The sequence below is a fragment of the Bufo bufo genome, chromosome 1 (genome assembly GCF_905171765.1).
Source record: "Bufo bufo chromosome 1, aBufBuf1.1, whole genome shotgun sequence".
Lineage (NCBI taxonomy): Eukaryota > Metazoa > Chordata > Amphibia > Anura > Bufonidae > Bufo > Bufo bufo.
In genome coordinates this window covers 662,755,163-662,827,251 of record NC_053389.1, presented here as the reverse complement: position 1 = coordinate 662,827,251, position 72,089 = coordinate 662,755,163, and the positions used below count along the sequence as shown (strand labels likewise).

The 72,089-nt window shown below is 45.7% G+C and overlaps 1 protein-coding gene across 4 annotated transcripts; it reads left to right on the top strand.

The window, feature by feature from the left end:
- Positions 1 to 12,140: 12,140 nt before the first annotated feature.
- On the top strand, positions 12,141 to 62,223 carry SECISBP2L (SECIS binding protein 2 like). 4 transcript variants are annotated; one of them, XM_040414012.1, is made up of 18 exons: positions 12,141 to 12,384; positions 33,608 to 33,786; positions 39,049 to 39,373; positions 41,037 to 41,172; positions 41,257 to 41,486; positions 48,814 to 48,838; positions 49,406 to 49,521; positions 52,107 to 52,241; positions 53,395 to 53,475; positions 53,762 to 53,929; positions 54,480 to 54,621; positions 55,267 to 55,436; positions 56,566 to 56,698; positions 56,810 to 56,972; positions 57,172 to 57,392; positions 57,832 to 57,986; positions 60,962 to 61,181; positions 61,374 to 62,223. In XM_040414012.1, the coding sequence occupies exons 1-18, from the start codon at positions 12,367 to 12,369 to the stop codon at positions 61,883 to 61,885; spliced, it is 3,129 nt and encodes a 1,042-aa protein (XP_040269946.1). In that variant the 5' UTR covers positions 12,141 to 12,366; the 3' UTR covers positions 61,886 to 62,223. The 4 variants fall into 4 exon arrangements, with proteins under 4 accessions (XP_040269946.1, XP_040269943.1, XP_040269945.1 ...); XM_040414009.1 differs by having other exon boundaries at positions 53,395 to 53,481; XM_040414011.1 differs by having other exon boundaries at positions 41,034 to 41,172.
- The last annotated feature ends 9,866 nt before the right edge of the window (positions 62,224 to 72,089 follow it).

Genomic DNA, 72,089 nt, shown 5'->3' with positions numbered 1-72,089 from the left:
ATTATTAACCGACATTGGCACTTTGTGCTAAAGGACAAGGTTATAGGACCCCTACTAAACACATCTCCCCTCATAACATTTACAAAGGCACCCAATTTAGGGCTTAAATTAGCACCTACTGTAAAAAATCATATAAAAAGACAGTTTCACTGCAAAATTGGGTACATATGAAGGTTTTTTTTATAGATGTGGTAGGTGTGTCGGCTGTAGAAGCACTACATCCAGTAAGAAGATTACTAGATTTGCGTCGACTCAGAATGACTTTACCCTTGACATCAAAGAATGCCTCACTTGCAATTCCTCCAGTGTTATCTACATTATCCAGTGTCCGTGCCAAAAACAATATATCGGCAGAACAAAGCGACTCTTGAGGGTACGCTTGGCCGAACATATTAACAATATAAAAAAAGGAATGTTAACTCATCCCTTATCCAAACATTTCAAAAAGTTCCATCATCAGGATCCAAGGGGCTTGACATTTGCGGCACTGGAGAAGGTGGATAAGCACTGGAGGGGAGTCAACTATATTGCAAAAATGTCACGGAGGGAGTCTAGGCGAATATTTGAGTTTGGCAGTGTATCACCTGCAGGATTAAATGCTGAATTGGAAATTTTAGGCTTTTTGTGAAAAATGTGGCAAAGGATTTGTGGGGATGCCCCTTGCCGAAGGGATATCCCATGTCTGGCTGTCTATCATTACTGGGATGTCCCCTTGGTGATGGGCACCCCCACACAACTCCATCTTAGAACTGACTTCAAATCTTAGAAAAAAAAATTATGAAAATGTTATAGAATTTTAATGTAATTTCATGACATTTTACTGTATGTAGGAAGATTCGCAAACCAGCATAGTATATGTGCATATATTGATTTTAGTTATAGTGTCCAAATTTATGTGCAATATATTGTATTTAATTGTAATTTTAAATCTAAAAGTGGGATTGCGATTTAGAAACATTGGTTGTTATTAATATGACATTCTACAACTATTTCCCAAAAAACGCATGTATGCGGAATAAATCGCATCAAAGACGCATTATTACCGCAATGCGGTTTTTTGAAAGAAAAAAGGTGGTGAGTACTTGCTGGCCCACCCCTGACCCATGTGTTGCGTTCTTTGCTTGATTTGCTGGGATCCGCCACCTGCAATTAACAGACAAGTATATAAGGTCTTGGACTCTTGAATATGAACAAACCCACTGAGGAAGAAATAGGGATCTATTTCGAAATGCGTCTGAGATCGATGGGATATTCATAAAGAGTCCGAAATATGAAGCATGGGCATGCAATACTGAAAGAGACCTAGGAAATTATCCTCTGAAACGAATGTAAGCAAACCGACTGGTGGTCGATTTTATTAACGGCTGGCTACTGATAATAATCCATGATCACAAGATCGAAGCTTCACCACGATTTTAGCCGCGATTGACAGAGTCTGTATTATACGAAAGAGAAAGAAAAAGAAACAGCTCATCTCGTGATAATTGAAGCGATCTTACGGAGATCCGATTTTATGACGTCAGTTAAGCAATTACACTTTGCCGTTTGCATTTGACTAAACCGACACCAAGGTAAGCGCTCTTACACGTGGGACGCCACAGAGCTGCGCAAAAGTGAGTACCCTACTCATCACAGTTGAAGACTGTTTGCTATCGATTTTTTCCTATCGATTTTTCCTATTCATTACTTGGATAGTGTTTGCAATCGATTTTGCTTACTAGACATTATTCGCACAAATATGGGACATTATTAATTCCCCTCAACAACTTGCATTGTATGGACTTTATATGAGTCAATTTACCTATTACCTCATCCATCCCACTATTATGTGTATGTATGCTTTTATGTATTTTATGTTTTATTAAATTGCACTATTTTACCATACTATACTGGTTCTCTGCGTGAACCCATATGGGAAAAAGCTACTTAATCTTTTTATTGGAATTTTTTAATTTTTTAACATATCACCATACTGAGGACAGTGATACAGTTGAATTTGGGAGGTTTTCCCAGACCTATAGACTTCAATAAACACATTAAAATCAATAGATACATGTGAAGTCCGTGGAGAGCACAGGCAGCACTTGTCCATGATTCATTGACAAGTTTTCTGGGTTACATATACTGAGCACATCCTTGTGGCTCCTACATTTAGTGAAGGGTACTGAGATTCACTTTAACCACCTCAGGACCGCCGAACGCAGGATTGCGTCCTGGCAACGGCCCTGTTATTCCTCCTGGACCCGCCGGCGCGTCATCTCTGGCGAGAGGCGAGATTTCCTGTGAACGCGCGCACACAGGACCGTGCGTTCACAGGATCGGAAGGTAAACGAGTACATCTACAGTCTGCCAGCCGCGATCATTCGCTGGCAGGCTGTAGATGCGATTTTTTTAACCCCAAAAAGGCATATTAGACGCTGTTTTGTTAACAGCGTCTAATATACCTGCTACCTGGTCCTCTGGTGGTCCCTTTTGCTTGGATCGACCACCAGAGGACACAGGCAGCTCTGTAAGTAGCACCAAACACCACTACACCCCCCCCTGTCACTTATTAACCCCTTATTAACCCCTGATCACCCCATATAGACTCCCTGATCACTCCCCTGTCATTCATCACCCCCCTGTAAGGCTCGATTCAGACGTCCGTATGTGTTTTGCGGATCCGCGGATCCGCAAAACACATACGGACGTCTGAATGGAGCCTTACAGGGGGGTGATTACCCCATATAGACTCCCTGATCACCCCCCTGTCATTGATCACCCCCCTGTAAGGCTCCATTCAGACGTCCGTATGTGTTTTGCGGATCCTCACATTGCCAGAACTATATAGAAAATGCCTTTTCTTGTCCGCAATTGCGGACAAGAATAGGACATGTTCTTTAGGCTCTACAAAAAACGCAGTGTTCGCCCAATCAGGCCTGATCTTGTGCGCACACTTGCGTTCAGTCCGCCCCACCACAGTGACAGAATTATTTTTTTTCTGATCACTGCAAAAACACCGTAAAATCGCTGCGGCGCTATAAAGATCACTTTTGAGGGGCATGGCGAGTTCATAGAAGATTTTTTTTTTTTGGCACAAGTTAGCGGAAATTTATTTTTTTTTTTTATTTTTTTCTTACAAAGTCTCATATTCCACTAACTTGTGACAAAAAATAAAATCTCACATGAACTCACTATACCCCTCACGGAATCCAAATGCGTAAAAATTTTTAGACATTTATATTCCAGACTTCTTCTCACACTTTAGGGCCCCTAAAATGCCAGGGCAGTATAAATACCCCACATGTGACCCCATTTTGGAAAGAAGACACCCCAAGGTATTTCGTGAGGGGCATGGCGAGTTCATGTAAAATTTTATTTTTTGTCACAAGTTAGTGGAATATGAGACTTTGTAAGAGAAAACAAAAAAACAATTTCCGCTAACTTGTGCAAAAAAAAAAATTATTCTAGGAACTCGCCATTCCCCTCACGGAATACCTTGGGGTGTCTTCTTTCCAAAATGGGGTCACTTGTGGGGTATTTATACTGCCCTGGCATTTTAGGGGCCCTAAAGCGTGAGAAGAAGTCTGGAATCCAAATGCGTAGAAAATGCCCTGTGAAATCGTAAAGATACTCTTTGTAATTTGGGACCCTTTGCGCACCTAGGCTGCAAAAAAGTGTCACACATGTGGTATCGTCGTACTCAGGAGAAGTAGGGTAATGTGTTTTGGGGTGTCTTTTTACATATACCCATGCTAGGTGAGAGAAATATCTCTGTAAAATGACAACTTTGTATAAAGAAAATGGGAAAAGTTGTCTTTTACAGAGATATTTATCTCACCCAGCATGGGTATATGTAAAAAGACACCCCAAAACACATTGCCCTACTTCTCCTGAGTACGGCGATACCACATGTGTGACACTTTTTTGCAGCCTAGGTGGGCAAAGGGGCCCAAATTCCAAAGAGTATCTTTACGATTTCACAGGGCATTTTTTACTCATTTGGATTCCAAACTACTTCTCACGCTTTAGGTCCCCTAAAATGCCAGGTCAGTATAAATACCCCACAAGTGACCCCATTTTGGAAAAAAGACACCCCAAGGTATTCCGTGAGGGGTATGGTGAGTTCATGTAAAATTTTATTTTTTTGTCACAAGTTAGTGGAATATGAGACTTTGTAAGAAAAAAATAAAAATAAAAATAAATAAATCATTTTCCGCTAACTTGTGACAAAAAATAAAAACTTCCATGAACTCACTATGCCCATCAGCGAATACCTTAGGGTGTCTACTTTCCAAAATGGGGTCATTTGTGGGGTGTTTCTACTGTCTGGGCATTGTAGAACCTCAGGAATCATGACAGGTGCTCAGAAAGTCAGAGCTGCTTCAAAATGCAGAAATTCACATTTTTGTACCATAGTTTGTAAACGTTATAACTTTTGCGCAAACCAATAAATATACACTTATTGCATTTTTTTTATCAAAGACATGTAGAACAATAAATTTAGAGAAAAATTTATATAGAAATGTAGTTTTGTTTGAAAATTTTACAAGAGAAAGTGAAAAATGACATTTTTTTGCAAAAATTTCGGTCAATTTCGATTAATAACAAAAAAAGTAAAATGTCAGCAGCAATGAAATACCACCAAATGAAAGCTCTATTAGTGAGAGGAAAAGGAGGTAGAATTCATTTGTGTGGTAAGTTGTATGACCGCGCAATAAACCGTGGAAGTAGTGTAGTGCAGAATTGTAAAAAGTGGTCTGGTCATTAAGGGGGTTTAAGCTAGGGGGGCTGAGGTGGTTAAAGAGGACCTGTCACTCCTCTGTTTAAAGGCCCACATCAAGACAGCGGACTTTCAGTTTCCCAATCAAGGAACCATATCAGATGTTTGTGAATATTGGTGGGTAAGACACCAGAATCCCTTTATCACCTCAATTACCCCCCTTTAATCAGAAAGATAGTGAGGGAACTTAAAGGCTGGGATAATTTACCATTATCATTCCTGGGGAGAATCTTTTTAGTTAAGATGACATCCTTTGCACGACTGCTATACCCTCTCCAGATGATCCCTCTACTCCTCACACATAAGGATGTATCTAGCCTACAGAAGGCGTTCTCAGCCTTTATATGGAGAGGTAAAAGACCTCGTATCTCTATGGCAAAATTATCTCTTCCAAAATCTCAGGGTGGCATTGGCTATGTACACTGCAGGGGTTATATTCTGGCGTGCCTTATGTGACATGTCTCAGATTGGCTGGGGCATACTAATACCCATTCTAGTTACAGCCTAGAGAGTAATCTTGCATGGCCATCGGATTTGGCGTCCCTATTGCATCTTCCTTATTTAGTGCTTCAGGGGGACATCAAAAAATGTTGAGTCTTAAAAGATACTATAGCAGCATGAAAGGAGGTTCGGCATCGATTTAAAGTGTCGTATCAGATCTCTAAGTATCTTCCATTGTGGCGGAACCTGTGATTTCCTTAGGGAGACACAAATCAAATGTTTGTGAAGTGGAGGGAAGGAGGCAAAACAACCCTGAAGGCAGTGGCGTACCGCCAATAGCGGCAGACCATGCAACTGCTACGGGGCCCGTGGCAGGAGGGGACCCAGAGTGGATGGAAAGCCCCAACCCATACAATGTCTGCAGTATGGCTTGACTTCTATCCGGGGCTCGGGCGGGCCCTGCTTCTCCTCTGTTCAAGCCTCCCCTCCCCTCTTCTCTTAGATATATTGTGTGCACTGCAAACAGTGCACAGACCGGACAGTCTGCAGGCAGGTGAGCTTGACACTCGCTCTCCTCTGCCTTCTGGGCGCTGCACTGGCCAATCAACTTTTAGCAGTGCTAGGCTCCTGCTGCTGATTGGCTAGTGCATCGCAGCAGAAGGAGAAAGAAGTGAGCGGGCGGGACGTGCTCAGTCAGCCACCATACTCCAGCCCCCAGAGTCACCTGCAACTTGTTGTGAGTGAGAAACTGGCTAGTTCATGACCAGGTGTGGGGAGGGGGGCAGCGATTCTGCCTTCCACAGCAGCAGCCACCAGAGTTTATTTGGGTGGGGGAGACACACTGTTCCCTATATAAGCATCAGCAGCAAGCAGCGTTCATGGGAGGCCCCCCCATGAACTCTGCTTGCTGCTGATGCATATCATAGAGAGAACGGTGTGCCCAAGGACCCCCCCCCTATAATGTATATATAATATTTATATATATATACATACTGTATAATATATATATATATATATCGAAATTTCGATACCCAATCGATACTTTTGTCCCGGTATCGATACGATACCGGGATTTCCATTTTTTCGATACTGGGCTGCGCTGCTGCGCAGTCTAGTATTTCTGAACATAAGCACGCTGCTGTCGGCGCGCTCATGTTCTCTCAGCAGCACAGGGGAGAAGGAAGCAGTGTCTCCCTCCCCCTGTGCTGCTGCCGCTGCCACCAATGAGAAGAGAGGGACGGAGGAGGGGCGGGCGCACTGCGCCACCAATGATACGACTTTTCCTACACAGAGCAGCGCCCGGCGATGTCCCAGCACTCACCATTATTCCTGGGCGCCGCTCCGTTCGCCCGCTGTGCCCCATTACTTTCTCCTCTCCTGCTCCACATGCTGATTACTATCGGAGCGATGGGGAGGAGACATCAGCTTCTCTAGTGGGCGTTCCTTCTCGCTGCGCTGCGTTTGGACAGCGCTACAGCCAGGTAGAAGGAACGCCCACTAGAGAAGCTGATGTCTCCTCCCCATCGCCCCGATAGTAATTAGCATATGGAGCAGGAGAGGAGACAGTAATGGGGCACAGCGGGCGAACGTAGCGGCGCCCAGGGCTAATAGTAAGTGCTGGGACATCGCTGGGCGCTGCTCTGTGTAGCCTAATACTTGGACCCAGGAAAAACTTTAACACATAATACAGGAGGCGGGTGCCGGTAGCAGAATCGCATTGCCGGCACCCTGACCCTGACAGGGAGCTGCGATCAGCGGCAGTCAACCCCCTCAGGTGCGGCACCTGAGGGGTTAACTGCCGCTGATCTGCCAGTACCCGCCTCCTGTATTAAGTGGTAATTATCATTGGTGGTGCAGTGTGCCCCCCCTCAACCCCCCATCCCATTAAAATTATTGGTGGCACAGTGCGCCGGCCCCTCTCAACCCCCCCAGTATTAAAATCATTGGTGGCAGTGGCCACAGGGTCCCCTCCCCTCCCCCTCGTTGGTGGTGCAGTGGCAGCTTCTGATCGGAGCCCCAGCAGTGTAATCCTGGGGCTCCGATCGGTTACCATGGCAGCCAGGACGTTACTGAAGCCCTGGCTGCCATGGTAAGATCCCTGATGCTGTGTGCACAGAGCACAGAGCAGCAGGGACAGTGTGAAGTCCTATTCACCCTGATAGAGCTCTATCAGGGTGAATAGGACAAGGGATGAAAAAAATCCCAGGTTCTAGCCCCTAAGGGGGGAAATAGTTATTAAATAAAAAGTGTAAAAAAAAAAAAAGTTAAAAAATCCCCACCAAAATATGAAGTATAAATCACCCCCTTTTCCCAATTTCACATATAAAATGTATAAATAATAAACATATTACATATCGCCACGTCAGAAAAGTCCAAACTATTAAAATATAAAAAAAATCTATGCAGTGAAAGCCGGAAAAAAATAAATAAATAAAAACTGCGCAATTCGCCATTTTTTAAAATGCGGAATGTACGTGGCTTTTTTGGTTTATTTTTTTTCGCGTGGTATCGAGTATCGCAATACTTTTTCATGGTATCGAAACCGAATCAAAATTTTGGTATCGCAACAACTCTAATATATATATATATATATATATATATATATATATATATATATCTTAAATTGTACCCCATGGGCCCCATGATTTCTATGTATGCCCCTACCTAAAGGATCTATGGCAGCTGGAGAAGCACCGATGGTTATCATTGGAGGAGTTAAATAACCAATTCCATTTCTTAGTTATTTGCCATTTGTACGCCGCTCCAGTTTTGTTTGAGGCCTGAGGTTCCCACGTTACATGAGGTGACCACGTTTATGGACAACACCCTCATACTCCTCTCCCTGTTCCTACATCTTCTGGGGTACCAGCTGCGGATTCCTCTTGTACGGATTTTTTGAAGATTTGGCGTGACACCAAGGACTGCATCAACAAAGCAGTGACCCGCATGAAAGAGAATGCAGACAAGAGAAGAAGAAAACCGCCTCAGTTCTCCTCTGGAGATAAGGTATGGCTCTCTTGTAAAAACATCCTCTTAAGGGTTCCCAGTTTCAAGTTTGCTCCTAGGTTCCTTAGACCCTTTGAAGTATTGAGGATCAACGAAGTGATATATAAGTTATGTCTGCCTCTCTCTCTGCGTATTCCTAATGCCTTCCACGTGTCCTTACTAAAACCAGTAGTCCTTAATCGTTTCTCGACGGCCTTTTCTACTCCAACTCCTGTATCTAAAGATTCTGACGAGATATTTGAGGTCAAAGATATTCTGGACATCAAGAAGCGTGGTAAGAAGACCTACTATCTTGTGGACTGGAAGGGCTTTGGTCCTGAGGAGAGATCTTGGGAACCAAAAGAGAACATTCAAGCTCCGAACTTGATAAAAAGGTCTCGTCGTGGACTCAAGAAGAGGGGGGCGTATTGTTCCCCTGGTTACCACCGCGGTCCCGGGCGCCGTGTTCAGTGGTGATCTGCTGCCAGTGCTTCCCATTCACCGCTGCAGTCCTGGGCTTTGTCTGTGTAGGTACTGTTGTTTTGGGATCCGCTCTACAGTTTCCTCTCAGCCCTGGCCACAACATGCTTGCTGCTTGTTTCCTGCAGCACTTCCTTAAGGGCCGGCGCGCATCACTCCCTGTGCTTTATGGGTTAGGTCATGTGACCTCGCTGACCAATCCTAGCCCTCCTGCACATATATAAGTGGCTCAGCCCCCTTCCCCTCAGTGTCAAGGTCTTTGTGTCCTGCTAAGGTTCCTGATATCTGCTTGTATTCATGACTCGTACTTGTATTCCTGGACTCTGCTACCTGTTTGATCCCTGCCTGATTGCCTTGACTCTCCTGTTGCTGAACCGGATTGCCTAACCTATACCTGTGCCGCCTGCCCTGACCTATTTACCTGTCTGACTTTGCCTCTGCCTCATCCTATGGTCCTACACTGTTGCTCCTGGTTACGACTGCTGACAACACCTGTACCTCTGGTACCTTGCTGAGGTACCTCCTGGTCCGCCTGGACCAGGTGCCTCGTGTGCCTATCCTTCTCTAACTATATTGTCTGTGTGGTAATCTAACTATATTGTCTGTGTATTGGTCGGCTAATACAGTGCTGATACGCTGCACAAGGAACGTGCAGCGTCTGCCGCCGGTACACAGACAATATGGTTAGATTACCACCTCTCACACCTGAATGCCATGCTCCTGATGAAGTGTCCCAAAAAAGAAGGGGCACAGAAACGTGTTGAGCAGGCTGAGAGAATTGAGTTTAGGTAGTCACAAGGTGGTGGTTAACTGTCCTGCTATGCTCCAACTCTATGTGAATGAGGAGTCTGATTAAGCAGAGACCCTCTACTCAGTAATTAGTGCTCCCACAGAACGATCCGGATGAATGTTTAATGGGGCATTGGTATGTGGAGTGATAGCAGAGACTTGCTGATTTAGACGTACACGACCAGCCGCTATATGACCCTAATTCACATTGAGTCAGGTTTTGCATTATAAACGTGCGGCTGGCTATGTACGTACTTGCAGTAAGGTACGACACTGAATGATCAATCTCTACACTTTGTGTCGGTATCCTATTAACGTAATTGTGGACATCAGACTAATTTCCCACACTGTACCAAGGAGTGGTGAAACAAACGGGGGGATAGACATTTAAATGTCCTTATACCCTCGCACCAAGGTGTGTGAAAAATAACGTGCCAAATAGCGGATAATATTTGCTCCATTCCGCTATTTAAACAGTTCCACAATCTGCCTGTCTCTATATGAGAATCAAAAGAGAGATTCGCACATTTTTAATTGATAATTGTGAATAAAGTTCATTTTTTTTATTTTAACCGTCCTTCAGGCAAGAACACCAAGAAGTACCTTTACTGCAATGTATTTATAACCTTCTAGTAGGAATAATACAGGAATGGCACAACATAGTCATAAGAATAGATTCTCCAGAATTAGTATTACGTGGGGAATGCACGTAGTTACTAAAACTGACAGAAAGGTGACAGGTCAGGAAGGTAAGAAGTGTCATATACCTATTGCTGTGCAGGTATCAGAGGCAAGGCTGTAGCATACATTTCTTTTGACCCCTTGGCACCGTAAACAATTTTCATATTTTTGCTTTCATTTTTTCCAACCCATCTTCCATAAGCCAGCTGACATTTCTCTCACACCTGGACAGTTATGAGGCCAGACTGCTCCCTAGTGTTGAGAGTCTTAGACCCCGTTTACAGTTCGACGGTGGGACAGCCGCGCCCTTGTTGCGGACCGCAAACTGTAGGTTTGCAAAACATGGACCTATTAACTTCAATAGGTCTGCAATCCATAAGATTCGGTGTGGAGGCACAGACCTGGAAGCATTCTGAAAGTTTCTGTGTACTTCTGGTTCTGTGCCTCTGCGCTGCAAAAGATTGTGGACCCATTGAAGTCAACACGGGCACAGCAGTCCCATGGTCCTGTGAATGGGGCCTTACAGTCATTGCAGGCTTAGAGTCATCCTTATCAGAGTCGGTGCTCCACTCAGCATCTGGCATAGAGTCTACACCCCTGAACCGGTACATACTTGAGACGTGGAGTAGTTCACCTGTATGACTGGCATTGGGCATAGTTGTTTTTAGGCCTTTTTTTTGCATACTTAATAAAATGTACATTTTAGGGTAACGCTACACGGCGACAGCTGTCGCGGCCAGGATAGCTGAGTAGCAGTGATCCCATAGGAGTGAATGGGATTGCCGTGGCCGTCACTTGGGATCATCACTTTTCAGCGAACCTGGCTGCGATGGCTGTTGCGCGATTAGGGTCGCTGTGTAGCCGTACCTTTAAGTTACTTATTCGCTATTCTCCTTCTCCCATCTCTGTATCATTGGAAAAGTGAGGGACCTAAAATGTCTTTGTAGCAAAACTCTGCAGACACAAGACATGGCTGAAAGAAACCATAATTGCTGTCTGGGTCAAATGGAGAAGAAGACAGAGAACTTCTACATCAGAGGAGACATTACTGGATGCGGTCACCTACTTATAGTAGCTCAACCTTCGGACAATTTGGACCAACCTACAACATAGGGAAGTTGCCCCATCTGGGACATTATAGGGGTATTCCGGTTATATGAAGTTAGGCTCCATTCAGACATCCGCAAATGGGTCCACATCCGTTCCGCAATATCGGGAACGGGTGCGGACACATTCATTCTCAGTGGGGCAGAACGGGATGCGGAGAGCACACTATGTGCTCTCCGCATCCACATTTCCAGAGCGCGGCCTCGTAAAAATATAGAACATGTCCTATTTTTGTCCGCAATTGCAGATAAGAATAGGCAGTTCTATGGGGGTGCCGGCTGGGTGTATTGCGGATCCGCAATACACCACAGACGTGTGAATGGACCCTTATCCTCTATCCACAGGATACGGGATAACTACCAGATCGGTGGAGGTCCTACCACTGGGACCCCACTGATCACGAGAACTGGGATAATGTCTTAAAACTAGAATAACCCTTTATTGGCCTATTCATAGGATATGCCATATATACCTGATAGGTGTGCACTCCATCGCTGGGACCTGCCCCAGATGGGAATACCCCTTTAAGTTCCCATCCGCCCCAGCCAAAGGGGTTAATGAAAGGGCAGTTGTCACTGTTAATGGATGATAGGGTCAATGTTGTCAGATCATGGTGGATTGAAATGGGTTCTCTGAAAAGACAAAAAGTTGGTTGGGTGAAATGTATCCATAGGGTGGCACCAGCCTAAGGTGGTCGTCAGATGAGTAAATGCCCCCTAGTCTCGCTGCGTCTGGCGACAAACGTCTCGTGTACAGCGGCTTACAGGCGGCCACAAGGGCGCAGAGCAGCGGAGTCTCCATGTGGGAGCCTAATGACAGCGGCTTCGCGTTGTGCTGAGAGCGGGCCTGGCCGGCCTCCGTCACAGCTGACTCCCTGTCACTGAGCTCTCTGCTCCGCCCAGGGCCGCGAGTTCGGCGGGTGTTACGTAGCTGGGCGGCTCGGGGTGGGGTGTGGGCTGAGGCCGAGCGGAGGGAGCAACATCCCCGATACAGTAAGGAGGAACCCTGGCAGGAATAAGATGGGAGAAGCTGCTACCGGGAATTCCCCCTCATAGGCCGAGAGACGCAGAGCCCGCAGGGACCCGCCGCCAGGCCGCTGCTTGTGGTGAGGCCCAGCAACCATGGAGATAAACGAGCAGGTACACCCGGCCGCCCCGTGTCTGTTATGGTACAGCACAGGCTTAACCCTTCTGCTGCCAGGCTCTGCCTGCATGTGTCATGATTGACATCTGCTTAACCCATTGCGAACCACTGGGTGACTTTGTTATGGTGGGCACTGACAGTGAGGGGCTTTATACATGATGGCTGTGAGGTTTCATGGTCGGATCATCTCCTTCCTTACAGTGATTTGGCTTATGGATCAGAACTGGTAACTATTGTGTTCTGATCACAACATATATGTGTAGAATTGTATTGTATACCCAGTGCCCTGTCTGTCACCGGCTGCCGCCCTGTCCCTGGGTATGCCTGTATGTTACCGGCTAATGTGTGGGATCACTAGTGACCAGTGCCCTGTCTGTCACCGGCTGCCGTCCTGTCCCTGGGTATGCCTGTATGTCAGACACTCGGCTAATGTGTGGGATCACTAGTGACCAGTGCCCTGTCTGTCACCGGCTGCCGCCCTGTCCCTGGGTATTCCTGTATGTCAGACACTCGGCTAATGTGTGGGATCACTAGTGACCAGTGCCCTGTCTGTCACCGGCTGCCGCCCTGTCCCTGGGTATTCCTGTATGTCAGACACTCGGCTAATGTGTGGGATCACTAGTGACCAGTGCCCTGTCTGTCACCGGCTGCCGTCCTGTCCCTGGGTATTCCTGTATGTCAGACGCCCGGCTAATGCGCGGAATCACTAGTGACCAGTGCCTTGTCTGTCACCGGCTGCCGTCCTGTCCCTGGGTATGCCTGTATGTTACCGGCTAATGTGTGGGATCACTAGTGACCAGTGCCCTGTCTGTCACCGGCTGCCGTCCTGTCCCTGAGTATTCCTGTATGTCAGACGCCCGGCTAATGTGTGGGATCACTAGTGACCAGTGCCCTGTCTGTCACCGGCTGCCGTCCTGTCCCTGGGTATGCCTGTATGTTACCGGCTAATGTGTGGGATCACTAGTGACCAGTGCCCTGTCTGTCACCGGCTGCCGTCCTGTCCCTGGGTATTCCTGTATGTCAGACGCCCGGCTAATGCGCGGAATCACTAGTGACCAGTGCCCTGTCTGTCACCGGCTGCCGTCCTGTCCCTGGGTATTCCTGTATGTCAGATGCCCAGCTATTGTGCGGGATCACTAGTGACCCGTCTGTCCTGTCCGTTACCGGCTGCCACCTTGTCCGTGGGTATTCCTGTATGTCAGACGCCCGGCTAAACTGCGTGATCACTAGTGACTAGTGACCAGTGCCCTGTCAGTCACCGGCTGCTGCCCTGTCCCTGGGTATTTCTGTATGTGTCAGACACCCGGCTAATGCGCAGGATCACTAGTGACTCGTCTGTCACCAGCTGCCGTCCTGTCCCTGAGTATTCCTGTATGTCAGACACCCAGGATAACATGCGGGATCACTAGTGACCTGTCCGTCCTGTCCCTGAGTATTCCTGTATGTGTCAGACACCCGGCTAATGTGTGGGATCACTAGTGACCAGTGCCCTGGATCAGAATTGCCTCTCTGTGACTAGTTCCCTGATATAGGAGTCTATGTGGCTGTGACCTGGCGGAGCACATGCTATGGATCTGTTTGCTGCAGACCTGTTTGGCGCTGTCGTTTCTGGCTCATGGTAAGACTGGCACTAGGCACTTATCTGCACTGGACGCCCAGTTGCACCGTTGAATGTCCTTGTCACTAATAATCTGAGCTTGATCTGCGACTGATGGCTTTTGAGCTGTTGTGAGACTACAACTAGTAAGGCTCCTAGGACTTGCTGGGAGTTGTAGTCTCACAGCTGCTGGCGATACATAGTCTCCCAGCTGTGTGCAGTCTGCGACATAGGATAACACGGTGTAGCAGAACGTTACACAACCTGTGTTTTACTTGTGGTATTTCCATTGTCAGATCAGGAAGTGGCGTTGGTTTTCTTGGCATCGATCTGGTCAGTACCTTGTACTCGGTGTCTTCTATATACATTCAGATGAAGCGAGCACGTAGGAGCGGTATGTTACATAGTACAGTGGTCCCCCAGCATACAATGTTCTTTCTGGGTATTAGAAGCTGAAACCAGACTCTGCATTCAATGCCTTATAATCAGATCCAACCTGGTAAAACCCCTGTATTAGTTGTCTAGTAGCGCCCCTCTACAGTACAGTGCGGTACTACATGTCCTGTACTGCCCTGTGTCTGTTCCAGGATGAGCTGCTCCTGTGGACACCAGGTGACGGTGGCTCCATTTTCGTTTTCTGGTACTCTATCTGTATTGTACAGGACCCAGAGAGACTCCTGTCCTCGTCATAGAAAGTGATTTACAGCTTCCAGCATCTATTCCGGACTAGTTAGGGTACTTTCACACTTGCGGCAGAGGAATACGGCAAAAGTTATGCCAACTGATTGCATTTTAAGACTGATCAGGATCCTGATCCGTCTTAGGCTACTTTCACACTAGCGGTACGGACCACCGGCAGGCTGTTCCGTCGGGTGAACAGCCTGCCGGATCCGTCCTGCTGCTAGTGACCGTGTGCCTCCGGACTGCCGCTCCGTCCCCATTAACTATAATGGGAGCGGAGTTCCGGTGGAGGCACGGCGAGAGGCTGCCGGAATAAAACTACGACATGTCCGACATTTATTCTGGCAGCCTCTTGCCGTGCCTCCGCCGGAACTCCGCCCCTGCCCCCATTATAGTCAATGGGGATGGAGCGGCACACGTTCACTAGCGGCAGGATGGATCCGACAGGCTGTTCACCCGACGGAACAGCCTGCCGAAGGTCCATGCCGCTAGTGTGAAAGTAGCCTTACAAATGCATTGCAAGAACGGTTCCATTTAGATTTTTTATTTATTTATTTTTTGTCACATTTTTTTCGGAGACCGGAAGGACAGATCCGGCATTCTGGTATTTTGAATGTAATAATACATTCCTATGGGGAAAAAATGCTGCATCCGGCATTCAGGCAAGTGTTACGTTTTTTTGGCCGGAGATAAAACCGTAGCATGCTGCGGTATTATCTCCGTCCTAAACAGTCAAAAAGACTGAACTGAAGACATCCTGATGCATCCTGAACGGATTGCTCTCCATTCAGAATGCATGGGGATAAAACTGATCAGTTCTTTTCCGGTATAGAGCCCCTAGGACGGAACTCAGCACCGGAAAAGAATAACGCTAGTGTGAAAGTAGCCTTAGGGCCCTTTCACACTTGCGGCAGGACGGATCCGACATGCTAATCACCATGTCGGATCCGTCCTTCCGCTATTTCGCCGTACCGCCGCTCTGTCGGACATGCAGGACTTTTTAGTCCGGCGGCCTTCGCCGTGCACCGCCGTACTGCGCCTGACCACCGCCCCCGTCCCCATTATAGTCAATGGGGATGGAGCGGCGGCACGGCGAAATAGCGGAAGGACGGATCCGACATGGTGAACAGCATGTCGGATCCGTCCTGCCGCAAGTGTGAAAGGGCCCTTAGGCTACATGCACACGACCGTATGTGTTCTACAATCCGCAAATTGCGGATCCGCAAAAAAAAACAGATGACATCCGTATGCCATCCGTTTTTTTGGTTTTTGCTTTGCGGATCCATTGTAACAATGCCTAAAACTGACAAGAATAGGACATGTTCTATTTTTTTGTGCGGGGCTACGGAACGGACATACGGATGCGGACAGTATACGGTGTGCTGTCCGCATTTTTTGCGGACCCATTAAAATGAATGGGTCCGCATCCTATCCGCAAAAAACACTGAACGGACGCGGAAACGAAATACGTTTGTGTGCATGAGGCCTTAGACAGAGACTTCTGCCCTGTATAGACTCATTCCTTGTTTTGGCTTAAAAAGACGCATCACAAACCGGTCAGTGCAAACCTAAGGCCTCTTTCACGCGAGCCTTACCGATTCTCTCTGGGTCTCACGTTCAGTCAGTTTTGTCTGCATTTGTGTTTAGTGTTTACGTTTTTTCCACGCAGGTGCAATCAGTTTTTGATGCGTTTTTGATGCGTTTTTCATGAAGAATAACCATCTACGTCTTCTAGCCATCAGTGAAAAGCGCACTGCACCCAGATGCAATCAATTTTTCACACAATCCCCATTCACTTCTGTAGATCCAGGGCTGTGTGAAAAAACGCAGAATATAGAACATGCTGTGATTTATTTATTTATTATTTTTCTGAACGCAGAAATGTGTTGGTCCCATGTTCTGCCTTGCTGAGAAATATAGAGTTTTATTATATGCAAATGAGCCTCTAGGAGCAAAGGGGGCGTTGCCATTACACCTAGAGGCTCGGCTTTCTCTGCAACTGCTGCTCCCTCTGCTTCGATTGACTTTAGAAGTCAGGGCTCGGCGTGATCATGTATATACTGATCATGTATATATAATCAAAGTGGAGAGGATGTGGCAGCTGCAGAGAGAGCAGAGCCTCTAGGTGCAACAGCCACACCCCCATTGCTCCTAGAGGCTCATTTGCATATATGAAAACATCACTTTTCTCAGCAATCCGGGCACATATGAACATGGGACCAACACAGAAGCCTATAGCTGCCAAGTGCACATGTAACAGGTCAGACAGCTTCATAGGTACAAATCTGCTGACAGATGCCCTTTAACTTAATCATATACATTAGATTACAAATTAGCAGACCAAAGGTCAGTCCTCCATCTGCGCAGAAGACTAATTTCATCAGTAACATTATAGATAAGGCTTGTTTCACATATGCAGCCAGCTGTTCTATCCCTGTCCTTGCGTTGCCGGAATTCTTTTGCAGACCACGGAACGGAGCAACGAATGCGGACAGCAACGAATGCGTCACATCACATGGTCCAATCACATGGTCCATCACTGTGGTGATGGACCATGTGATTGGACCATGTGATCTGATGTTACCACAGGTCCTTTAGCCGGCAGCTCATGATTAAAGAAGTAAGAAGAGACCGCCAGCTACGCGATCAAGAGGAGAAGGTGAGTTAATTATTATTTTTTTTTTAACCCTCAATTGACCACCTACTAAGCATTCTGTATTAAAGAATGCTATTATTTTCCCTTATAACCATGTTTTAAGGGAAAATAATTACATCTACACAACACCGAACCCAAACCTGAACTTCAGTGAAGAAGTTCGGGTCTGGGTACCACAGTCAGTTTTTTATCACGCGCATGCAAAACACATTGCACCCGCGCGATAAAACTGAACAACGGACGCAATCGCAGTCAAAACTGACTGCAATTGGGTACCTACTCGCGCTGGTTTGCCGCAACGCATCCAGACCTTATCCGGACACGGTCGTGTGAACTCAGCCTTAGGCTACATTCACACGTCAGTATTTTTCTATATCCCGATTTTCGGTCCGTTTTTTGCGGATCCGTTGTTCCTGAAAATGTTTCCGTATGTCATCCGTATGTCATCCGTTTTTTGCGGATCCGCAAAAAACGGAAACATGTATAAATTTCAATAAGCAAATAAAGTTGTTTGGATTTCTTTGAAAAAAAAAAAAGTGAATAAAAGTTTATAAAATAAAAATTTAATTTACAGGAATGGAATCCGCATAAAACGGATGACATACGTAATGACATACGAATGTCTTCCGTTTTTTGCGGATCCATTGACTTTGTATTGTACCAGGATCCGATTTTTGCGGAAAAGAATAGGACCAGTTTTATATTTTTTCAGACATGCGGAACGGAACAACGGAAACGGACAGCACACATTGTGCTGTCCGATTTTTTTCCAGGACCCATTGAAAATGAATGGGTACAGAACTGGTCCAGATCTGTTCCGCATAAAACGGAACAGATCAGGAAAGAAAAAACAGACGTGTGAATGGACCCTTAGGCTCCATTCACACGTCCGCAAATGGGTCCACATCCGTTCCGCAATTTTGCGGAACGGGTGCGGACCCATTCATTTTCTATGGGGACGGAATGGATGCGGACAGCGCACAGTGTGCTGTCAGCATCCGCATTTGTGGAGCGCGGCCCCGATCTTCAGGTCCGCAGCTCCGCAAAAGATAGAACATGTCCTATTCTTGTCCGCAGCTTGCGGACAAGAATAGGCATTTCTATAGGGGTGCCACGCGGGTGTGTTGCGGATCCGCAATTTGCGGGTCTGCAACACACCACGGACGTGTGAATGGAGCCTTAGGCTACTTTCACACTTGCGGCAGTGTGATCCGACAGGCAGTTCCGTCGGTTTCGCCGACAGGCAGTTCCGCCGCATTCGCCGATCTGCATGTGACTGAAAGCATTTGTGAGACGGATCTGGATGCGGATCCGTCTTACAAATGCATTGCAAGAGCGGATCCGTCTCTCCGCTTGTCATGCGGACAGACGGATCCGTCTTGTATCTTTTTTCACACTTTTACTGGTCTGCGCATGCGCAGGCCAGAAGGACGGATCCGGCATTCCGGTATTTTGAATGCAAAAGATTCCTATGGGGAAAAATGACGGCATTCAGGCAAGTCTTCAGTTTTTTTCGCCGGAGATAAAACCGCAGCATGCTACGGTTTTATCTTTTGCCTGATCAGTCAAAACGACTGAACTGAAGACATCCTGATGCATCCTGAACGGATTAGGCTCCATTCACACGTCCGCAAATGGGTCCGCATCCGTTTTTTCCGCAATTTTGCGGAACAGATGCGGACCTATTCATTCTCTATGGGGACGGAATGGATGCGGACAGCACACAGTGTGCTGTCCGCATCCGCATTTGCGGAGCGCAGCCCCGATCTTCGGGTCCCGCAGCTCCGCAAAAGATAGAACTGCGGCTGCGGACAAGAATAGGCATTTCTATAGGGGTGCCAGGCTGGTGTGTTGCGGATCTGCAATTAGCCTTACTCTCCATTCAGAATGCATGGGGATATGCTAGATCAGTTCTTTTCCGGTATAGAGCCCCTGTGACGGAACTCTATGCCGGAAAAGAAAAACGCAAGTGTGAAAGTACCCTTACAAAAACCTCTGGAAGAGCATGACATTGTGAATGGATTAATGGAATTTTTTTTACCAAAAAAATTAAACATATACAGCCTTATTCTACATAATTAAAAAACTAATCTTTATTTCATGATGGAATAACCTTTGGATGGTAATATATTTTCCTCAAAAAGCATTTAATATAAAAAAAAAATCTGATTTAAAGAAAAAAAAATCTGATTTAAATTAAAAAAAATCTGATTTTAAATAAAAAAAAATCCGATTTGAGCAGTCATGGCTCTATGAGTTACACTTTTTGTTTCCCCCATTGCTGAGCCACTTGATATGTATGTATTATGTGGTGCCTGATTCCTTTAGGCCACATTGTGTGTGGCCCAGGGAGATAGGTCGTTCTCTATGTCCGTCTTTGCACTGTACTTTATGTTTTATCTGGATCTGGAATTGGAGATATCTACTGCCTACATTGTCATTGCTGCTCTGTTTAATTGCTTTGTTTTTCTATGCAATAAAAACAGTGAACTCCGTCTGAAAATTGTAAGAAGGTACAAGGAATCATCGTAGATGATAGGTATGTGTCACCGAGGTTCCTGGCCTCTGTGGAGTAAGAGCCGGTTTTCTGTGTCAGCAGCCGTTGCTGTTTGACACCTTGCTAGCTAGTATGGCTGTAATAGCTGATCCGTGACGGCTCTTACTGGGAGTAATCAAAGTGCTGGGTGGGTGACTACTCCCCATGATCCAGGCCGGGTTTTGGCAGCACCTGGCTGTCCCTAAATAGGCAGCTGGACTCAGCAGAGAGGTCTCTGTTTTTGGTATCTAAAGCTTTGTGTCGTGCTGGAGGGCTGAGAGCCGCATCCTGGGGAAACAGGCCCCCTAAAGCCTGCTGTGGACCACTGGAGGCAGAACTGCCAGCAAGGTGACTTGTGTTATATGAACTTTCCAGTGTGTGTGAATTAACACCAAGACTGCAAAGTTACTGTACTTGCTGTTTTGTGCAATTGCCTCAAGTGTGAATAAACACTGACGTTTTGAGTTAAGAACTTGTATTTTGCCTCTGTACTGCGCGCGCTAATACCCTATCTACCAGAGCAAAACCCCACAAAATCCAGGCGGAAAATCTGCATAAACTAAACTGCAGTGTGCATATACCCCTAGCAATGCATAGGTTGTGGCAAACCTGCAACAAAATCCACTTGTAAAACATACAGAGTCGCCATGGAAGCTGCGGTGAAATCTGTGATTTTTTTTTTTTTCTTCCTTTGTGGTCATCCCCTTAAGGCTACATGCACACGACCAGTGTGTGTGTTTTGTAGTCCGCAAATCGCGGATCCGCAAAACACGGATCCGCAATCTGCGGACCGCAGAACACATCCGGTCGTGTGCATGAGGCCTTAGAAGCAGGTTACACATCCAGGAGAATAGTTAATTTTTTATTGGACTGGCAAGAAATTTCATAGACATCAATAAAAAGTGCAGGTTTTTTATGTAGTGTGTAGGTTTCCTGTCTGCAATTCCACAGCAGGAAATCCACCTCATATACAGTGCCTTGAAAAAGTATTCATACCCCTTGAACTTTTCGACAATTTTTTTCACGTTACACCCACAAACTTAAATGTATTTTATTGGGATTTTATGTGATAGACCGACACAAAGTATGTGCGAAGTGAAAAGAAAACGATGCATTGTTTTCACCAACCGATGGTCCACAACTCAAAAAGTAGTGCATACACTACATTTTTTGGTGTGGAGGCACGGACAGAAAACCCACGGAAGCGCTCCGTAGTGCTTTGGTGGGCTTCTGATCTGTGCCTCCGTTCTGCGGACCAATTCAAGTGATACGGTGCGCACATGGCTGGTGCCCGTGTATTGCAGACTCGCTGTTTGCGGGCCGCAATACGGGCAAGGACCTGTATGAGGCTTTAGGGTGGCTGCACCTGCACCAACACTATTTATCACGGTTTTGGGGCGCTTTGTGTGGTATTTGATGCAGTTTTGCTGCAGATCTCACTCTTCCATTGGAAAGGGTGAAATCTGCCCCCATAAAAAAGCAACAACAATTGATGTCAAAATCCAATTTCCGCACCTTAGATAAATGTCACGCACACTTTACTTTTTTCTAATCTCATACGCTCTGCTGGTGCTGTATTAGGCCTCATGCACACGGCCGTTGTTTGGGTCTGCATTCCAAGCCTCTGTTTTGGCGGCTCTGATGCGGACCCGTTCACTTCAATGGGGCTGCAAAAGATGCGGACAGCACTTAGTGTGCTGTCCGCATCCGTTGCTCCGTTCCTTGGCCCCGCTAAAAAAAATATAACATGTCCTATTCTTGTCCGCGCTTTGCGGACAAGAATAGGCATTTATATTGAAGGCTGTCCGTGCCGTTCCGCAAATTGTGGAACGCGCACAGATGCCATCCGTGTTTTGCGGATCTGCGATTTGCGGACCGCAAAACACACCACGGTCGTGTGCATGAGGCCTTACACTGCGTTTGATCGCCTCGTTCCTAACCTTTACACTTCTGTAACATTGGGAATGGCATAAAACTGCCATAAGTTTCATGTGGCAAACAAAAGCATTTTGCCATCTAATGAGCGCTCTGTATTCGGTGCCGAATAACTATACTAGGTAGAATCCGTCTCTCTAGCATTGTGTGGAACTGCTGCCTCTTTACTTACAGCAAGTTTCCCGATGTAACATTTCAGTCATTGTGAAGGGTCAACATAGCGAGCGCTGGTCGGCCTGTAGGTAGTTGTTTCGCGAAGTGTGCTGGTTTCCTGTTTGGCTACATGGCTAGCATTCCTTCAGCTTCACTCACTCAAGGAAGTCTTACACTGAAAACCTTTAAATAGAATTTTACATATGATTTGCAGTAATTGATTTGCGCCGAGAGGCATGTGACTTGTCATGTTACCATCGCCTGTGAAATTTTTGAAGTTTCGAATACTCCTCAGTGTGACAGCTCTGAGACACTTGCTTCTAGTAGCGTGGCCATAAAATGCTCTACATTTACTGACATCCAGCTGAATGTAAATACAATGACAATAGACAAAAGCATTTTATTTATCTAAATATATACAGTACCCTGTCCTTGGGCGGCTTACCAGCCTGTTCCTGCTAGCGACATCTTCTGTCACCAAGAGCTACACAAAAGACAAAGGCTGGGGTTCATTTACAGCTGCTGCACTAGAAGTCCAAAAGAGCATGAATTGCTGTACTCCTATCTGTGCAAGCATGTTGGCTGTGATGTAAAGAATAACTGTACAAACATATAATAAAAAGCTACAAACACATCTCTGATTGTAAAGTGCTGCGGTACTGACATCTTATGAATAAAGTTTCCTACAATAAATGAGTTTTAAAGCACTAGTCTCTTCCAAGAACTTTGAAATCACATTAAAGGGGTATTCCAGCCTCCAGATAGAACCCCCACCAATCAGCTTTTTTCAGCAGTACCCACATCGGAAACTAAACAGCTGTTGGAGCTAGAAATAGAAGACACCGTCCACTATCTACTGCAGCTCGGCTCCCATTCACAAAAACAGCTGATCAGCGATTGCCAGGAGTAAGACCCCCACCAGTCTCGTACTAATTACCTACCTGTAAGATAGGTCATCAATTTCAAAGAGCTGGAATACCCCCTGGTAGACAATGATTGGGCAATGGCTGTGCACTTGTGCTGTTCCCTCCATTCTTATGGGAGTCATGGAAATGGCTGTGTGCATGTGGTCGGCTAACTTCCAGTCATTCTCCTTCTCACCAGGCAGGTGACCCCTTTTATGGAGGTAGGTACAAGTACCAGCGCCAGGACCCACATCCATCAGAGGCTTATGACATACCCTGAGGTCAAAGGTGGGAATACCCCGACAAAAAGGTAGAAAGAAGGAAAGAATATATTACAGTATCAGTGGAAAGGTCAGATTTGACTGCAGTTTGTCCCCATCCCTCCCTTTCTCCCCTAAGAAATATGTTAAAGGGGTCGTCCGCCTTGTATATAATCAGTACAAAAGAGTGAATATGTCACGGCTGTTTCTCGGTCTTGTTGTGCACCGTGACACGTTAGCCGGGGGCAACGTGTTGTTTTGCAGCATGTGTTTGCTTTCCTCCTTTCTCCTGGTTCCTTCGCTGTCGTGTGGTCACTTGGTGTTTATATTGCCTGTGGCTTGTAGGATGGAGTCAGTTGTCCTCCAGCCTCAGTTGGTGCTGGAGCCTTGCTCCTGTCCTGGGTGTTTCATCTGCCCAGTCCTTGAGGGCCACCTAGTGGGACATCGATGTCTCCCCCATGTCCTCTCGATGTCACCTTCCTTTCCCTGCTCTGTGTGGTGTGGTATGTCTAGTTGTTGTTACATGTCTGGTCTGTTGGTGTTTGTAGTCCATCTTGTTTGCTAGACAATTCCCCTGTCTGGGGAAAAAAAAAAGCACGGCAAAGAGACCGAGAGCTGTACAGAATAAAGGGGATACAGGCAGCTTTACTAATATTCTTCAGTAGTGTGGCACTGTTTTCTCTCTCTTCTTGCCATCCTATCCTTTCTCTGGATAGTTCTGCTGCTCCGTCCCAAGCTGAAAATTGGATTCCGAGGGGCTCATGACTCAACCTCATCAATTCTCAATCAAGCCTCCCAGTGAAATGTATTGCACTTGCACCAGTTTTCTTCCTGGACTATGAGGAAACTGGAGCTGGTGAAGTGTGCTTCTATGGGAAGTGCAGATGGACAGGGTGTTGTCACGTGCACTCCCAATCAGTCTCCATTTTCATGAAGGGATTCGCAGGGCTATCAGGAGAAAGGGTGGGATGGCAAGAAGGTGAGGCTTCAGAAATAGAGAAAACAACAGAAAACTTCTGAAGACTATTTGTTAGTAAGCTGTCTACCTCTGTTTTTACCCATTTGTTTGTAGTGATTATACAGTTGCAAGAAAAAGTATGTGAACCCTTCGGAATGATATGGATTTCTGCACAAATTGGTCATAAAATGTGATCTAATCTTCATCTAAGGCTACTTTCACACTAGCGTTCAGAGCGGATCCGTCTGGGGTCTGACCAGAAGGATCCGATCATATTATGCAGACTTATGATCTGTTCAGAACGGATCCGTCTGCATTATATTGTAGAAAAAATTCTAGGTGTGAAAGTAGCTTCAGACGGATCCGTCCAGACTTTACATTGAAAGTCAATGGGGACGGATCCGTTTGAAAATTGAGCCATATAGTGTCAAATTCAAACGGATCCGTCCCCATTGACTTACATTGTAAGTCTGGACGGATCCGCTTGCCTCCGCACGACCAGGCGGACACCCGAACGCTGCAAGTAGCGTTCAGGTGTCCGCTTGCTGAGCGGAGGCTGAACGCTGCCAGACTGATGCATTCTGAGCGGATCCGCATCCACTCAGAATGCATTAGGGCAGTACGGATGTGTTCGGGGCCGCTTGTGAGACCCTTCAAACGGAGCTCACAAGCGGAGCCCCGAACACTAGTGTGAAAGTAGCCTAAATCACAACAATAGACAATCACAGTCTGCTTAAACTAATAACACACAAAGAATTAAATGTTACCATGTTTTTATTGAACACACCATGTAAACATTCACAGTGCAGGTGGAAAAAGTATGTGAACCCTTGGATTTAATAACTGGTTGAACCTCCTTTGGCAGCAATAACTGTAGTTGCAGATCAGACGTGCACAATGGTCAGGAGTAATTCTTGACCATTCCTCTTTACAGAAATGTTTCAGTTCAGCAATATTCTTGGGATGTCTGGTGTGAATCGCTTTCTTGAGGTCATGCATCTTAATCGGGTTGAGGTCAGGACTCTGACTGGGCCACTCCAGAAGGCGTATTTTCTTCTGTTTAAGCCATTCTGTTGTTGATTTACTTCTATGCTTTGGGTCGTTGTCCCGTTGCAACACCCATCTTCTGTTGAGCTTCAGCTGGTGGACAGATGGCCTTAAGTTCTCCTGCAAAATGTCTTGATAAACTTGGGAATTCATTTTTCCTTCGATGATAGAAATCCGTCCAGGCCCTGACGCAGCAAAGCAGCCCCAAACCATGATGCCCCCCACCACCATACTTCACAGTTGGGATGAGGTTTTGATGTTGGTGTGCTGTGCCTTTTTTTCTCCACACATAGTGTTGTGTGTTTCTTCCAGGTAACATTTAGAAGTTAAAGGGGTTATCCAATCCATATAATGCCCCCCCGAATGCCTGGGCCCCTCGTATACAATATACTTACCTACTCTCTGGCACCTGCGTCGCTCTGGATCCTTGCATGTTCCAATGCATCTCCCAGTGGGTGACGCTAGGGAGGCTCATCCCCGTCGCTGGATGTTTTGATCCCCGTGACAGGGAGATGCAGCAGCCATGCAGGGATCCAGAGCGAAGCGGGTAAGTATAATGTATACGAGGGACCCGGGCATTGGGGGGAGGGTCATTATATAGAAGTTGGATAATGTTATTGGAGAAACCGTGGAGGGTAGAAGGCATGTTATGATGTGCTCTGTAAAGGCATATGTCTTGCTTGTCTCTTAAAGGGAGTGTGTCATCAAAAAATACCTATTTAAATCACATTTTTATGTTCAACATCATTTTTATTTTTTTTCTATGTTACTATCTATATTTAAATTTTTTTATATAATCCTGCAATTTTCAGACATGTCTATTCATAGGTCATGATTTTCTGTTCTGTACAGGTAACTTTTCAGCAGCCGTCTCAGGTGTTACTTGCCATTGTAATTCTGCCTGGGTGATAATGACACTAGTGTGTAGATAAGACAGGATCCACCATTGACAATGGGTGATTGTCAGAGCTTATCTATTCTTCTCTTTCACAATGACCTCTGCTCAGGTCACAGAGCATGCCCAGTTAGGTCCATATATATTTGGACAGAGACAACAGGTTTCTCATTTTTGTTCTGTACATTACCACAATGGAATTTAAACAAAACAATTCGGATGCAGGTGAAGTTCAGACTTTCAGCTCTAATTCAGTGGGTTAAACAAAATGATTGCATAAAAATGTGAGGAACTAAAGCATTTTTTAGGCTAGTTTCACACTTGCGGCAGGACGGATCCGACATGCTGTTCACCATGTCGGATCCGTCCTGCGGCTATTTCGCCGTGCCGCCGCTACGTCCCCATTGACTATAATGAGGACGGGGGCCGAGCTCCGGCGCAGCACGGCGAAAGCCGCCAAACTAAAAAACCTGACATGCAGTAATTTTAGTCCGGCGGCCTTTCGCCGTGCTGCGCCGGAGCTCCGCCCCCGTCCCCATTTTAGTCAGTGGGGACGGAGCGGCGGCCCGGGGGCACGGCGAAATAGCCGCAGGACGGATCCAACATAGTGAACAGCATGTCGGATCCGTCCTGCCGCAAGTGTGAAAGTACCCTTAAACTCAATCCCTTCATTTCAGGGGCTCAAAAGTAGTAATAATTGTAAATAAAATGTTAATTTCTAATACTTGGTTGGAAACCCTTTGTTGGCAATGACTGCCTGATGTTTTTTTTTTAGCAAAGTCCAATCTGGCCTTATTCTTGAGGCTTATGAGTGGCTTGCACTGTGCAGTGAACCCTCTGTATTTACTTTCATGCAGTCTTCTCTTTATGGTAGATTTGGATATTGATACGCCTATATCCTGGAGAGTGTTGTTCACTTGGTTGGCTGTTGTGAAGGGGTTTCTCTTCACCGTGGTAATTATTCTGCGATCATCCACCACTTGTTGTCTTCCGTGGGCGTCCAGGTATTTTTGCATTGTTGAGGTCACCAGTGCTTTCTTTCTCAGGATGTACCAAACTGTAGATTTTGTCACTCCTAATAGTGTAGCAATTTCTCGGATGTTTTTTTTTTCTGTTTTTCGCAGATGAAGGATGGCTTGTTTCACCTGCATGGAGATCTCCTTTGACCGCATGTTTACTTCTCAGCAAAATCTTCAAAATGCAAGCACCACACCTCAAATGAACTCCAGGCCTTTTATGTGCTTAATTGAGAATGAAATAATAAAGGAATTGCCCACACCTGCCCATGAAACAGCCTCTGAGTCAGTTGTCAAATTACTTTTGGTCCCTTTAAAAACAGGGTGCCACGTGTAAAGGAGCTGAAACTCCTAAACCCTTCATCTAATTTTAATGTGAATACTCTCAAATGAAATCTAAAAGTCTGGACTTTATGCCCACGTCCATTATATAACTATAACTTGAATAGGTTTTAGTAAACAGGTAAAAAAAAAAATATATAATAATTTGTGTTAGTGTCCAAATATATATGGACCTAACTGTGACTCTCCCATAGAATTCAATGGGGTCTGTTATGCCATCAACCAAAAAAAAAAAAAAAAAAAAATATATATATATATATATATATATACTGCTCAAAAAAATAAAGGGAACACAAAAATAACACATCCTAGATCTGAATTAATTAAATATTCTTCTGAAATACTTTGTTCTTTACATTGTTGAATGTGCTGAAAATATAATCACACAAAAATAAAAAAATGGAAATCAAATTTTTCAACCCATGGAGGTCTGGATTTGGAGTCACACTCAAAATGAAAGTGGAAAAACACACTACAGGCTGATCCAACTTTGATGTAATGTCCTTAAAACAAGTCAAAATGAGGCTCAGTAGTGTGTGTGGCCTTCACGTGCCTGTATGACATCCCTACAACGCCTGTGCATGCTCCTGATGAGGTGGCGGACGGTCTCCTGAGGGATCTCCTCCCAGACCTGGACTAAAGCATCTGCCAACTCCTGGACAGTCTGTGGTGCAACGTGACGTTGGTGGATAGAGCGAGACATGATGTCCCAGATGTGCTCAATTGGATTCAGGTCTGGTGAACGGGCGGGCCAGTCCATAGCATCAATGCCTTCGTCTTGCAGGAACTGCTGACACACTCCAGCCACATGAGGTCTAGCATTGTCTTGCATTAGGAGGAACCCAGGGCCAACCACACCAGCATATGGTCTCACAAGGGGTCTGAGGATCTCATCTCGGTACCTAATGGCAGTCAGTCTACCTCTGGCGAGCACATGGAGGGCTGTGCGGCTCTCCAAAGAAATGCCACCCCACACCATTATTGACCCAATGCCAAACCGGTCATGCTGGAGGATGTTGCAGGCAGCAGAACATTCTCCACGGCGTCTCCAGACTCTGTCAAGTCTGTCACATGTGCTCAGTGTGAACCTGCTTTCATCTGTGAAGAGCACAGGGCGCCAGTGGCGAATTTGCCAATCTTGGTGTTCTCTGGCAAATGCCAAACGTCCTGCACGGTGTTGGGCTGTAAGCACAACCCCCACCTGTGGACGTCGGGCCCTCATATCACCCTCATGGAGTCTGTTTCTGACCATTTGAGCAGACACATGCACATTTCTGGCATGCTGGAGGTCATTTTGCAGGGCTCTGGCAGTGCTCCTCCTGTTCTTCCTTGCACAAAGGCGGAGGTAGCGGTCCTGCTGCTAGGTTGTTGCCCTCCTACGGCCTCCTCCATGTCTCCTGATGTACTGGCCTGTCCCCTGGTAGCGCCTCCATGCTCTGGACACTACGCTGACAGACACAGCAAACCTTCTTGCCACAGCTCGCATTGATGTGCCATCGTGGATAAGCTGCACTACCTGAGCCACTTGTGTGGGTTGTAGACTCCGTCTCCTGCTACCACTAGAGTGAAAGCACCGCCAGCATTCAAAAGTGACCAAAACATCAGCCAGGAAGCATAGAAACTGAGAAGTGGTCTGTGATCACCACCTGCAGAACCACTTCTTTATTGGGGGTGTCTTGCTAATTGCCTATAATTTCCACCTGTTGTCTATCCCATTTGCACAACAGCATGTGAAATTGATTGTCACTCAGTGTTGCTTCCTAAGTGGACAGTTTGATTTCACAGAAGTGTGATTGACTTGGAGTTACATTGTGTTGTTTAAGTGTTCCCTTTATTTGAGCAGTGTGTATGTATATATGTATGTATGTATGTGTGTGTGTATATATATAGTAAAATGGGGGGGGGGGAAAAATCACCAAAATTAAAAAATTAAAAATGTTTAACATAAAAATGTGTTTTAAACAATAGGTCATTTTCTAATGACACATTCTCTTTAACCTCCTTGGCGGTATTCCTTAGCGTGACTCGGGGTTAATTTTCGCTGCCAGGAGCGGTAACCCCGAGTCACGCTCGGGGTAACATTGCAGAGTCCCCTCACCTTCTGCCGGCGATGTCCTCCGCTGTGATCACCGGCGCAAGCGCATTTAACTTCCTGGTTCCGTTCCCTGCGAGCAGCAGCTGCGCATGGGAGCGGAACTGGGCGGGAAATTCAAATAAATATAAACACAAAAAGTGACACACACGTAAAATATGTTATACATTGTAATCTGAGAGGATTACACTGTATATAACCTCAGATCTGACTGTACAGTGCCCCTTGCCTGCCATTTTACTGTCATTTGTGCCCATAAAATAAATTTATAACATGGCATTAAAAAAGCGCAACTTTACTTTGCAAAAATTACTGTTAAAATCTAGGTATTCTCTATGAGAAAAAGTCACAATTGACGTCATGGCAGTCTCTGTGGTGTCAGTTTTGTGACAGTCATAAGATCACTTGGAAGTCTTTTCCTTGTAGACCAGATGAAGTTGTGTAGATGTGCATTGTGGCCTCCTTCATGTATGTTCAGCATTTAGATAGAACCACGTCCACTTCATCTCTATTTCCTTTCCCATTTTTCCGGACTTCCTGCTGTAGACAGGGCAGCTCTGGTTTATCATCACATTTTCACATACATAAACCCCTTCATTTCCTTTTCCTGATGTTCTTCTTCTTATTCTCGTCGTATAGTTCTTCCGCACTTTTTAACCCGATGACTCAGTTCTTGAGTTCTTAGTGACAGATATATTCTTGCAGGTGGGGAGGGACATTTATTTTTTGAGCAGCGTGTTTTGGGAACTATGACAAAAGGCACTAAGATTATAGTAGTATAATACATTTTTCCATATCTAGAAATATAACCCATTAGACAAGTGCACAGATGTTGGATTTGTAAGTGGAAAGTGTTTTACAGCACAGGAAAAGTGTGGAGACCAGAAACAGATGAACTAGATATGGAAATAGGAATGTTTTTATTTAAATTATTATAATATTTCTTTTTTTCAGGCTTTTTATTAAATCCGCCCTTTCTTCTGTTCTGTGGAAGAAATATACTGTAGCGGCTGCCCCATAGAAATTAATGGGTCCACAATTCCGTTCCCGCAAAATGCGGATCGAAATTGCGGACGTGTGAATGGACCCTTAGACTGCCCACAATAAAAGGCCACTCTGAAATGTGCTGTTTGATCACACCGCACAAAGCCACAGATGTCGCAACGTTTGAGGGAGCGTGCAATTGGCATGCTGACCTCGCACGTGTCCTGCAGCTCTTGTTTGATACGCCCAGGACCAGTTTACAGTGCCTATATTTATCTGCTGATAGATTACAGTGATGTCATGGGGTTAATCTGGTTAATAGAAATAATGGTAGGTGTGCTTATGTATAATGATGGATTATACTTGGACCTTGGAATACCTGCTGCTTAGGTCTCTACATGTGGACTAAAGTATGGTGAGGTATGATTCAGAAGGAATGTAAATGACCCGTGGCATGTAGATAATCCACTCTGGGGGCCACTTACTTTTTGAAATAGCTACTTTGCTTGGATATGAAGATAATGTTTTATTCCGGTTGTGACACGTTTTCCCCTATTCACAGGATTAAATTTATTTAGTTTTAATTAGATTTAATTAGTGGGAGTCCTACCGCTGGGACCCCCACCAGTCACAAGAACAGAGACCCCGAACCCCTTGGTTACCCCCAACGTAGTGGCAGGTCGGACATACGCATTGCCACGCCATTCATCTCTATGGAAGTTGTGGAAGTAGCCGAGCGCTGTACTTGTCTGTCTCCAGAAATCCAGAAGAGATGAATGGAGTGGCAGTGCTCATGACAAACCTTCCCGCCTCGTTTATGTTGGGGGGTCCCTTAGGGGTACGGTGTGTCCGTTCTGTATGCCCCCCACCAATCTAAAAGTTATCCCACATCCGGATTCCTATGCATACACAACAAAAACACCCATCTGACCAGTTGTGTATTGTAGAATATGATGTGCAGTACTTCTTATTTCATTGAGCATGCGCCAACACTTCAATCCCTAGTTATGGAACTTTTTAAGCTTAAAAGGGTTCTGCAGTTCTTTTAAACCAGGCATGCTCAACCTGCGGCCCTCCAGCTGTTGTAAAACTACAACTCCCACAATTCCCTGCTGTAGGCTGATAGCTGTGGGCTGTTCAGGCATGCTGGGAGTTGTAGTTTTGCAACAGCTGGAGGGCCGCAGGTTGAGCATGCCTGTTTTAAACTGATGATCTGTCTTCTGGATCTATCATCAGCATCTGATCGGCAGGGTCCAACACCCAGGACCCCTGCCGATCAGCTATTTGATAAGACAATGGCGCTGGCAGTAGCAGTGAACAGAGCTTAGCCCCACCCAGGCCAGTGATACTAGTCGTGACATCACTGGGCCTGAGGGAAACTGAGAGAAGGCCGCCGCGCTGCCTTCTCAAACAGCTGATCGACGGGGGTCCCGGGTGTCGGAAACCCTGCCGGTCAGATGCAGATGATCTATCCATAGGATAGATCATCAGTTTAAAAATCATGTTTCGACTGAAAACATCTCAAAATTGCCCATAATTGTGGTTTTACGGAAAATTTACATAACCTGGCACCTTTGCAGCTGTGTTTATGAAAGAGTCCACTCCTTTTCTTTGGTAGACACGTCACATGTTCTGCTTTTTGGCAACAGAAAGCTGTCATTTAAATGGCACAATCTATGTCTACATGTCATCCAGTCATATCATTTATGAGCTCATAGCCAGAATAACAGGTTAAAGGGGTTGTCGGAGTTATGAAAAAAAATATAGCACTGTGAAGCGGACATCACAGGTCATGTGACCCTCAGTGAAATCTGAGAAAGGAGCCACTGCAGATCAAGTAAATGCATGGTAAACCCCTTACATTTGCCTAGTTAGAAACATACAAAGAAGAAAAAAAAAAAATACCCAGACAACCCCTCTAAGTCCTTGTTCACATAACTTTTTTGTCCCACATTTAACGCATAGGTCTGGAATAAAGGTTGGCACTTTTCCATCTCAACAAGTCCAGTGAAAAATGTATATGTTAAGCCTCATGCACACGACCGTTGTTTTGGTCCGCATCCGAGCCGCAGTTTTTGCGGCTTGGATGCGGAACCATTGACTTTAATGAGGCCGCAAAAGATGCGGACAGCACTTCGTGTGCTGTCCGCATCCGTTTCTCCGTTCCAAGGTCGCAAAAAATATATAACCTGTCCTATTCTTGTCCGTTTTTGCGGACAAGAATAAGGAGTTATATCGATGGCTGTCTGTGCCGTTCCGCAAAATGGCGGAACGCACACGGACGCCATCCGTGTTTTGGGGATCCGCAATTTGTGAACTGCAAAACACATAACCGTCGTGTGCATGAGGCCTGGAATAGAGCAATGGAGCAAAAGCCAGGACTTTAGCGTCCCGGCAGCCATGGTAACCATTCAGAAAAAGCTAAACGTCGGATCCAGCAATGCGCCGAAACGACGTTTAGCTTAAGGCCGGATCCGGATCAATGCCTTTCAATGGGCATTAATTCCGGATCCGGCCTTGCGGCAAGTCTTCAGGATTTTTGGCCGGAGCAAAAAGCGCAGCATGCTGCGGTATTTTCTCCGGCCAAAAAACGTTCCGTTCCGGAACTGAAGACATCCTGATGCATCCTGAACAGATTTCTCTCCATTCAGAATGCATTAGGATAATCCTGATCAGGATTCTTCCGGCATAGAGCCCCGACGACGGAACTCTATGCCGGAAGAAAAGAACTCAAGTGTGAAAGGGCCCTTACTAATGATTTATGCAAAGTTGTCTGGAAGTATTGTGATCAATTTAATGGATATTCTGAACTTGGACATTTATGTCAATGTTCAATGGTCAATGTTCCATTCATGTCAGGGGTGTTCTCAATATAAATGCAGGTCTTAGAGGAGGGACCTACATCTGACATTTATGGCACATCCTGTGGATATTACATACATGTCCAAGATGGCCAAATCAATATTACTTCTTTTTATCCCAGTTTAGTATTGTTTTACTCCCGTAAGTCAAGAAGGATGTTTTTATGTCTTTGTGCCTTAAACACTGATTTGTGCCTCTGATAACCGAGAAAGCTACATCCTTTCTTATTTTCCTCGCTGATAAATCAGAATATGCATATTGTTATTTTCATCTTTGATTTGAACATACTTTCTCTTTTAGAATGGAAAGCTGTCCGCTGAAGTCGAGCCATTTGTCCCTCAGAAGAAGGGGACTGAGGCCATCGCACTCCCAATGTCTCTTCCTGGTGACGGTGGAAATGCTGGCGGACTGGAACCCACTCCCATTCCCAGCTATCTTATAACCTGCTACCCCTTTGTACAGGAAAACCAGTCTAATAGGTAATTTGCATTCTTGCCCAAGATACATAAACTTTCTGCACATTCTTGGCACGGTTCTGATCTTGGAGCTTTTACTGGCTATAAATAGAAGCTGCACCTCTGGTGTATGTCACCTGAACTATCTCTGAAGTGAACTTTGCTTTGTGACCTGGGTAAATATTCTCCTGCTATACTTCAGTTTAGATTTGGTAATGTTTGCTTAGTCATAGTAACATGGCAGGACTGTACGTCCAGTGCTCAAAATACATTTCTTTTACAAGGCTGAACCTGATACTGCAGCTCACCTACCTTTATTTTATAGTGTATGTATATGATATAGGGCAGTGCTTCTCTGCGTATTCGAGCACAGTATGAGGACAGTGTTCAATTTCTCCCGAGGTACAGGACAAAGGGCCTACATCCAGTATGTCATGTTATTGGTTATAAACTGGGCACTTGTGCCTCTTGGTTGAAACCGTTCACTTAGGCCTCTTTCACACTTGCGTTGTCCGGATCCGGCATGTACTCCACTTGCCGGAATTACACTCCGGATCCGGAAAAACGCAAGTGTACTGAAAGCATTTGAAGACGGAACCGTCTTCCAAATGCTTTCAGTGTTACTATGGCACCCAGGACGCTATTAAAGTCCTGGTTGCCATAGTAGGAGCGGGGATCGGGGGAGCGGTATACTTACAGTCCGTGCGGCTCCCGGGGCGCTCCAGAATGACGTCAGAGCGCCCCATGCGCATGGATGACGTGATCCATGCGATCACGTGATCCATGCGCTTGGGGCGCCCTGACGTCACTCTGGAGCGCCCGGGGAGCCGCACGGACGGTAAGTACACTGCTCCCCCGCTCCCCGCTACACTTTACCATGGCAAACAGGACTTTAGCGTCCCAGCAGCCATGGTAACCACTCTGAAAAAGCTAAATGTCGGCTCCGGCAATGCGCCGAAACGACGTTTAGCTTAAGGCCGGATCCGGATCAATGCCTTCCAATGGGCATTAATTCCGGATCCGGCCTTGCGGCAAGTGTTCCGGATTTTTGGCCGGAGCAAAAAGCGCAGCATGCTGCGGTATTTTCTCCGGCCAACAAACGTTCCGTACCGGAACTGAAGACATCCTGATGCATCCTGAACGGATTACTCTCCATTCAGAATGCATTAGGATAATCCTGATCAGGATTCTTCCGGCATAGAGCCCCGACGACGGAACTCTATGCCGGAAGACAATAACGCAGGTGTGAAAGAGCCCTTAAGAACTGTGATTGACTTATGAAGATATGAAGTTGGCACAATAATGGATGTATAAATTGCCTTTGAATACAGCAGGTTAAAGAATTTTCTTAGAGTTTTTTTTATTTTACTGATGATTTTTCCTCTGGACTCCCTGATGCCCTAATAAAAATGTTTCTAATATACTTTATTAATGTGTACAGGCAAGAGCGCACATTGCTGCTCCTGCCTGTGCCCCCCAGAGGATTACTAACTCCTGGCATAGCACATGGGTACCCTGTAACCATGTGCTATGTCAGGATTAGCTGAGCGGAGCGGGCTTCTGCTTCTGCCTGCTCCGCTAAGCTAAACGTCCTGCATGTCAGCTCTTAGCTTAGCAGAGCAGGCACAGGCAGGAGCCGCTGCACTCAGCCAATCCTGCGCTGCAGCCCCATTCATAAAAATGTCATGCCCGTACTCTGTAGCGGTGTACAGAAATGTCAGGGAAAAGTCTAATAAAAATAGAAAATGTATTAATAAAGTATATTAGAAAAACTTCTATTAGGGCATTAAGGACAAATTTTAGTCAAAGGTTTAGTTACTCTTTAAATGAATCAAATGCAATACAAAACTATACATAAATCTGTTCAGCTCCTGCTCTATAACCTACTGCTTACAAATTGAAGTACATTTCCATGTCTCAATTTCCATATACATGGCGGGCTACCTCCAGGATGAGGGGAAAAAAACATACAATTTCATGAAATTGCTAATGGGGAGTAATGAAATAATGCACTTCCTGAGATTTAATTGTGTTGTCCAGGATTAGAACAACATAGTTGCATTTTTTCCCCCAAAAACAGCACCACCCCTGTCCATTGGAGTCAGAGCTGCAATACCACTCACAACCTGTGGACGGTGGTGGTGTTGTTTTTGGAAGAAAGCAGCCATGTTTTTCTAATGGTACTTTCACACTAGTGTTATTCTTTTCCAACATTGAGTTCCATCCTAGGGGCTCAATACCGGAGAAGAACTGATCAGTTTTATCCCCATGCATTCTGAATGGAGAGCATTCCGTTCAGGATGTCTTCAGTTCAGTCTTTTTGACTTTTCAGGACGGAGATAATACTGCAGCATGCTACGGTTTTATCTCCATCCAAAATTCTGGAATGCCCGATACAACATTTTTCCTCATTTAAAATGCATTAATGCCGGATCTGGCCCCGAGTGTTCCGGAAAAACGGATCCTGCATTGCGGTCTGCGCATGTTCAGACTGCTAAAAATGTGAAAATAAATAAATGCCGGATCTGTTTTTCCGGATGACAATGGAGAGACGGATCCAGTATTTCAATGCATTTGTCATACGGATCAGGATCCTGATCCATCTGACAAATGCCATCAGTTTGCATGCGTTTTGACGGATCCGGCAGGCAGTTCCGGCGACTGAACTGCCTGCCGGAATTCTCTGCCGCAAGTGCGCCACGGCGCACGTGAGTATAATGCTGCTCACTAACATACCATCGCAGACAGGACTTCAGTAGCATTCTGGCTGCCATGGTAACCGATCGGAGCCCCAGCATTACACTGCTGGGACTCCGATCGGAACTGCCCACTGCCACCAATGATGGGGGGGGGGGGGGGGGGGGAGGAGGAGGGGGACCCTGTGGCCACTGCCACCAATGATTAATACTGGGGAGAGAGTGGGGGTGGGTTTGTTACCAGAGGGGGCTGATAAGAGGGAGAGGCTGGAGGGGCTGATCAGAGGGGGGGGGGGGGCTGATCAGAGGGGGGGGGGGCACATGAGAGGCTGGGGGGAAGGCACATGAGAGGGGGGGGGGCACATGAGAGGCTGGGGGGGGGCACATGAGAGGCTGGGGGGGGGCACATGAGAGGCTGGGGGGGGGCACATGAGAGGCTGGGGGGGGCACATGAGAGGCTGGGGGGGCACATGAGAGGCTGGGGGGCACATGAGAGGCTGGCTGCCATGGTCAGCTCCCTGCTGTTGTGTGCACAAAGCACAGGGCAGCAGGGAGAGTGTGAAGTCCTATTCACCCTAATAGAGCTCTATTAGGGTGAATATGACAAGGGTTCTAGCCCTTAAGGAGACTAATAGTTATTAAATAAAAAGTAAAAAAATAAAATAAAAAAAGTTTAAACACCCCCCCCAAATATAGAAAACAATATATCACGATATATATCGCAATATAGATTTTATGACGGGGCTTTGCCTGGCTCCTAACTTTTTTAGCTGGCTCCTAGATTCCAAGGAAATTTGTCAAGCCCTGCGATAGGGCCGGGGGCTATCCATAGTAGAGTTGTTGCGATACCAATTTTTTTATTCGGTTTCGATACCATGAAAAAGTATTGCGATACTCGATACCATTCGATACCACGTGAAAAAAAAAAAAGCCACATGCATTCTGCATTTTAAAAAATGGCGAATCGCGCAGTATTTTTTTATTTTTTCTGTTCTGGCGTTCACCGCATAGATTTTTTTTATATTTTAATAGTTTGGACTTTTCTGACGTGGCAATATGTAATATGTTTATTATTTATACATTTTATATGTGAAATTGGGAAAAGGGGGTGATTCATACTTCATATGTTGGTGGGGTATTTTTTTCCTTTTTTTTTTTACACTTTTTATTTAATAACGATTCCCCCCCCTAGGGGCCAGAACCTGGGATCTTTTCATCCCTTGTCCTATTCACCCTGATAGAGCTCTATCAGGGTAATTAGGACTTCACACTGTCCCTGCTGCTCTGTGCTCTGTGCACACAGCATCACGGATGTTACCATGGCAGCCAGGGCTTCAGTAGCGTCCTGGCTGCCATGGCAACTGATCGGAGCCCCAGGCTTACACAGCTGGGGCTCCGATCAGAAGCTGCCACTGCACCACCAATGAGGGGGAGGGGAGAGGACCTTGTGGCCACTGCCACCAATGATTTTAATACTGGGGTGGTAGAGAGGGGCCGGCACCAATGACTTTAATGGGATGCGGGGTTGAGGGGGGGGGGGGGGGGGAGGGGGCACACTGCACCACCAATGATAATTACCCCTTAATACAGGAGGCGGGTGTCAGGGGCAGGATGCCGGCAATGCGATTCTGCTACCGGCACCCGCCTTCTGTATTATGGGTTAAAGTCTACTTTTCCTGGGTCCAGACTTTCAGTATTAGGCTACACAGAGCGGCGCCCAGCGATGTCTCAGCACTCACCATTATTCCTGGGCGCCGCTCCGTTCGCCCGCAGTGCCCCATTACTGTCTCCTCTCCTGCTCCACATGCTGATTACTATCGGAGGGATGGGGAGGAGACATCAGCTTCACTAGTGGGCGTTCCTTCTCCCTGGCTGTAGCGCTGTCCAATCGCAGCGCAGGAAGGAACGCCCACTAGAGAAGCTGATGTCTCCTCCCCATCCCTCCGATAGTAATCAGCATGTGGAGCAGGAGAGGAGACAGTAATGGGGCACAGCGGGCGAACGGAGCGGCGCCCAGGACTAATGGTGAGTGCTGGGACATCGCTGGGCGCCGCTCTGTGTAGGAAAAGTACTATCATTGATGGCGCAGTGCGCCCGCCGCTCCTCCACCCCTCTCTTCTCATTGGTGGCAGCGGCGGCAGCAGCACAGGGGGAGGGAGAGACTGCTTCCTTCTCCCCGTGCTGCTGAGAGAACATGAGCGCGCTGAGAGCAGCGCGCTCATGTTCAGAAGCGCAGCCCAGTATCGAAAAAATGGAAATCCCGGTATCGTATCGATACCGGGACAGAAGTATCGATTGGGTATCGAAATTTCGATACCCGCAACAACCCTAATCCATAGTATTCAGTATATTGGGCAGACTAGATGGGCCAAATGGTTCTTATCTGCCGACACATTCTATGTTTCTATGTTTAGCATCGGTGATTTATGCAAAGCATTGATCTTTTTGTCTTATATTTACTATACCTGCCTCTCTTTGTTTTCTTTTTAATTAATACTGTCCTTTGCCTTTGATTTGTGAATCTTTTGATTTTGAAAAATATCCGAATCAATGCAATCCTAATGATCTTTGTCTTTTTATGTTGTTTTAGACAATTCCCCCTGTATATAAATGATGTTAGATGGCAACAGTCAAGCTCCAATCCTCCAGGACCTTACCTTGCTTATCCCATTGTACCCGCTCAGCCACCTGTATCCACGGAGTACATGTACTACCAGCTAATGCCAGCGCCATGCGCTCAAGTCATGGGATTCTACCATCCTTTTCCCACTTCCTACACGACACCCCTTCAAGCAACCAATGCTATCAGTGCAATTTCTATTGATTGCAATGACCGCAGTAACTCACAATCCCAAATTAATGTGTTACCCAGTCAGAGGAACAGAAGTGCCACTAGACCATCTGTGGTCCACAAGGTAAGTTCTTGCCTAACAGAAATAGCAGCCTGCGTTTTACTGCACTTTATAAGTGATAATTATAGAAGAGTAGAAAAATGCAGGTAAAAAGAAACCCTCTCTTGCCTTCTTCAGATCTTCCTGCAGGGATCGGAGATCAAAATGAAGTTGGGGATCACAAGGATCCAGTTCATGTTCAGAAAGGCCGGGTTCCTTCTGCTTGGGTAGCTTGGTGGTCCCCCCCCCCCCCTCCCCTGATATCACTTTCCTCCAGTGCAGTTCCAGGGAGTCAGCCTTCTGGATAGACATTGGGTATTCCCTTTAGGGTGCAGCCTCCCCTCTCCTCTCGATGTCACAGCAGTTTATGGTTTCGGCCTGCTGGGATTATGTTATTTTATTTCATTGCTGTCAATGTAACTGTTAGCAGTGGGGAGGATTTGTGATTCTGTGTCATTTCCTTGTTGCTGCTGTGAACATTTCCAGGAACTCTCCATTATTGTGCAGATCATAAGAGGTCACCTATGCAGAACATGACATGTCAACTCCTCCAACATCACCTTTCCCATCAGCCCTTACTGTACCAGTGTGTCACCCGACCCCAAAATCAATTAGAGATTTTCATGCCATGGTTTTACAAATTGTATTCTCCCACGTTGCTACTGCTATGGCTTCTCTTTCACATTAGAGTTAGGAATGTCCGGCAGGGGAACAGCCTACCGGATCCGTGCTAACGCTAGCCCATGTCTACTGCCGGAAGTCCGCTCCGGCCCCATTCACTATAATGGAGATGCGGCCGCAGCACGGCAAACATGCAGAGAGGCGGCTGCAGCGTGCTGTGGTTTTTGTCCGGCTGCCTCTCGGCATGTTCGCCGTGCTGCAGAACAGCATGCCAGACAATCCTAACGCTAATGTGAATGAAGCCTATGTTTTTTATGAAGCTTTAAAATAAATCTAATCTAATAATTTTCTGAAATATTAGAACAGTCTCTAATGTGACTAAAGCTCTGTTTTCACCACGTTTTTATCACTCTGGGTATTGGTCTTCATATGCAAAGAAAAAAAATCCTTTTAAATGTTTTAGAACCTCTATTTTAATCCATCTGTAATTAATCAGCAAATAAAATGTAATTTCTAAGATCCACGGTTTGTGGAAAGGTAGGCTAGCAAGACATGCTGTATTATATATACTGCTTGGTTAAAAATGGTGTTCTCCATTTTTTTATTTTTTTTTCCTTTATATTATGAACAGTTGTGTATATTTATACTGCACTTTTTATATTGTATTACTTGTACTAGTTGGTATTTTTATTTTTTGTGTTTGGATGGTTGGGGCTGTATAACTATTGTGTATGGGTGCTTCAAAAGCTTCTGTACACGTGTCGGATTTCACATCGCTGTGCCTGTGTGAAATCTACATCCCGTGCATGTGAACGGGGTTTCCGTAATTCTGTTTACACGCATCATTAACACCAAACATTTGCCCCAATGAATCAGCATAGGTCTAATCCTCATTTGGATCTACCCTCAGAAATCCAGTGTTATAGTCTGGGATTCTTGCTGTGGAAATACACGTGAGATTTGAATCCAGCCTGTGAATATAACCGTACACAGCATGTAGTCAGCATTTGTTAACAGTTTTAGAAATGCATCTAACATTCTGAAAACTCTGCTCAATTTGAAGCAGCCTCCGCAACCAGTACCACAGATAAAATGCAAGAGACCACCTATGAAAAGTGTTGCAGTACAGAAGGAAACCTGTGCAGCAGGCCCAGACACTCGCTCCAAAATTGTCCTGTTGGTGGACGCTTCTCAGCAAACGGGTAACTATTTCTTATATGGCTGAAATATTGCATATGATAGTTCACTTCACAATTTTGAATTGTTCTCTTTCTTCCTTTTTTCAGATTTTCCAAATGAAATAGCCAACAAATCACTCTCTGAGAGCATGGGTTCATCTCCCTGGAAAACAAAAGCAAGGCGAAGGCGGTCCTCTCACCCCGCCGCAGAGTCCTCGAGTGAACAGGGTGCAAGTGAAGCAGATATTGACAGCGATAGTGGGTACTGCAGTCCAAAGCACTGCCAAGCAGCTGCAATGTGTTCAAGGCACACCGACTGTACAGCCTCTGCTGTCAATGTAGGTGTCATACAACATCTCATAAGATGTCTGCTCTTTGTCTTTTCTTTTCTTAGTCTGTTTCTTTTAACCACAAGTTAATTCAATAGCCAAGTCTAAGTTTTCTAATGTCTTAAAGGGAACCTGTCACCGGGATTTTGGGTATAGAGCTGACGACATGGGTAGCTAGATGGCAACTAGCACATCCGTAATACCCAGTCCCCATAGCTCGATGTGCTTTTATTGTGTAAAAAAACGATTTGATACATATGTGAATTAACCTGAGATGAGTCCTGTCCCTGAGATGAGTCCTGTATGTGAGATAAGTCAGGGACAGGACTGATCTCAGGTTAATTTGCATATGTATCAAATAGTTTTTTTACACAATAAAAGCACACAGAGCTATGGGGACTGGGTATTGCGGATGTGCTAGCGGCCATCTAGCAACCTATGTCCTCAGCTCTATACACAAAATCCCGGTGACAGGTTCCCTTTAAATAATGTTTTTGTTTTCTCGCCCATATTCCTTGGGGGACACAGGAAACCATGGGTATAGCTCTGCTCCCTAGGAGGCGTGACACTAAGTGAAAGCTGTAAGCCCCTCCTCCATCAGCTATACCCTTCAGCCTGGAGAAGAGACTGCCAGTTTTTGCTTAGTGTCCAAGGAGGCAAGACACCCCCTGCTTATGCAGGGTTGTTTTCCTATAATTTTTATTTTTGCGTTTTTTGTTGTTTTAATTCGATTTTTTCTACTTACAGGGACAACAGAGGCGCATTAGACCCCTCTGTTTCTCCCGGGGTTCAGTTGCGCCAGTGCCGGTAATTCCGCACTGCCGCCTCCCCCACAGAAGACAAGGTGGACCAGGGCAGCCTCGCTCCCCTGCGTCCCGCCAGCTCAAGGGTCGCCCGCACGCCAAGTCCCTCCCCCGGCTTCCTGCCACTGCGGTGCCAGTAGCTGAAGGGGCGACCCTGCTGGATGGATTGAGGGCGAAGACAGCGTATGGTGAGAGTGGCTGCTCCAGCCTCCCCTTCCTTCCTCCCACCGCTGCTACATCCCCCCCCCCCCTCCCCTCCCATGGGCATATCGGACCGGCAACCTTACCGGGTATCATATGGGGGGGACTTTATCTGGACAAATCCTTTATTTAGCGGCAGGGCACGGACTCTGCCTTCAGGGGACGGCTGTAGGCAGGAACATCCAGGCGCGGCGGGGGCCGCTTACTTGGCGCGAACGGCGCCATTTCATCTTGGCCGGCACTTATCCACCTCGGGGGTTAAAATCATTTTGCCGCGCGCGGCTCTGCTTCTCCTTCAGCGCGGCAGGGGGGGGCGGAGCTTCCTACATGCGCTCTGCTACTTCCGGTTTCGTCGGGCTCCACATCTCATAGTGCTGCGTGGAATCCTCTCTGCCGTCCGATCCTGAAGCTATTCATCTCCGTGCCTGCTGCCTCTCCTCCACAGCCTCCTTCAGTCTGCTCCCCTTGCTGCTGCCGCTTGCATCATCCGGGTCTGGTAGGACTGTTAACCCCCTCCGTGCCACCAGTACTGTTGTTGGGTGTAATCCCCGTTCCTTTTGCCCTGGGGTCTCCCACTTTAAGTGCAACATTTTTTCCACCATGTCAGACCCTTCTGCAACCGCCAAGCCTTGGTACCATGCCTGTACTGCTTGTAGGGAACCCTTTCCCCGGGGGCAGTCTGATCCGCACTGTCCTGCATGCCGAGCTCCACCGCAGCCTCAGTCGCCCGCTGTGTCGCTCCCTGCTTCCTCTGACCCGCCTGACTGGGCTAGATCCCTGTCCCAGGCCGTGGAAAGCCTCACTCATGTCGTGGGCCGCCTAATAGACAGGCCGCCTACCCCGCAGGCTGCCACTCTTACTGTCGCGCCCTCCGGGTCCACCGCTTCTGCCGCTGCAGCGGGTTCACCCTTTCTTAGTGACCCCTCCCGAGCTAGGCACTCTCAGAAGCGTCTTAGAGTAGAGCGAGCCTCCTCCTCGGATGCCTCCCTCTCCCCGCCACGCGTGCGCACTCAGACGGGCCTCTCCTCTCCAAAGGATTCGCTCTCTGAAGGTGAATTGGCGGTTTCAGATTTGGAAATGGACTCGGCCCTGCCGTCCAAGCTAGCCTCAGCGATGGGTCAACTCATCTCTGATATTCGTGACACCTTTAAGGTGCAGGATGACCCCCCTAGCTCTGACGCAGCTAGCGTCTCCTTTATCAGACCCAGGCAGGCCTCAAAAGTCTTTCCAATCCACTCTGATTTCTCCTCCGTGGTGTCTAAGGCTTGGGCTCGCCCGGACGCCCGTTTTGTCAATCCCAAGAAGCTGGACATTTGCTATCCTTTTCCAGCCGATGTCGTGGCCACCTGGTCGTCCCCACCCAAGGTGGACCCCCCTGTGGCCCGTCTGTCAAAGAACACGGCCATCCCTGTTCCCGACGGGTCCTCTCTTCAGTCAGCGGAGGACCGTTGCATGGAGACCCTTTCCAAGGGCATTTTTGCTGCCTCCGGGTCTGCTCTCAGACCGGTTTTTGCCTCTGCTTGGGCAGGTAAAGCAATCTCTGCTTGGGGTGCGCAGCTGGAACAGGAGTTGGACTCGGACGTCCCCATCCAGGACCTACGTTCCTTGGCCCAGCTTATTATTCGGGCCGGGAATTTTGTTTGTGAGGCCTCCCTTGATGCGGGAGCCCTTATTGCACGCTCCTCCGCCCTGGCAGTTTCCGTCAGGAGGGAGCTCTGGCTGAAGGTTTGGAAAGCGGACGCTGCCTCCAAACGTTCCTTGGCGGGGCTACCGTTTGCGGGTTCCCGCCTTTTCGGGGTCCGCCTAGACGAGCTTATTTCGGAGGCCACGGGTGGTAAAAGCACCCATCTTCCTCAACCCCAAGCCAGGGGCGCCCCCCGCGGACGCCCTGGTGCGTCTCGTTTTCGGTCCTCCCGCAGGACCTCAGGGGCTCCCCCCGCAGCTGCCGCTTCGGCCCCTCCCCAGGATAAGCGCAGGAAGCCGTTTTTTCTGGCGCAGGCCGCAAGCTGCCCGCACACCCGCAGAAAAGCAGTCCTCTGCCTGAAGGTCCTCCTTTTCAGGGACATCTGGATGGCTCACGTCTCCGACGCCTGGGCTCTCGAAATTGTGTCCTCCGGATACAAAATCGAATTTGCGTCCTTCCCTCCAGATCGGTTCTTTCGCTCCCGCCCCCCGCGGGACCCGAAAAGCGCGGCTGCGTTCTCCGCGGCTGTGCAAGCCTTACTGGACAGGGGGGTGATTACCCCCGTTCCTCTAGAGGAAAGGTTCCAAGGGTTCTATTCGAACCTCTTTGTAGTTCCCAAGAAGGGAGGTTCGGTGCGGCCCATTTTGGACCTCAAAAAGCTCAACCGTTTTCTCCTCCTTCGACGGTTTCGGATGGAGTCCCTCCGTTCCGCGGTGGCTTCCCTGGAGCAGGGAGATTTCATGTCTTCCATCGATATACAGGATGCCTACCTCCATGTTCCGGTAGCCCGGTGTCACCATCGCTTCCTCCGATTCGCCGTGGGGGACCTCCACTTCCAGTTTGTCGCCCTTCCCTTTGGGCTGGCAACAGCCCCCCGGGTGTTCACCAAGGTCCTGGCCCCGGTTTTGGCCTTACTCCGTTCCAAGGGTGTTTTTCTGCTACCGTACTTGGACGATATCCTCATCAAGGCTCCGTCCCTTTCTCAAGCGGTTGCCAGCGTGGATCTCACTCTAGAGACTCTGGCGAGATTCGGTTGGGTCATCAACTTCCCCAAGTCCTCCCTTCCTCCCTCCAGACAACTGGTCTTCCTGGGAATGCTTTTAGACACGGGAGCGGCGGAGGTACGTCTTCCCTCGGAAAAACGACTGATCCTCCGTCGGGCGATTCGGAGTCTCCTTCTCCACCGTCGACCGTCCTTCCGCTTCTGCATGCGGGTCTTGGGGCAGATGGTTGCCTGCTTCGAGGCGATCCCATTTGCGTAGTTTCACTCCCGCCCTGTCCAACGGGCGATCCTCTCCTCCTGGGACAAATCGCCGGAGTCTCTGGATCATCCCTTCCATCTTTCGCCTCCGGTGCGGTCATCTCTCCGCTGGTGGTTGCAGTCCCCTCTTCTGGGCAGGTCCTTTCTGCCGCTCAACTGGTTGGTGGTTACAACCGATGCCAGTCTCTTGGGCTGGGGAGGCGTGTTTCCTCCCCGATCCGTCCAGGGCATTTGGTCTCCATCGGAGTCCAAACTCTCGATCAATGTCCTGGAGCTGAGAGCGGCCCTTCTGTCTCTGCGACACTGGACTCATCTGCTGAAGGGTCATCCAGTTCGTGTGCAATCGGACAACGCCACGGCCGTGGCGTACATAAACCACCAGGGGGGCACTCGCAGCGCTGCAGCAATGCGGGAGGTCACCAGCATTCTCCGTTGGGCGGAAGCCCACGTCCCGGCCCTATCTGCAATTTTTATTCCAGGGGTGGACAATTGGGCGGCGGACTTCCTCAGTCGCACCACCGTCGACCCCGGCGAGTGGTCTCTTCACCCGGAGGTGTTCGAGGCCATTTGCCTGCGTTGGGGCATACCGGACGTGGACCTCATGGCCTCCAAATTCAATCACAAGATCCCCGCCTATCTGTCCAGGGCCAGGGATCCGGGAGCCTGCGGAGCCGACGCCCTCGTTCTTCCTTGGCGAGGCTTCGCGCGTCCATACATATTCCCTCCCATCCCACTCCTGCCCAAGGTCCTTCGGAAGATCGCGGCGGAAGGCGTCTCGGTGATTCTGGTCGCTCCGGACTGGCCCCGCCGGTCTTGGTATGCCGACCTCATGCTGCTCCTGGCAGACGCGCCCTGGCCGCTGCCCGCCAGGGAAGATCTTCTCTCTCAGGGACCAATCTTCCACCCGCGTTTTAAGGTCCCTACGTTTGACGGCGTGGTTGTTGAGACCACCGTCCTGACACGTAGGGGTTTTTCTGCGGACGTCGTCCGCACCATGATCCGCGCCCGTAAGCCGTCCTCTTCTAGGATCTATTATAGGACCTGGAGGACCTATTTGGGGTTCTGTGCCGATCTGGGGATTCCTCCGCTCCGCTTTTCTCTCCCCACCGTTTTGTCCTTCCTGCAGAGCGGACTTGCCCAAGGTCTGGGCCTTAGTTCTTTGAAGGGTCAGGTGTCTGCGCTGTCCATTTTGTTTCAGCGCCCACTGGCCCCTCTTGGTCCTGTCAAGACCTTCCTTCAGGGCGTGGCTCACGCGGTTCCCCCGTACCGCCCTGGGACCTGAACCTGGTTCTCTCAGCGCTCCAGGCTTCTCCTTTCGAGCCTCTGCGGACGGTTTCCTTGCGACTTCTGTCCTGCAAGGTTATTTTCCTTGTAGCCGTCACCTCTCTTCGGAGGGTGTCCGAATTGGCTGCACTCTCCTATCTGGAACCTTTCCTAGTGTTCCACCAGGACAAGGTGGTTCTTCGTCCGGTTCCTTCCTTCCTTCCTAAGGTGGTCTCCGCCTTTCATCTGAACGAGGACATCGTTCTCCCCTCTTTGTGTCCTTCCCCTTCCCACCCGCGGGAGAGGAAGCTTCATCGCCTGGACGTTGTCAGGGCGCTCAAGGTTTACCTGGAGGTAACCAGCTCTTTCAGGCGTACTGACTCGCTCTTTGTGGTTCCGGAGGGGTCGCGCAGAGGGATGGCGGCATCCAAAGTTGCTATCGCCCGTTTTGTCAAGATGGCTGTTACTGAGGCTTATCTCGCCAAGGGCAAGGTTCCGCCCCTCGGTGTTACCGCTCACTCCACTAGAGCGGTCGGGGCTTCCTGGGCTCAGAGGAATCGGGCTTCTACGGAGCAGATTTGCAAGGCGGCCACTTGGTCCTCCTTGCACACCTTCACCAAGTTCTACAGGGTGCATACTCATGCGTCGGCTGACGCTGCTTTAGGCCGTCTGGTGTTGCAGGCGGCAGTTGATTGATGCCTCCGGTGTTGGTCTAGTTTGTTCTGGTCCCTCCCTTCTGGGACTGCTCTGGAACGTCCCATGGTTTCCTGTGTCCCCCAAGGAATATGGGCGAGAAAAGGAGACTTTTGTATTACTTACCAGTAAAGTCTCTTTCTCGCTCTTCCTTGGGGGACACAGCACCCGCCCTTCATTTGGGTTACAGTTGTGGTTCCGGCTTGGTTGCCCCCGTTGGGGCTCGACAGTTCTTTTTTCCGGTTGGTGGTTATCTTTCACTACTTGGACACGCAACTGGCAGTCTCTTCTCCAGGCTGAAGGGTATAGCTGATGGAGGAGGGGCTTACAGCTTTCACTTAGTGTCACGCCTCCTAGGGAGCAGAGCTATACCCATGGTTTCCTGTGTCCCCCAAGGAAGAGCGAGAAAGAGACTTTACTGGTAAGTAATACAAAAGTCTCCTTATTGTGGACATATGCGAATTAGATGAATGTTGGCCAAACCTGCAGATTACAGTTGGACTAGCTCTTTCCCGACGGCAGATGTCAGGGTAGAGAAGGGTGTTCTCTTGTTAGTTTTCTGCATGCTGGATTCTTTTGTTCTCAAGGGAGATAAGCAGCCATCAGATTCATGTGACAGCAGTTTACTACCCTGTGACACGCATGCATGTCTATTGGGTTGTCAAAGGTAATCTAAAGTGTGGTATTTATTTACTTTAAGTTTATGGATCTGAAAGCCAGAAGACTTAGGGTACTTGCACACTCGCGTTTGGTGCGGATCTGTCATGGATCTGCACAAACGCATCCGTTCAGATAATACAACCGTCTGCATCCGTTCAGAACGGATCCGTTTGTATTATCTTTAACATAGCCAAAACAGATGCGTCTTGAACACCATAGAAAGTCAATGGGGGACGGATCCGTTTTCTATTGTGCCATATTGTGTCAGTGAAAGCGAAATGGAGGCGGAACGGAGCCAAATTGATGCATTCTGAGCGGATCCTTATCCATTCAGAATGCATTAAGGGCAAAACTGATTCGTTTTAGACCGCTTGTGAGAGCCCTGAAGGGATCTCACAAACGGAAACCAAGACGCCAGTGTGAAAGTAGCCTCAGGATATTAGCACACCTGCGGTTAGGTAGCCGGTAGAGGAACAGCCTGCCACTGTTCACAGTATCCGGCCTAGCGGGATAAGGTTGTGCACCGCCGAACCCCATTGACTATAATGGGATCTGGCGGGGATTTGGCTGGTTTCTGGCACGAGCAACAAGTTTCATCAGGACAAAAACTAGTGCATGCTCCCAGGGCAGGGACGATTTATTTTGGTGCCCTAGGCAGGGCAGACAAATATCTGGATACCTTACTGCAAGTGTAAAACTAGCCTTACAGAATCAAATGCAAAATATCACATACTTCTTATTTAGTTTGTAATTATTTTATCTTTTTCCCAGGTTGCAGATCCAGCTGTATGTACAGGTAATGCTACGATTTCCCTGCTTTCACAAAATCTATACAGTAGTTTAGAATGAAAATGTAGATCTTTTTGTATGGAAGTTACATTTACTCCGTTAATACATGATTATTCTGTTTTGTTCACTTAAATAGATTTTTTTTCTGTTTTTGTTATGGTGACCATTTTACAAAAGTGACAACATGAAGTGCAGCCATAATGGTTGTCCGTTTTTAGTTCTCTGAAACTGATGATGAATATTTATTTTGATATAGACTCAACATGTGGACAAAATGACAGTATGTTCGTTTCAGAGAAGCTAATTCCAAAGTGACAATCAGTATGGCTGCACTTCCTGTGGTCAATTATGCAAAAATGGCCACCACATCTGAAATAAATGCCAGTATTTTGTGAAACAATCATTATTGGTTCATAAATAGTTTGGCCGCTGGCCTTGCTTCTGATGTAGGACCGTTTTTTTGTGGAAATCCTCTTTGATTGTGTTATAGTACTCGTGATCAGTATCTTCATAATAACTTGTATGGGATAAGCTGTATATAGGAAATATTTGACTGTTGTGTCTCTGTTGAAAGCTGGAGTAAGCTGGGCCAATGTAGCTTCACAGGCTACTCAGAAAAGACCTTGGAATGAAAAAAATCAAGCTTTCTCAAGAGGAGGAAGACCGGCTGAATTACGTAACAATTCTCAGGTATCTTGTTTTATGACCGAGTCACCTGGGCAGTTTCGCCTGCATACAGATGGATAACAAAACCTTATGCCGCCGTGTAAATGTTTCTATTATTTTTTTATATTCGTACATAAAGTGCTTTATCTGTTCGTGATGACGTAAATGCCAGAATACCAACCAAAAGGAAAGCTGTCTCACAATTTCAAACGTTTGCTCCTTATATTAAAACAAGACACATTATATAACATATATAAGTGCTGTTAAAAGTAAAGAGCAAAAACCTTCTGAGCATTTTTCCTTCAGCTTTCCTTGCGAGTCTCAATTGCCTTCAAGGGTTTTTCTGGGGCAATGATTTTGTTTAAAACCGGGTCAGAATGACTTTAAAGGGAGTCTGTCACCTGTTTTTCACGAACATAACTAAGAGCACTGCCCCATAGAAGATTGCAGACACATTCCAGACGTACCTGGGTGCACTTTGTCTCTGTATTCCATGTTCAGGGAAAACAGCTCCCCAGTGCCCAGCTCTGCTGCTGCAAAGCAGACCAGGCTGAAGAGGGAGGGCTGCTTTAGTTGCTCATATCTTGGGATTGGTAGCCACTAGAAATATGACCGGACCTTGTTTGAAAGCGGGCATTCCAACCTTTCAAATGATACCAGAATCATAGCATTATATCCACTATATCAGAAGATATAGCCGTTAGAAATGGAGTCAGGAGTGAAAGCTGTTTTCACTTTCAGCTGGGCACTGGGGAGCTGTTTTCCAGCAGAATAAAAGTGCTTTTCCTGAACATGGAATACAGACATATTGTACACACAGGTATGCTTGGAAAGCGTTTGCAATCTTCTAAGGGGCAGTGTTATTAGTTATATTAGTGAAAATGAGGTGACAGATTCCCTTTAATTAACAAACAATCAGTAATCCCCTTAGGGTACATGCACAGTTGCAGTTGCCAGATCCGACAAGCTGTTCCAGTCTGCCGTAGTTTACCGGACTATAATGGGATCCAGCAGGGATCCGACCAGTAGTCTGGCCAGCATTTATGCTGGAACAGGCTACTGGAAGAGCCTACTGGATTTGAACCACAACTGTGAATCTACCCTTACTGATCCCTGACCACTGCTCTTTGGCGGCTGCTGGAGCGGTCCACTCTCCTCTCCACCTTCTGTTCTCTGACTCCACATGCAGAAAATGGCTTAAACAGTCCACTCAGCCAATCAGTGACCTCCTTCAGCCAGTGATTGGCTGAGTGGGCAGTCCGAGCCATTTCCTGCGTGTCGAGCCTGGGACCAGGAAGTGGAGAGGAAATGGGACTGGAGCAGTAGCAAACCAGTAGTGGTGGGGGGTACTGATTGTTATACTAAGGCAGTAATGGCGAACCTATGGAACGGGTGCCAGAGGCGGCACTCAGAGCCCTCTCTGTGGGCACCCGCTCCCTGGAAAAAGTCTATGGTGTACCAAATTGCCTTAGATGTTTTCTGCCATCATCAGCGCAGGGCGTACTATGAACAGCACAGGCAGCGCATTGAATGTAGGCAGGCTATTATAGCTACATGATAAAGTACATGGAAGATATACTACATTAGACTGTAGTATTCAGGTTACATTTCCGTGTTGCCACTTTACGATAAATAAGTGGGTTTTAGGTTGCAGTTTGGGCACTCTGTCTCTAAAAGGTTCGGCATCACTGATCTAAGGCATTTCAGATCAGTTTTTAAATACAATGCTTTCCCTGGAAACTCCTATAAGCTATTGAGATCATAGGAATTCTTCACCCACACTGTAATGAGCAAATACACAGCTCTTGAAGGGGTAGTCTCATAAAGACAGCCACTGTCCATATGCTTTATTAAATGGGCTTTCAGGGTTACTGTGGCTTTTAACAGATATGTTTATGTAGTTGCTTACCTCATGTACATCTTCGCCATGCTTTTTTTTCCAATTTGCATTCTCCTGACCTGTTTTCACCATGTAAACAAATCACAAAGCAGCCTGGCTGGCTGCTGATTCCTCCCAGCAAATAAGCTGCTTGCAGGGAGTGCCAGCTCCCAGCTGTTTGCCCTTTTGGGCTTCATTCCGAGTGGGGATTTCCCTTATGAGCCACCCATTGAAAGCTCTGTTTACATCGCCTGACCTGTTTTTAGAGACTCCATGTGGAAGCATAATCTTGAAAACTATAATTGAACCGGTCAGTCAAGTTTTTTTTTTTTTTTTTTTTTCTTTGTCTGTTTAAAAGAGTAGATGGCTGAATAGCCCATTTAAAGCTAACTGAAGCCAACAGGAAACCCCTATCACAAAAGTATGGAACAGAATTGCCTAAAGGAAAATGTGATCAGAGATAGACACAAGAACATATGGGTTGTGGGGCCTGCACATTTTTTTTTTTTTTTGGGAGGGGTGTAAATTAAAGGGTTTTTAGGACCCATTGGAATGGCTGACAGGTAATACCATATTTCCTCTTCAGAGGCTGCTGAGTAAATGCTCCCAGGACAAAATCAGCTAGGAGCTGGTACAGCGGCGGTCAGCAGATGGCTGCATTCGTTTTATCCCTATATATTTGTATAAAAGAACATTTTTAAATGTCTATTTTTTTGTGTTGTGACTATAGCTTGGATACCGTATGAGAGGGCAGAGCACTTCATCTGAAAGAAGACAGAATATCCAGAGGAAGCAGGATAGTAAAACTGGGACCACAGCCCAAATAAGCAGATCTGATCAAAGCCATGAGCAGCTGTACTTTGAGGTAGAGTATTCTGATGGCCTTGCCTCCTCTGATGTCCGTGTATCTTGATAGGGTCTTAAAATAAAGGGGTTGTGCAGGGGTTTTATATTGATCTGTAGTGAAGTGAGGAACCGCACTCCATCAAAGTGTCCCTGGTGCCAATCAAGGGCTGTCAAGCCACCATCCAAGTGATGAAGTATTGAGGCACTCGAGTTAAGGTTTTGCAATTAAAGTATAGCTTTATTTTATTTTTCACGATTGACCTTCATCAGTGGTCACATTATCTGTGAAGTGGGTAAAGGCATTCCTGGGGCGCTGGATGCATTCAAGTGAAAAGAGTGGGTACTTGTTATTACACTCGCTTCTGAGATGATTGGCAGTGTGATGAATAGGAAGCGGCGCTCATATGGACTGCCACCTCTCTTCAAACAGCTGATCACTGGGGGTGCCAGGTGTCGGACCCCTGCTGATCAGATATTGATGACCTATCCTGAGGATTGGTCATCAATATAAAACCCCTGTACAACCCCTTTGAAGCATATATGTCATTTCAGGTGACTTTTCAGAATAAGCTGTCATGTGTAGGTGCATGAGGAGCAGCAATATACATGACCATTATATGACTATATTCTGCGTTCTTCTGCAGTTTCTGTCTCTAGTTCTTAGGTTTCTCTGAGCTACTGGGTGGACAATAGCTGCTATGATGTCTCGTATAAACAGCACACAGAACTGGAGGAGATTCTGCTTCCCAATCTCTAACTTTTATATACAGAGAAGCAGAACTAGCGTTACTTGTCAACAGACAGTATATAGAGAGCAACACTGTCATGCTTCCACATTGGAGCCAGCGATGTCGCTCACTATACATTAGTTTATCTCTCAGTTGTTTTTCATACTTCTTTTTGTATTATATTATAATATATATATATATATATATATATATATATATAATATATACCCTGTTCAGATGGGCACCCTGGAATTAATGGTGCTTTGTAATAAATAATAATGTCTAGATATTTTTCCATGTTGGCCATTTTACCCTGATTTTCTATAGGTTATGCTTTAACAGGTATAGGTTACATCTATGCTGTGTGTGTATGTAGATGGGTAGATAGATATACATCTTCCTGTTAATTTGTCTGTTCACTTTGGCCTGTTTTAATCTCACAAGGATGAAGATGAGTTTCCAGAATTAAACAGCAGCACTGGGACTTCAAAAAATGAAACCCAACCAAAGATGGCAGCTAAAGTGGTGGGTGTAAGTTTAATATTACTGATGGCCTTTATGTCATAACCAGTGTTGCAGAGTGGGAGGTCCTGATTCCCATTGGAGAGGCGACCGCTGGTGTAGCTTATTTTGTTGACGTTAATAGCACTTACATAACCTGCGATCCCTTGGTAATCCCCATATATTTTTCATATAACGTAAAATTATTTAGCAAAAAATAAATAAATTGGAACAGCAAAAATGTTTCATTTATTGACATCCTTTTTTATGCTTGTTGTTTTGTCTTTTTTTCTTCTTATTATTATTTCAGTTGGATGATTTACCTGAAAATTCTCCAATTAACATTGTCCAGACTCCAATTCCCATCACAACATCAGTACCAAAACGCGCAAAAAGTCAAAAGAAGAAAGCTCTTGCTGCTGCTTTGGCCACTGCCCAGGAATATTCTGAAATAAGCATGGAACAGAAAAAGCTCCAGGTTCGTCAGTCATTTGTCACATGAGTATCCCTTTATTTAATTTTAAATGGGTTATCCAATATCACTGCCGCGATGCTAGGGAGGCACATCCCCGTCCCTGCCTGCAATTGGACACCGGAAATTTTCATCCATGTACAGGGAGAAGCAGCAGCGTCGGTGCGCGGACCGGAGTAAGTATATTCCCTTGAATATAGGGGCCTGCGACATGGGGGGCTGTTTGTGATATTAGATAACCCCTTTAAGGACTTATCCAATTAACCTGATTAAAAAAAAATATTCTTGTTGCACAGATCTGTAATATGAATCTATGACCCCTTGAACGGCATCTTTCGGTACAAGATTTGTACCTATGAGACTGGCGGACCTGTTACATGTTCGCTTAGCAGCTGAAGACATCTGTGTTGGTCCCATGTTTATATGTGTTTGCATTGCTGAAAGAAATTGTTTTATTATATGCAAATGAGCCACTTCTGTTCTGATAAAGTGTTTTGATTTTATGCAAACTAGTATCATATTATGTAACATTGGCTTCTATGTGTTTGTGTTACAGGAAGCATTATCTAAAGCATCTGGTAAGAAAAGCAAGACTCCGGTACAGCTAGACTTGGGAGACATGCTGGCAGAACTGGAGAGACAGCAGCAAGCAATGAAAGCTCGTCAGATTACCAACACCAGACCTTTATCATACACAGGTATATTATCCTCCGTACTGCAATTATTATTATTCATTAAAGGAGACCTGTCTTGTATATTTTGCTATGCTAGAAACTACCTATTTAGAACCCTAGTTTTTTAAATGACCGCCAATTATTAATCTGTTCCAATAATAAAGAAGCCAAATTAGATGTCATAGCGCAAGTCGTCTTTATTGAAAATAGTACATTCCCTGTTTCAATAAGACTTTACATTTAGACAGAGCTACAGTCAAGTTGGTTAGTCACTGTAATAAATGTGATTAAATCCCTTTTTCAAGGACTCCCCCAAACAGCATATTTTTCTGGAGGAAGTTTTTGTCAACCATACCTCTAGATATATATCAATTCATGTGTTTATGTGCATCTCGGGTCTGTCGGAGATAGCTCTTGGGGGTCCCCGAGCAAGGGATTCCCTCTGAGATACATATACCCATATGGATAGGGGTTGTCCTTGCCAGATACAAGCTTTATGTGCCATTTCTTTATTGCATGCAGTAGATCCTCCTTCTGCCATGTTGCTTGAGTATTTTAAGCACACGTCTTTAATATATGACATTTGGAATAGTCCTTATCAAGATATTTAACACTTTGTGAAAATAATGCTCTAAATCTTTTCGGTAACAACACACGTTTTTATTTCAGTTGGCAGTACTGTCCCATTTCACACCAAAGAGCACGCAAACAGAAATATGTTCACAAAGAGCCAAGCTCTAGTGGCTTCCCCTAACCCCTTGGACTCCACTGCACCCCGGATGAAAAGGGGAAAAGAAAAAGAACTTCCGAAATTAAAACGACCAACTCCACTAAAAAAGGTGAGTGAGTAATGGATGTCGTGATGTATGAATATGTGATCTGGCAAGCCTGTTGCAGTGGTATCGCTGTCACATAGAGCAGTGGTCCCCAACCTTTTTTGCACCAAGGACCAGTTTCATGCAAGACATTTTCCCAGGGACCGGTTAGGGTGGGTGGATGGGTTTCTGGGGTGGGGCTTAGCAGGTGCTGGTCGGCGCTGACTGATTCACGCGCATAACAAAACACAAGGTGCATATTAAAATATATAACACTATATAAGGATGGGGTTAATGGCATCAGGTACATGCTGGAGTAACTTGCTGTTAATATGAGGCACATTGTTTTATCAATTTGGACCTGCATGTGCCTCACAATAATAGTAAGTAACCTCATCATGTGTACCTCACATTAATAGTAAGTAACCTCATCATGTGTACCTCACATTAATGGTTAAACCAATGTTGCCCATTATTTGATGAGGTGCTTGGGGCCACTTACTTTTAATGTGAGGTACATTGGGGGTACTAATGTAATAGCACCATCTACCTCAGATTAATAATAGGTGACCCCATCTTCTCAAATTATGGCAACTGGCAACATTGCGGTTAATAACTCACATTAACCCCAAATCTTGCTGGCTGCCTAATACATGTTTGTTGCCTACCTTTATTTTGAGGTAGGCTAATAATCTTGCAGTGTTTGTGGGTACCTGCGCTTTTCAGAGCACTAAAGGATGGGGACTGGAGAACACGAGAATTAGACACACATTCATTGGTGGCCTCAGAGCCCGCTCATTGTATTGGGCTCTGCGGTGGCCGCGTCATAGGAGGGATTCCCTCCCTCCTTCTCCTTATGTGCGCGTCCGTCGGGCACGCATGCGCCTGGCGTCTGCGCTCCTCTGCGGCCCAGCAAACTATCTTCCAGGGCCCGGTCCTTGACCAAGGCCCGGCGGTTGGGGACCGCTGACATAGAGAACATGTTTGGAATGCTTGCTTGCTGCACTTCTAAGTGCTTTTGGTCTGGAATTTAAGTTGCTTGCCTGGTCCCTTTCAATTACAAACAACGTATAGTAGACTTTGTGTTTTTTTTTTTTAACACTTTATAGTGACCACTCGTGTGTATTAAATGTCACTTTTATGTCTTTTTTAGATCATCCTGAAAGAAAGAGAAGAAAAGAAAGGACGATTGATAGTAGATCCGAATGTACTGGGCTCAGATGAGCAGAAGGATATGCCTTTAAGTTTTGCTGATGATCAGTCCGAGGAGCTGGCATCACAAGACGGTAACTCAGACTAGCAGTAGCACATTCACCCCCCTTCTTCATAGGTAGCATGCCTGGCTGCAAAAGGTTCCATGTTGCTGTTTGTAATAATCTTACTTTTTTCTTATTTAGAAGCCGGTCTGAGTGCACCCAGTGATACTTCACTGTCTCCAGCAAGTCAGAACTCCCCTTACTGCATGACACCTGTATCTCAGGGATCACCAGCAAGTTCTGGCATTGGTAGTCCCATGGCCTCTTCCGCCATCACCAAAATTCACAGCAAAAGGTTCAGAGAGTAAGTGGAGAACAGTCATTTATTATGATGTATTAATTTTGATAAGTTCATTACTATGATGAGCGTTGAAAGGTTAATAGCCGATATTGGCATCATCTGTGCATTGTTTAGTGTTAACTTAAATTTTGAATATGAAGATTTAGTTGAACCTATAGTTATTTTTTTTTTATCAATCAATCCGTGCGTTCTTGTCTTACAGATACTGCAATCAAGTATTAAGCAAAGAAATTGATGAATGTGTGACTGTGTTACTGCAAGAACTGGTCAGCTTCCAAGAACGCGTATACCAGAAAGACCCCATCAAAGCTAAGTCAAAGAGGAGACTTGTGATGGGATTGCGAGAAGTCACCAAACACATGAAGTTAAATAAAATAAAGTGTGTCATTATATCTCCCAACTGTGAGAAAATTCAGTCTAAAGGTGCGTTTTATCGAATTGTAATGTCCTCTACAACTGCATAATATGGCGTGACTTTATTAGAAGGGTTTTCTGGGTGTCAAACAATGATCCCGCAGGTAAGCTGTCGTTAGATTGTGGGGGTGCTCCCAGGCACAGCAACTTAGATACAAGTGTGACTGTGCCTGGTACTGCAGCACTGTCATTCAGTGGAATTGAAATGAGCTACAGAACCAGACACAGACATCCTTTCATTATGCTGTTTGGCGGGGGATAGACGCAACTGAAGGAAAACTGATGGCCTATACTAAGGATGGGCCATGAAAAAAAGAAGATTGCTGAGTTTTCTTGAATTCAGCCTTCAATACTAGGCCTTCTGCTGATGTTGTACGTGTTTCTTACTATATTGTACTTTTATAATAAGTAGCATTACCGACTGAGCATCTGTTGTGCTTTGACCCAGGTGGCCTGGATGAAGCACTCTATAATGTAATAGCTATGGCAAGAGAGCAAGAAATTCCATTTGTTTTTGCCCTGGGACGAAAAGCTCTGGGACGATGTGTGAACAAACTGGTGCCAGTCAGTGTTGTGGGTATCTTTAGCTATTCTGGTGCTGAGGTAAGAAAATATATTGTATTTATTTGGTATTGATATTGTTGTCATTCTTTTATAATTTATGGTCATCATCAGTAGAAAGAGCTTATTGCAAGGTAGTAATGTTAACTAAATACTGGGTCAGAGTGGGGTAAAATAGCAATTTTTACTCACCTTACCATTCTTCCGCCTGTGTTGTCTGGCCATTTCTTCCACTTCATTGCCTTAGGCTCGATACCAGAAATGGCTTGCACTCACCCCATGAGGCAGGTTTGTTATTTTGATTGTTAGTTTAACCTGCTCCAATCCTGTCCTCAGTTAAAATTATTCCCTCCAGAATACCCCGTTATAGGGCTTGTCTGGCTTCTGAACCATCCGACCCAGTCCTCGAGACCTTCACCCAGTTTTAAAAAAATCATTCCCCGCTGCTGATTCACTTTCGGCACAGAAACGGCTGTACTGCAAACAAGTGAATGTGTTTTTTTTTTCAATTGGGCACAGGTTCTGAGGATAGGATGGTTGGTTTTTAGGCCGAGCAGCCCCTTTAATATAACAGTATATCATTAGTGTGTCGACACTATATAAATATGTATACTTGTATATAGGGTTGTTGCGGGTATCGAAATTTCGATACCCAATCGATACTTTTGTCCCGGTATCGATACGATACCGGGATTTCCGTTTTTTCGATACTGGGCTGCGCTTCTGCGCAGTCTAGTATCTCTGAACATGAGCGCGCTGCTATCGGCGCGCTCATGTTCTCTCTCAGCAGCACGGGGAGAAGGAAGCTGTCCTCCCTCCCCCTGTGCTGCTGCCGCTGCCACCAATGAGAAGAGAGGGGCGGAGGAGGGGCGGCAATGAGAAGAGAGGGGCGGAGGAGGGGCGGCAATGAGAAGAGAGGGGGTGGAGGAGGGGCGGCAATGAGAAGAGAGGGGCGGAGGAGGGGCGGGCGCACTGCGCCACCAATGATAGGATTACTATCGGAGCGATGGGAGGAGACATCAGCTTCACTAGTGGGCGTTCCTTTTCCCTGCGCTGCGATTGGACAGCGCTACAGCCAGGGAGAAGGAACGCCCACTAGTGAAGCTGATGTCTCCTCCCATCGCTCCGATAGTAATCAGCAGCATGTGGAGCAGGAGAGGAGACAGTAAGGGGGCACTGCGGGCGAACGGAGCGGCGCCCAGGACTAAATGGTGAGTGCTGAGACATCGCTGGGCGCCGCTCTGTGTGGCCTAATAGTGAAAGTCTGGACTCATATACAGTAGTCAGTCTTTAACACATACAGGAGGCGGGTGCCGGCAGCAGAATCGCATTGCCGGCACCCTGCCCCTGATCTGCTAGTACCCGCCTCCTGTATAAAGGGGTAAAATCATTGGTGGTGCAGTGTGCCCCCCCCCCCCCTCAATCCCCCCATCCCATTAAAATCATTGGTGGCACAGTGCGCCGGCCCCTCTCAACCCTCCAGTATTAAAATCATTGGTGGCAGTGGCCACAGGGACCTCTCCACTCCCCCTCATTGGTGGTGCAGTGGCAGCTTCTGATCGGAGCCCCAGCTGTGTAAGCCTGGGGCTCCGATCGGTTACCATGGCAGCCAGGACGCTACAGAAGCCCTGGTTGCCATGGTAACATCCCTGATGCTGTGTGCACAAAGCACAGAGCAGCAGGGACAGTGTGGAGTCCTATTCACCCTGATAGAGATCTATCAGGGTGAATAGGAAAAGGGATGAAAGATCCCAGGTTCTAGCCCCTAAGGGGGGAAATAGTTATTAAATAAAAAGTGAAAAAAAAAAAAAACACTAAAATATGAAGTATAAATCACCCCCCTTTTCCCAATTTCACATATAAAATATATAAATAAACATATTACATCGCCACGTCAGAAAAGTCCAAACTATTAAAATATAAAAAAAAAATCTAGGTGGTGAATGCCGGAACAGAAAAAATAAAATAAAAACTGCGCGATTCGCCATTTTTAAAAATGAGGAATGCACGTGGCTTTTTTTGTTTATTTTTTTCGCGTGGTATCGAATGGTATCGAGTATCGCAATACTTTTTCATGGTATCGAAACCGAATCAAAAATTTGGTATCGCAACAACTCTACTTGTATATTCTTTTTTTCATTTTGGGATCTAGATATCATTATACTTTGATCCTTGGATGGAAACATTCTGTCCGTCATTCATATGTTCTACAGCCATATTTTGGCCTATATTAGGCCCAAAACCTTATTCACAGCCTGATAGTTGGTACCCACAGTCTTCCAGCCTGGCTTTATGGTACTTCCTCTTCTGTGTAAACTCTGACGATAGGAACGGTTTAGGAGGATTGGTACTGTGCCTGTATTTTCCAATATATTGAATAGTTGTTCTTAAAGATGACCTTTCACCGGATTTTATTAATTGAGACAAGTACCTGTACTTGCAAGGTTCCCCCCGCTGATGCTGCCACCTTGCCTGTTTTGTTAAAATAGCGCTTCTACGCCGCGCTGTGCCCCCGGGTATTTTCCTTGCTCAGGAGCAATGAGGAGGAGACGCAGTCTCTCTCTGTGGGCGTCTTCTCCCCTGGCTGTAGCGCTGTCCAATCGCAGAGCAGGGCGTCACACCTAGGGAGAAAAAAACCTCCCTGGCTATGACGCTCTGATGCGATTGGACAGCGCTACAGCCAGGGGAGGAGACGCCCACAGAGAGAGACTGCGTCTCCTCCCCATTGCTCTGATGCTCAGCGTGGCGTAGGAGCGCTATTTTAACAAAACAAGCAAGGTGGCAGCATCAGAGGGAGGTACCTCGCAAGTACAGGTACTTATCTCAATTAATAAAATCTGGTGAAAGGTCCTCTTTAAACCCTAATGACGTCACAGTCGCCAATGCTCAAAATAATTCTTGTGCATGTGACAAAATTGCAAAATGTCTGTCCTCTTGGAGCGATTGCTCTTTCTTTATCACTCCTATTCCTTTATTAACACAAGCTTTGACTCTACTTTTTTTTTTTTAACCCCTAGAGTTTATTTAATAATCTAGTCTCTCTGACGGAAGAAGCTAGAAAAGCATACAAAGATATGGTGTCCTCAATGGAGCAGGAGCAAGCTGAAGAGGCTTTGAAGAATGTTAAAAAGGTCCCACACCACATGGGTCATTCACGTAACCCCTCTGCAGCCAGTGCCATTTCATTCTGCAGCGTCATCTCTGAACCTATATCAGAAGTCAATGAGAAGGATTATGGTAAGCTTTTGAACTTGGATGGAGTGCCAATTCATGGATATATACGGAGTTGGTGGCTTATAACTTAATTTTTAATTAGGTTTACCTCCATTGGACTGTTTCTTGTGTACATAGTTGAGTAGTTTGCAATGAGCTTATGAAATACTAGCAATACTTAGCAAATATTTCAATGTATGTGTTTTATTTTTGTAGAAACCAATTGGAGAAGTATGGTAGAAACATCTGATGGACTTGAAGCGTCAGAAAATGAAGATTCTTCTGTAAGGACAATGGCTTCCCAACACACAGTAAACACACAGTCTAATAAAAATGTCCATAAACCACTTTTGGGTTCTGGTAGCACTACCTCAGTTTCTAAACCTAGCAAGATAACTGCAGTTGACAAAGAAGAGGCAAAACCAGATGACAATCTGGAATGGGCTTCACAGCAGAGTACAGAAACTGGATCATGGGATGGTAGTGGCAGAGATGTCCTCAATTCCTCCATGACAAGCACAACAAGTACTCTGGTGCCTGAAATGCTGGACGAAGATGAGGAGGAGGAGGAGGAGGATGATGAGTATCACCAGGAACCTATTTCAGTCAGCAGAATAGAGTCTTGGGTATCAGAAACTCAGCGAACTATGGAAACTCTGCAGCTTGTGAACAGTCCAGAGGAAGATAGTATTGAACAAAGTGAAGAAGATACTGTGGAGAATATCTAGAACAAGTAATGGACAGAAGAATAGCTGGTCAGAAACGGACCACATAGACAAAGTGATGCAAGGTCTTTATTAAATGAGCTCTAGCTCCTTGTTGTAAATGTACAAACTCAGGAATTGGTCCGCTCACACAACTTTTTTGCTTTTGGGAGAGTTGCAGCCAGTCCCATACCTAGTTCATCTCAATGTTTTGCACTGTATAAATGTTGAACCTATACCTGATTCCCCGCAAATGATGTCTTATTGTTAAATGTTCAGCTGAATTGCTGCTTGTAGTTTAGCACTAGGGGGCGTTTGGCGGATCGTCCAGCTTGTTTTTTTCCTTCCTTGGTTAGGAATACACAAAAGGTAAAAAAAAAAAAAATCAAACAATGATCTTTCCATATGGTGAGATACTTATTGAAAATGATTGGTATCTGACATGCTGGATATCACATTGATTACATCTGGCTTCATGGAATCCATTTTACAAATGTAAATTTTGTATCATTGCCCTGTTTACATTTGGGTGTCGCTCTGTACTCAGCAGAATAGTAGGTCTTTCCATTGATAATGCCTAATCTTCTGTATTTATAACCAAATAATTTTGAATGGATTCTCTGAAGAAGTACAGTGTATATTATTTCTTATAGCTCTCCGCCAGTATATTGTCAGCTTGGGTCTATATCATCTTCCTAGTTTACAGTGTTGAACTCTTTCCAGGTGGAGGCGTGCAGACATCTGGACAGTAAATCACAATGGACCTCATATTGTCCTAGATAAAAAAAAAATGACAAAAACATTTCAAAATCTTTATGTACACATTAAATATTAATTTATTGTATATATCTATTAATATAGCATTTCACACATTTGAAAATCATAGTTTTTTTTTTTTATTCTATGTTGAAAGATTGTCATATTTTAACTTTTCTGCGTAAAATTTTAATATTTAAAAAGTGGTAACATCCCGATCCAGTTCTTAGTCATCATTTTTTATTGTTTTAGTTTTTGGTTTAAACCCAATGCTGACCGAATGAATGGAGATAACTAGGAAATGGCCAATTGCATTTATTGCTCTGACCTAACTACAAATTAACTTCATAACACAGTAGTTTTGGAGGATATGCAATGGCAACCAATTTATTAGCCCCTTTAAAAAAATAATCCATAGTAAATAACCTGACCATGTGATTTTCTGTTAGATACTGCATGATTGTGTCTAGTGTCAGACTAACCACTCGTAACCAAGTGATTTGGTGCAGCATTAGGCCACCTGCACACATTGCGGATTACTGCCGTTTTTATCGCGCAGAAAAAAAACACAGCTTTAATGCTGCACCAGCGAAGTGAATGAGTTTAGACAAATCAAATTTTTTTTCGAGTGAAAATTGACCTTTTGTGCAAATTTAGAGATCCGCAGCATAAAAAAAATGTTTGTTCAGTTTTTAGTGCAGTTTTCACCCTTTTCAATGGAAGGGTGAGAGATGCGGCACCAAAAACCGCAAGTAACACATGAAGGTTTTGGTGCATAAATGCGTAAAAATCCGCACAAAAAATGCACTCATTTTCTGTTTTGAAATCTGTCCTAGTGTGCAGGTGGCCCTAAAGTGGTGGTCCACATTTTACTAAATAATGTGTAAATAACAAAGTTCTAGAAGTGGTCAGTTTGAGGGTCTGGATGAAGGATTGTTAGCATATGTCAGCTCATCCACACAGGAAGAAGGAGTACCACTCTGTGGTGTCATGTATTTTCTGTAATATCGCATAGCCTGCAAAATGATAGTTGTAGTAAGGGGGCTCTGGACAAACACTTCTGATAGAAAAGGGAAGTGTTGGATTCCTGTTTTTAGTTGGCAGTCCTACTAGCATAGTGAAATTCACAACTATGGACAGATGCACCTCCATCAAACATTATCCATGAAGCATCTATACAACTATGGTCATCGGTACTGCAGGTAGCCCTTCTGCATTATCCTTACTAGCAGACATATTTGATGCATTATCAGTGCAGGTTGATTAAAGGGGTTATCCAAGACTATAAAATGCTCCCCATATGCCCGGGCCCCTAACAATGAATATACTTACCTGGCTCCCTGCACCCAGCACCGCTCCTGGTCCCCGCACCGCTGCTGCTGCTTCTCCATGTGGATGAAAACATCTGGTGTCGGGGGGAGCAGCCAATGGCAGACGGGGACATGGCTGAGCCTCACTAGCATCGCGGGTGACGCTAGGGAGGCTCGTCCCGTGCGGGGACCAAAAGCGACACTGGGAGCACATTTTTTTTGGTTGCACGAGCTTTGTAGCCCTAGCCTAAGTCGTGTGCCATAATGTGGACTTCAACTGTAGCTCAAAAGTTAAAATCAGTCATTTGTCCTACAAAAAGGCTCCATGTTGCCCAGGCCTAAATGCTCTAAAAGTTTCATGATAATAAACTTTGTTACATCTGCACATAAGCAAACAATCTTCTGCCCCTCAGTCACAAGGACCAGCATTCAAAGACTGAATGTTTCTAGTGCTATATTTTATGAGCCTTATTTACTAAAACATGTCCCTTTAGGTGGCCATTTGATCTGTGGCATAGGATTACATTGTTCATATATTGTTCATATACAGTAGCATTAGAGGTGACGCTACCCTAAACCATGCTTAGTGGGTGAATTCTTGGTTGTCCATCCAAGGGACGTTATATACTACATGTATTTAGGATATCAGTAGATGGTTCTACTGATAATTTGAGTCTTTTGCTAACTATTGTAATTTCATATGTTCATAACTTTATTTAAATATTTTAGAATTCAATGTACTTTGATGGAAAGCATTGTTCAGTTGCTTATGGGAATGGGCAACATTGTACAGTTTTATTGATGGAAATGTAATTAATAGTCTAGAAAAAGAAGTCTTGAAAGTACAAAGGGTAAGGAGTGAGGTCTTCATCATAAGTGGCACATGACAGACCTTAGCCTTTACATTTCAAGCTTTGCCTCACCTGTGGAAATGACAGGGTTTTGAACAGAACATTCAGCGTTCATTAAATTTGTCTACCTGTTCAACTAATTCTTGATCCTGATAGGCGGCAGTACTTAGCTAGGGAATGTTTTCACAGTTGGCTTTCAACCAAATGTCCTCTTTATCTTGAAAAAGAAAAAAAAAATCTGTGACTACTTACAGTGTAAGTTAGAGGAACTAGAATGGAGACTGTTCATCTTCATACAAAATAGGTATTAAAGAACACCCGCAATGAAAATGGGTGATAGAGGTGCAACGACAAGACATGGTTGTCCAAGGGTTGGAAATCATGGTTGCATTCTTCCACACTTGTACAGTGGTATTGCAGCTCAGTTCCATGAATAGGACTGAACTGCAATACCACATACAACCATTGAACAGATGTGGTGCCGGCACAACTCTTTTAGATTACATCATAAACCACCTTCTATATAGCTCCCCAAACCATATTACATGGATGGGACCTTACTGCTGTCTGGGGACCTCAACCTAGGCAGTGCCACATGAGACTGGCACTATTCTCCAGCAGCTCCTGGCCATTGGCTTTTTTCCTATATTGTTCATTTTCAGTAAGTCAAGTCTCTTTTTACTGTCTTGGACTGAATTAGAGGACATTTTAGGCTTTTACCCTCGCCTCCGGCCCCCATTGCATGTGAGTCCGTGGTTGTCATTCAAATACCAGACACGTACAGCCAGATGCTTTGGGCAGGCTGTAGTGGAGGACAGTGTGGACTTGTATATTAAGAACTTGAGAAAATTTCCTTAGTAGTAAATGAAAAATACCTTTTCATAAATATATTCTAATGACTTCTGTAAAGAAGGCAGTTTTTCAATGATTTGCTGTTTTCACATGATGAACTGTCTATATGTATATAGATAAATTAAGTCTAAGTATTTGAAATCTCCTGTCTCTTCCGTTCTAATTGCCATTGGGTTGTGTGACGTGATGATGATGATGACGTGCTTGTAAAAAGCATAAAGTAAAAACTGTGAAAGAGGAGGGGTCTATGTATAAGGTTTTTTTATGAAAATTTAACATTATGCAAGCCCCTAATAGTTTCTTACAAGTGTGTTTAAGGCCAATTACACATGAGTGTAATAAGGGTGTAGTTCCGTGATCTAAAATGCTGTTTCACCCATGCCAAACTGCTGACAACACTAGGTAAGGACTGGGGAAATCTGTACAATTATACTTTTTGTGCAGCGTTAGTTATCAGGAATAGTGAGAATAGGAAGTTTTATTTAGGCGGATTCTCCTCTTGCAAGTGCCCAGGGTGGGTCTTCACTGGGAAGTGCTGTCTGCATTGAGCTGTGTCGCAGTCCCTTACTTCTGCTGAGTGGTGGTTGTAGTGGTCTCCTGGGGCTGTGGAGCACCTCAATGCAGAAAGCACTTCACAGTGAAGCTCTGCCTTGGGCACTTGCTGATGCAGAATAAAACTTCATATCCACACTATTCCTGAAAGCTCCACAAAAGGCATGTTTGTCCTGTTCTGCCCAGTGTTGTCAATAGTTTAGCTTTGTCAAAAGAGCTGACAGACTCCCTTTTAAAGGGGTTGTCCCATTACAACAGCTTATCCCACAAATGCTCCGCTATCTCTGGTGGCAGCATAGAACTGTGAATAGGGAACAAGTTGTTGTAATGGGAAAACCTCCTTAAGGTCAGAGGTTTGGGCTAGGACTTGAAAAGCGCCCATATTATGCTTGTGAAATTGCCCTAAAGACTAGTCCATTGAAGTAAAGCTCACATCAGTCCCTTGTTCATGACAGTGTTATTGGTATTTTTTTTTTACCAATTTGTAATCCTGCAATGTGTTTTATGTACAGATATAGCTGGCATTTTATTGTGCCCAGTTTCAACTTTGGCTCAACCACACGTGTTGGTGCAGGTTTATCAGTGTGTCACATCTGTAAAACTGTGTAGGGTAGGATGAGATCCTTGGAAGGTGGGTGCTCATAGAAGACAATAGTCTATCCGATATGTAGGTACAGTGGGGGAAATAATTATTTGACCCCTCACTGATTTTGTAAGTTTGTCCAATGACAAAGAAATGAAAAGTCTCAGAACAGTATCATTTCAATGGTAGGTTTATTGTAACAGTGGCAGATAGCACATCAAAAGGAAAATCGAAAAAATAACTTTAAATAAAAGATAGCAACTGATTTGCATTTCATTGAGTGAAATAAGTATTTGAACCCTCTAACAAAAAAAGACTTAATACTTGGTGGAAAAACCCTTGTTTGCAAGCACAGAGGTCAAACGTTTCTTGTAATTGATGACCAAGTTTGCGCACATTTTAGGAGGAATGTTGGTCCACTCCTCTTTGCAGATCATCTCTAAATCCCTAAGGTTTCGAGGCTGTCTCTGTGCAACTCTGAGCTTGAGCTCCCTCCATAGGTTTTCGATTGGATTAAGGTCCGGAGACTGACTAGGCCACTCCATGACCTTAATGTGCTTCTTCTTGAGCCACTCCTTTGTTGCCTTTGCTGTATGTTTTGGGTCATTGTCGTGCTGGAACACCCATCCACGACCCATTTTCAGTTTCCTGGCAGAGGGAAGGAGGTTGTCGCTCAGGATTTCACGATACATGGCTCCGTCCATTTTCCCGTTTATGCGAATAAGTTGTCCTGTGCCCTTAGCAGAAAAACACCCCCAAAGCAAAATGTTTCCACCCCCATGCTTGACGGTGGGGACGGTGTTTTGGGGGTCATAGGCAGCATTTTTCTTCCTCCAAACACAGCGAGTTGAGTTAATGCCAAAGAGCTCTATTTTGGTCTCATCAGACCACAGCACCTTCTCCCAGTCACTCTCTGAATCATTCAGGTGTTCATTGGCAAACTTCAGACGGGCCTGCACATGTGCCTTCCTGAGCAGGGGGACCTTGCGAGCCCTGCAGGATTTTAATCCATTGCGGTGTAATGTGTTTCCAATGGTTTTCTTGGTGACTGTGGTCCCTGCTAATTTGAGGTCATTAACTAACTCCTCCCGTGTAGTTCTAGGATGCTTTTTCACCTTTCTCAGAACCATTGACACCCCACGAGGTGAGATCTTGCGTGGAGCCCCAGAGCGAGGTCGATTGATGGTCATTTTGTGCTCCTTCCATTTTCGAACAATCGCACCAACAGTTGTCACCTTCTCTCCCAGCTTCTTGCTAATGGTTTTGTAGCCCATTCCAGCCTTGTGCAGGTCTACAATTTTGTCTCTGACATCCTTGGACAGCTCTTTGGTCTTTCCCATGTTGGAGAGTTTGGAGTCTGCTTGATTGATTGATTCTGTGGACAGGTGTCTTTTATACAGGTGACTAGTTAAGACAGGTGTCCTTAATGAGGGTGACTAATTGAGTAGAAGTGTCTAACCACTCTGTGGGAGCCAGAACTCTTAATGGTTGGTAGGGGTTCAAATACTTATTTCACTCAATGAAATGCGAATCAGTTGCTATCTTTTATTTAAAGTTATTTTTTCGATTTTCCTTTTGATGTGCTATCTGCCACTGTTACAATAAACCTACCATTGAAATGATACTGTTCTGAGACTTTTCATTTCTTTGTCATTGGACAAACTTACAAAATCAGTGAGGGGTCAAATAATTATTTCCCCCACTGTAGATCTACAGCCTCCAGATGAAACTACACAGACTTGGGCCACAGATCCCTTGAGAAAGGTCGTCCATCGACCGAAACGTTGGGACCTTGTATAGCTTGTTAAGATTACTATATAATCTGGACATTAAAAAATTTACAAAATGATGTGAATATGAATACTTATTAAAGCAGCATTGGAAAAAATATTTTGGTGTGCCGTAGATCTACCGACATAACAGCTGTAAAACTGGCATTAGGTGTGGGGTGCACAACTTTCAACAATGTATCAAGGTGATCTTGCAGAATTGACATATGAGGGATTTTTAATCTTCCAACATCTCTCAGATTTGGGACAAGTATGTGGTGGAGATGTGGCTTATTAGTCACATGTGTTACGTAAAGGTATCAACACCTTTGCTGTTGTTGTTTTCTGTGCGCCAGTGCATCTAAATCAGGCATGCTCAACCTGCGGCCCTCCAGCTGTTGCAAAACTATAACTCCCAGCATGCCTGAACAGCCTACAACTATCAGCCTACAGCAGGGCATTGTGGGAGTTGTAGTTTTACAACAGCTGGAGGGCCACAGGTTGAGCATCCCTGCTCTTAACTGATGCTTTCATACATCCCGTTGTATCTTGCTATATTCTGCTGTGTATACAGTATCTATACAGACCTACATGGTTACAGACTATTACCAACCCCTGTATGTAGTCTGATCCTGCAGGTCTATATTACTCTGCTCCCTCGGCCCCTTCTTCTTCCTCACCTCTTCCTGGATGCTGTAGAGGCATCTGTGGTCAGAGCAGGTTAGTTTTACTCATTCACAGAATGTTTTGTATCCTGGAGAAGACTTCTGTGCTGCATTTTTGTCACAGAAATCACAGATTTACAAATTGTGTGAGGGAATGGTAGAAAAGACATTGAGAGAAGAAAAACGGGTTGTATGGGTTTAGGAAAAATGTCTGCCTTCTTCCATGAAATAAACAGTACTACACCTGTTGACAGGTTGGGTGTGGTATTGCAGCTCCGCTCCATTCACTATGGTGGTGCTGAGTTGCAATAACAGGCACAATTGGTGAACAGGTGTGGCATTGTTTTTGGAAGAAAGCAGCCTTGCCTTCCTAATGCTGTACAATACCCTTTATAAAAAGGTGCTTGCTTGACGGGGAACACCCACTGAACTCAGAACTTGTAGCTCCACAATAAGGCAATGTCCCAGAATATGTGGCTGATCAGACACGGTATGGAGCTTGTGCTGGTTTAATAACATTTATATAAGTATTCAAGACAATGATCTTGAGCTTAGTGACCACTGTAAAATGATGCAAACTTCTCTAGTTTAAAGGGATTGTGCAGTGCTAAAATATATTGATAGGTCATCAATATCAGATCAACGGGTCAGATACGATGCGCAGGTAATTTTGAAGAGGAAGTAGCACAAGTGCCGCTACCCCTTTAGACAGCTAAACGGTGGGGGTGCCAGGAGTTGGGGCCCAGGCTTATATTGATGCCCTATCTTGAGGATATCAGTATCGTAGCAATGCACAACCCCTTTAATGACTCTCCTCTGTAACATAATTGATGAATCTGCACCAGTGTGTTTCCTGAACCATATATACATTTGACTTCCTACGCAAGATAAAGTGTGCCAAGTATGTCCCTTCTATATTGAAATATGTTCACTTATTAGCAGCATGCTTTCCTAAAATTTAGCAGCAGTTTTTTTTCCCTGAGTGTCCTGTATTGTTTTTTTTCCCCCCTCCCAGTATTTCATGGCGTGTATTCTTGTCTTTGTAAACATCTTTCTCCTAATGAACTAATGAAAAGAAAAAAAATGTATGTGATCCTTACGTGGGTGCACATTTTCCTAATAAAATATGAAGGTTTTTTTTCTGTATGAAGGATAATTATATTTTTATTCATTTTGGAGTAATAACAGCTTTGTAATAACAGCTTTTTGCACTATGTAAATACTAGTGAAATTTCCTCCTTACCTAATAAATGAATGATTTTAGATATGATGTCTGTTCATTATTGTATAGACTTTTACTGCGTGCAAAATGTAATTGAATGCAGACTCAAAATTTACTCCTCCATTAAATGAGTTGGCTCCCAATTGACGTAGGTGGCATGGTTCCAGGGGCGGACTGGGAATTTAAAGTGGGCCTGGGAAAAAAAAAATAAGTGGCCAATTTTGTAGGCAGATCCAAATTACCAGAAGGCTTGGAAAAACAAGTAGGTGGGGTCAACAATACCATAGTGCAAAATACTGTCCCAGCAGAACCAAATAACACAGTGTAGCACAATATACTGCCCCAAAAGCTGTCCCTCTGTGGTGACCATCAATAGCTACCATCTTCTGTCCTCCTCCTCCAGTTGTCTATGGAGCAAGGGGCTTGGGAGGTGAGGTGTGGGCCACAGCAGTTGAATTCAGGAGGGCATGTGCGGTCGCTGGCTGTGTACATGAGTACTTGATTGTCACAGAGTTATTTACTGTTAGAGCTCATTATGTACCCAGTCATCGACAAAGAGGAGGATTTGGGTGGCCCTCTGGGGCATAGGCCCATTGGGAAATTTCTCTGTAGGGTCTATAGCTAATCTGCCCCTGCATGGTCCAATTGGTGGGTGTCTGCTGTGACTCCCACCAGTCACTAGAACAAAGTGGCAGCGCTGTGCTACTTCATCTGCTTTCACCTTCACTTGTTTTTTGTTCAGACCACTAGAAAACACCAAGTGAAGCTGAGATAAAACTGGCACAATGTTTTCCTAGCACTTTTACAATTTCATTCTAGTAATCCATCACTGTGGTCAGATAATCATGACATCCTAACAATATGCTACCAATGACTATTCTAAGATCGTCACTTTGAATTATAGGATAAAACTAGCAGAAGGACCCGGCTTCACACGGGTATATTTCATCTATTTTATTTAATGTTTGTGTGTGTCATTAAGATATCGACAGTATCCACTATAACAGTGACCTCTACAGTACCCCGGCCCTTTAACAGTAACATCCACAGCGCCCTCCCCTTTAACAGTGACCTCCACAGCGGCCGCCTCTTTTAGTGACCTCCACAGAACCCCGTCTCGTTAACAGTGATTTCCACAATAATCCGCCCCCTTAACAGTGACCTCCACAGAGCTCCATTACCTTAACAGTGACCTCTACAGCACCCCTCCCCTTAACACTGACCTCTATAGCGGACCGTCCCCTTAACTGTGACCTCCACAGCAGCCTGCCCCTAGGGCTGCCAGAGGTTCGGTTTTAGGCCGGACAGTCTGGCTTTCAGGCTCTTTGTCCTTCATCCGGCGCAGGGCCTGGACGGACACAGGGATGTCCTTTTGAACAGCTCACTCTCAGACAGCATGAGCTGCAGGGAGAAAGTCACCCTCCCTCCGACCCCTGCAGCTGACAGAAGTTGATTTTTACATTCATTTTTTCAATCCCCGGCAGCTGCGGAGTGGGAGGGGTGTGGCCTAACTGGAGGCGGGGCCTGGGGCGGGGTTTTTAAGTCCATCTTTTGAGGGTGGCCTGAATGGACACCCTACCTGCCCCCTTAACTGTGACCTCCACTTCTTAACAGTGTCATCCACAGAGCCCTGCCCCTTTATCCCCTTAACCACCTCAGCCCCCAGTG

Excerpts from the sequence above, each read along its gene's own strand:
- SECISBP2L (XM_040414008.1), top strand. Across the intron at positions 41,173-41,256 it reads GGACGCTTCTCAGCAAACGG|ATTTTCCAAATGAAATAGCC; the intron begins GTAACTATTTCT and ends TCCTTTTTTCAG. Across the intron at positions 61,182-61,373 it reads AGTCAATGAGAAGGATTATG|AAACCAATTGGAGAAGTATG; the intron begins GTAAGCTTTTGA and ends TTATTTTTGTAG.